Consider the following 54,949-nt stretch of genomic DNA (forward strand, 5'->3'; position numbering starts at 1 on the left):
GAGAGAGGTAATAATAATAATGGATGGCACAAGATCCCACAGAAGAAAGAGATGGAACTAAGAGCACAGGTGGAGCTGGCTGTGAACAGGAAAAGGGATACCAGATGCACACAGACATAGGAAAGTTTGCAGGATTTGGTAGCCGAACGTTGGCAGGTGTTCTACATTATTGCTTCTAGTTACTCATGAACTAGGAGGAGTCAGCTTGACTGCTGAAAATGAAGGGGAAAGGGTTGTATGGGTCTGGAATAGTTAGTGTGAATGGGAGGATAGTTCTCCAAGATGTTGCTGACTGGCTGTTTGGAGACCAGACTACGACCACATGAATACATGATTCACTCTGTTTTACTCAAAGACGGTTTCCTGCATGATTGGGGTAAAAGGACAGGATTGCAGATCAACTGCAAGGTCCAAACTAGATGGAGGAGCGAGAGAAGCTGGCAGGCTGGCTGAAACTATAAAATGAAAGGATTAGGCCAGGTGCGGTGGATCATGCCTGTAATCCCAGCACTTTGAGAGGCCAAGGCAGGCACATCACGAGGTCGGGATATCGAGACCATCCTGGCTAACACAGCGAAACCCCATCTCTACTAAAAATACAGAATATTAGCCGGGCGTGGTGGCGGGCACCTGTAGTCCCAGCTACTCGGGAGGCTGAGGAAGGAGAATGGTGTGAATCGGGGAGGTGGAGCTTGCAGTGAGCTGAGATCGTGCCACTGGACTCCAGCCTGGGCAACAGAACAAGACTCTGTCTCAAAGAAAAAAAAAGGATTAAAAAGTTTTTTGTGTGTATGTGTACAAAGAACCATGGAAATAAAGTAGCCAATTCATCCTAGTTTGCCCTAGACTTTCCTGGTATTAACATTTAAAAGTCCTGTATCCCAGGGACTCTACATGGGAATAAGGGGGAAAATAGACTAATGCATAATGCAACCTCTTCTAGGCCCTCATCAGCCAGCTTCACCTATAACCTCCTAAGGTTTAAACTTTCTGAGTGAATACACATGCCTGTGCTCTCCCATAAGCCCTGACCTCTAAAAAACGAGTGCTTTTCTTCTGGCTGCCACTCCAAATTGACAATTCTTGGAGGCAATTGTGTCCCCAGGTCCCTCCCCACTGGAGTTTCTCAAATAGTGTGTCTTCTGGGCTTTCACAGTTCTGGGTCTCAACCCTTCTCCTCAGAGTGGACTCACTTAGAACCTCCCATTTCAATCAGCCCATCCCCACTGATTTCTTTTCCAACTCTTCTTTCTGCTCTAAAATCCTCAGCCACACCCTCCCTCTCTCCAGAGGCTTGGTCTTTTTTGGGTCAATTAGCATAAGACAATAGTATTATATACAATTCATTTATCTATCATTCCTCTAGCCCCTGAAATACTCTCAAATCCCTAATAGAATTTAGGTGGAAGAGATTGTTTGGCGTACAATAATCTAAAGAAAACAGTCTTTCCTAAATAGCAGTTAGGGTGGAGTACAGGTAGTTCTACTTTAAAATAATTACCCTTGGTTCATGCCTATAATCCCAGCACTTTGGGAGGCTGAGGTGGGAGATCACTGAAACTCAGGAGTTAGAGATTAGCCTCAGCAACATAGGGAGACCCTGTCTCTGCAAAAACTTAAAAAATTAGCTGGGCGAGGTGGCGCACACTGTGGTCCCAGCTACTTGGGATGCTGAAGTGGGAGGATTGCTTGAGCCCAGGAGATTGAAATTGCGGTGAGCTATGATCATACCACTGCACTCCAGCCTGGGCAGAGGCTCTGTCTTAAAACAAAACAAAACAAAAACAGTAGGGCTCAGTGGCTCATGTCTGTAATCCCAGCACTTTGGGAGGCCACAGTGGGTGGATCACCAGAGGTCAGGAGTTCAAGACCAGCCTGACCAACATAGGGAAACCCCATCTCTACTAAAAATACAAAATTAGCCAGGCGTGGTGGTGCATGCCTGTAATCCCAGCTACTTGGGAGGCTGAGGCAGGAGAATTGCTTGAACCTGGGAGGCGGAAGTAGCAGTGAGCTGAGATCATGCCATTACACTCCAGCCTGGGCAACAAGAGTGAAACTCAGTCTCAAAAACAACAACAAAAAATTAACGGGGAGTGGGGCTGCATGTCTGTAGTCCCAGCTACTCCGGCAGCTGAGGCAGGAGAATCACCTGAACCCGGGAGATGGTTGCAGTGAGCCGAAATGGCACTACTGCACTCCAGCCTGGGCGACAGAGCGAGACTCCGTCTCAAAACAAACACACACACAGAATTATCCCAATTTGAAATTTTGGTCTCTTTCCCTAGTTTTTTTTAAGTTTTACTTTTGTTTGTTTGTTTTTGAGACAGAGTCTTGCTCTGTCGCCCAGGCTGGAGTACAGTGGCATGATCTCAGCTCACTGCAACCTCCTCCTCCTGGGTTCTTGTGCCTCAGCCTCCTCAGTAGCTGGGATGACAGGCATGAGCCACCATACCTGGCTAATTTTTTTTGTATTTTTATATTTTTTGTATTTCGCTATGTTGGCCAGGCTGGTCTCAACTCCAGGCCTCATGTGATTCACCCACCTCAGCTTCCAAAGTGCTGGGATTACAGGTGTAAGCCACCACACGTAGCCCAAGTTTACTTTTTATTTGAAGCTTAAATTGGCAAATAAGATTATGGGGGCTCATATAGAAAGAATAGCTACTCTAGTTCTCCCACCCATGGGAGGCCACTTTCAACTCTTCAGCTGATTCTTCTGGTGTCTACCTCTATACTTTAAATTATATACTTTACATGCTATTTTTCAGTTCAGACATTTATGGCAGATGTGATTCTATTTTTTATATACACATACCTGCCCTCCAAGCATGAATTTTCTGATCACCATTCACCTCTCAAAATATTTTGGTTAGATCAACATTCGGTATTTACTATGATTATATAAAATGCTATTACAACAAAATCATGTAATATATTCTAGGTTTACTTTTCATTTGCTGCATAACTTTTTTTTTTTTTTTAAGAGACAGGATCTTACTCTGTCACCCAGGCTGGAGTGCAGTAGCACAATCCAGCTCACTGCAGCCTTTAATTTCTGGGCTCAAGAAATCCTCCCACTCAGTCTCCTGAGTAGCCAGGACTAAGGCACATGCTACCACACTCAGCTGATTTTTTTTAAATTTTTTATAGAGATGGGGGTCTCGGTTTGTACCCCAGGCTGGTCTCAAACTCCTGGCTTTAGCTTGAGCAGTCCTCCTGCTCAGCCTCCAGTGCTGGGATTACAGTCATAAACCACCAAGGTCAGCCCTTGCTGCACAACTTTTTCCATTTTTTCAATTTCTGTTAATAATCGTCTTTTTCATTTGCTTAATATAGTCAATTTTTCATTATTCAACCCCACACACTCCACTAATTTGTTAAGTGACCTATATCATCTTCTCTTGACCTGGTGGTCTATGTGGATCTATTTGCATTCGTTGTGAGGGACACTTAATGGGTGGGTTTTCCTGGAAACTCTAGACCTTTGATCCAGAAAATGTTGTTTATTTGTTGATTTCCTCCCACTCTATTTTTACTTTTCTCTTTCTAGAATTTCTGTTATTCACATGTTTACCTCCTAAGCTGGTCCTCTTGTTTTCTCTATATCTTGTTTGTTCTACCTTATGTTCCAATCTTCCAGTCTCTCATTTCTATATCTATCAAATTTGTAATTTCCAAAGGCTCTTTTTGCTGTCTGAATGTTGTTTAGTAGTATGCCATTTTGTATCATGGATGCATATTAGTCATGTTTTTTGTTTGTTTGTTTGTTTGTTTTGAGACGGAGTCTCGCTCTGTCGCCCAGGCTGAAATGCAGTAGTGCAATCTTGGCTCACTACAACCTCCGGCTCCTGGGATCAAGCAATTCTCCTGCCTCAGCCTCCTGAGTAGCTGGGATTACAGGCATGTACCACCACGCCCGGCTAATTTTTGTATTTTTAGTAGAGTTTTAGGGGTTTCACTGTGTTGGCCTAGTCTTGAACTCCTGACCTCAGGTAATCCGCGCCGCCTCAGCCTCCCCAAAGTGCTGGGATTACAGGTGTGAGCCACCACGCCAGCCTATTAGTTATGGTTTTATTGCTTGTTTTCTTCTCCCTGCATAGTCTTGGTTGACTTCATTTTTTATTTAGCTCCTTGTTTCTTTGTTTCAATCTTTATTTTTATATAAGAGGCATTCTTCTTTTTTTTTTTTTTTTTTTGAGACAGAGTCTCACTCTGTCGCCCAGGCTGGAGTCCAGTGGTGCGATCTCGGCTCACTGCAAGCTCTGCCTCCCGGGTTCACGCCATTCTCCCTGCCTCAGCCTCCCGAGTAGCTGGGACTACAGGTGCCTGCCACCACGTCCAGCTAATTTTTTCTATTTTTAGTAGAGACGGGGTTTCACCATGTTAGCCAGGATGGTCTCGATCTCCTGACCTCGTGATCCACCCGCCTCAGCCTCCCAAGTGCTGGGGATTACAGGCATGAGCCACGCGCCCGGTTAGAGACATTCTTTAGATGTTTAGTGATCCTTAACCATCTGCTTTTATTTCAGAGTGGGGGTGGTATTTTTACCCAGAGTGGGTGGGCTGATTGGTAGCTCTGAGCCTTAGATGGGGTTTCATCAATAGTGGATTCCCTGTCAGGTGATCTAGCTAGGCCATTTTAGTGAAGGACCTCCAATGTCAGTATCTTTAGGTTTTCCTCTTGGATTGTTCAGTTTTTCCCAGAGAAGTATCTTCCCATTTTATGTGTGGGCATTATGGACCTGGCATTTCTGGGAAGCTGAGTAAGAAGGGAGGCAAGATCATATTCCATAAACCCAGGTTCCCAATTGAGCACGTAACCTATACATCACTTTCCGCTTCATTCCAGTTTAGTTTAGCATGTTTTGACTGCCAAGTCTAAATACTTGGTCAAATTATACCCATTGGTCTAAATGCTGGGGATAAGGAAATTATTAGAATGCCCTATTTTTGCCACCCCAGGTTCAATTTAAGCTGATAAAAGTGAATGAACTTTAGATATTTAAAGGTTCTATGCTAGCATTGTGGAGAGGAAAGATCTTGGTAAGAGTTTTTGTCTCAGGAAGCTCATAGACATGTGTGAGGAGGTACAAACAAATTATGAAACCAAACTACAAGGCAGAACATGAAATAAGTGCAGCAAAACAGAAGAAGTATTGTGGTTGTTTAGAAAGGAAGAAGAGATTCATTTTGATTGTGGGGACATGAAGGAAGTGGAGATTTGCATTGGAGCTTTAAAACTGTACCGAATTTCACAACCAGAGACAGGGGGCGGGAGGAGTGCAAGCAAAAGACCGAAGATCTGGAGTTTAGGATCCTGTTTCTCCTCCCTGCAGGGTGACTCTGGGGGCCCCCTCCATTGCTTGGTGAATGGCAAGTATTCTGTCCATGGAGTGACCAGCTTTGTGTCCAGCCAGGGCTGTAATGTCTCCAGGAAGCCTACAGTCTTCACCCGGGTCTCTGCTTACATCTCCTGGATAAATGATGTGAGTCCTCTCAAATGATGGGTTGAAATGGGGTCACTGGAGACCCACGCACTGGCTGGGTTGGGGAACAAACGTTGGATGGACTGGGCAAGCCGTCATCTTCCTTACCACATCCATGTGTTTACTCCCTTCCCTTCCTTCCATAGTGTACTTTCCCTCAGTAATGCTGCCATCCTGAATTCCCTCCCCTCCACATACCCACAGAGCAGACTTCGCTGTATTGTTTATTGCTTAGGGTAAGAAGTGGCAACATCAGATCTGAATCAGGGACATATCAGTGCCTTCCTAAGTCAAAGCCCAGGGAAAAACAAGTTCAGAAAGGCCTCCGTACTCCTAGGCAAGGGAAGGAGGCACCGACTTCCTCTCCCACAAGGTCTTTCTAAGGACATCATGATAATTTGCTCTAACTGTTTTTTTTTTTTTTTTTTTTTTTTGAGACAGAGTCTTACTCTGTCACCCAGGCTGGAGTGCAGTGGCTTGATCTCGGCTCACTGCAGCCTCTGCCTCCTGGGTTCAAGTGATTCTCCTGCCTCAGCCTCCCAAGTAGTTGGGATTATAGGCATGCACCACCACACCTGGTTAATTTTTTTTTTTGTATTTGTAGTAGAGATTGGGTTTCACCATGTTGGTCAGGCTGGTCTTGAACTCCTGACCTCAAGTGATCCACCTGCCACCCAAAGTGCTGGGATTACAGGCATGAGTCACAGCGCCCGGCCTGCTCTAATTTTTGACAGGTTTTACCACCATAAATAATGCTTGAGAGTTAGGTGAGGCTCTGCCTACACTGACCTGGTGGAAAGGCCACACAACACTTTCACTGTGCCCTCCACCCTTCAAACACATTCTGGAGCCTTGTGTATTAATCTTGGCTCACGGCCATTTCAAGGTCTGTCTTTGCCACTGTATTCTGGGTATGCACCTATAACACTGAGCTGTCCTATCACAGTTGAGGCTGACTTCCTGCTTCCCTGTCCCCTACACCCTGTCAACTTCCCATAAACCCAGTACAAAACCATACTTAACTGGGAGCCCTGAGGAAACAAGAAAGGAGGTAGGCAGGAGTTACTGACTGTGGACATAACTGTCTTTCCTTCAGGTCATTGCCTCCAACTGAACATTTTCCTGAGTCCAACGACCTTCCCAAATGGTTCTTAGATCTGCAACAGGACTTGCCATCAAAAAGTAAAACACATTCTAAAAGACTATTGAGCCATTGATAGAAAAGCAAATAAAACTAGATATACATGATCATACTGTGTCTATTTGTAATTAAGCCCTCCAGAGCAGGGGTCCCTATGCCTGATGATCTGTCACTGTCTCCCATCACCCCCAGATAGGACCATCTATTTGTAGGAAAACAAGCTCAGGTCTCCCACTGATTCTACATTATGGTGAGTTGTATAATTAGTTCACTATATATTACAATGTAATAATAATAGAAATATAGTACACAATAAATGTAATGCCCTTGAATCATCTCGAAACCATCCCCCACCCTGGTTCGTGGAAAATTGTCTTCCACGAAACGGGTCCCTGATGCCAAAAAGGTTGGGGACCACTGATTTAGAAGAAATGCAGTTATAGGATCCAAGTTGGATTTCACCACATCTGCAGGCTGGGTCTTCCCTTTGCTGCTACCTCTACCAGTCCATAATACAAACCCAGTGGGAGTAGCTTTATGTTATCAATTTTGGGTTACTTTAGGATCTACCTATCCACTAATTTGTCCATCTGCCCTATTCCTGTGGATATTTGCTATATTTGAAGGCACAGAGCGCTTTAAAAAGTTGCCAAGTGGGCCGGGCGCAGTGGCTCACGCCTGTAATCCCAGCACTTTGGGAGGCTGAGGCAGGTGGATCACCTGAGGGCAGGAGTTCGTGACCAGCCTGGCCAACATAGCGAAACCCCGTCTCTACTAAAAAAATACAAAAATTAGCTGGGTGTGGTGGTGGGCGCCTATAATTCCAGCTACTCGGGAGGCTGAGGCAGGAGAATCACTTGAACCCGGGAGGTGGAGGTTGCAGTGAGCCAAGATTGCACCATTGCACTCCAGCCTGGGCAACAAGAGCGAAAGACCATCTCAAAAAAAAAAAAAAGTTTCCGAGTGGGCTGGGTACGGTGGCTCATGCCTGTAATCCCAGCACTTTGGGAGGCCGGGGTGGGTGGATCACGAGGTCAGGAATTCGAGACCAGCCTGGCCAAGATGGTGAATCCCCATCTCTACTAAAAATACAAAAATTAGCTGGGCCCAGTAGCAGGCACCTGTAATCCCAGCTACTCAAGAGGCTGAGGCAGGAAAACTCCTTGAACCCAGGAGGTGGAGGTTGCAGTGAGCTGAGATCATGCCACTGCACTCTAGTCTGGGCAACAAAGCAAGACTCTGTCTCAAAACAAACAAACAAAAAAGTTCCTGAGTGACTGAATGTGCCCTATGTTTCCCAGGTATACTGTGGGTTCATCCTTCTTTTGTTTCCCCCTTTGGTGCCTAAAACAAGCGCCCACTCCAAGTTTCTGGGTGATGGCAACTACTAGGATACACCAGAGAGAAGTGTAAGATTAGGAGGCAGGGCAGATACCAGCAGACTAAGAAAGTGACAAATTAGAAAGGAGACTGGAGAAAATTGCTTGGGCCTAGGAGGTGGAGGCCGCAGTGAGCCAAGATCGCGCCACTGCATTCCAGCCTGGGCAACGAAGTGAGATTCTGTCTCAAAAAAAAACAAAAAAACAAACAAAAAAAACAACGGAGACTGGAGAGCTAAGAATAGAAAAAAGGAGAGAAGAGAAGATACTAAACAAAGAAAGGAAAGGGTTGAGGGGAAGAGGCAGAACAGAAAGGAAGAGGCGACAACAACACAGGGCCTCAAGCTAAGTGTGAATCAGCACTTCAAGGCTGGAACTAAAATAGGCAACCGGATCCAGGGTTCTATAAACCACAGAGAACTGGGAAACAGATAATTCTGCTGTATCCTGGCCAGGGCTCAGTCTGTTAGAGTGGCCTATGAGAAAGCAAAGGGGGAACTGAAAGGGTAAGGCTAAAAAGGATGAGAAGCAGCTTTTCATGTCAATCACTGAAGACCAGACAAGAGGGACTAGGGTATTAAACATTACAGGAGGAGAAACTGGCTGAGACAGACCCTAGAATTGGCAGGCTCAGCAGAGGCCTCTAGAACACTCCATGTGCTATAAGAGGCTGAGTCTGTTCCCATCCCAGTTCCACCACTGAGGAGCTGGGTGGCTGTGGGCAAGTCATCAGCCCTTGCTGTGACTCACTTTCCCTATCTAATTAACTTCTAAGGGTTGTTTCTTCTCTAACACTACATGATTTGGTGACCATCAATTTCAGTTTGCAAGATATTGGCACTAAACAGAGTTTCTTAGGAGACAGTGGCTGGGTTGCATTGCTGAGGATGCCATGTAGTCCTGGCAGGGACACAGGTATTGGCCTCCTTCTGCCAGTGACACACCTGTTAGCATTGCCATCTACTCTCAGTGTTCCTGAAGTACTGCTATTCTCCATGCTTCTCCCCACTTCTCCCATCCAATATCAAGTCCTTCTATTTTCATCACCCTGCCTCTTCCAGGGCATCACCAAAGCTAACATCCAGAATAAACCCTAATCGCCTGGCAGGGCACGGTGGTTCATACCTGTAATCCCAGCACTTTGGGAGGCTGAGGAGGGTGGATTGCCTGAGCTCAAGAGTTCCAGATCAGCCTGGGGAGCCAGGAGTGGTGGCATGCATGCACCTTAGTCCCAGCTACTCGGGAGGCTGAGGTGAGAGCATCACTTGGGCCTGGGAGATAGAGGCTGCAGTGAGCCCTGATGGCACAGCTGCCCTCCCGCCTGGCAAGAAAGCAAGACCCTGTCTCCAAACAAACAAACAAACAAACAAAACCTAATCACCTATTGCCAGAAAATTTTGTATCCATCTCTACAAATGAATTAAGCACATTACATTATAATCACCTGATTACCCACCTATCTCCACCTTCAGACTTTAAACATCTTTATTCATGTACTTATTTATTAATATTTATTCTTTATTTATTGAGAAAGGGTCTCACACTTTGTCCAGGCTGGAATGCAGTGGCACCATCAGGGCTCACTGCAGCCTCTACCTCTCTTGGCTTGGGTGATCCTCCCACCCCAGCCTCCCTGATAGCTGGGACTACAGGTGTGTGCCACCATGCCCAATTAACTTTTGTATTTTTAGCAGAGACAAGGTCTTGCTTGGGATTACAGGTGTGAGCCGTGGTGCCTGGTCAGACTTTATTAAGCATCTTAAGGTCAGGGATTGCATTTTATTCATATTTGGTTTCAGAACACCCAGTAATGCCTGGTACACAGTTGACCTTGAGTGCAGTAATGATTGTTCTGGAGAAAGAAGAGGAATACAATAGCACACGAGGGCCTCTAATTTTGTGTCAGGCCCCTATCTTCCCCCTCCACTCCTTAGGAAGTGTTATTTTGACCTTCTTCCCTTCGTTGAGGAAATTTTACCTGCACTGTAAAATCTGAGTACGTGGTTCCTCCACACCTACTGTCCTAATCTCAAGCTATCCCCTCAAACAGGTCAGGGAGGAATTTTTTGGAGAACTTCTCCCTAGAGAAACAATGGTTGTCATCTCAACAGGCCCACCCCAATTTGCACAATCTGTGTCTGTGTTCACATTCTGCCTCCATCCAGTACACTGTACTCCAACTAGAAAAACTTGCTCCTCATCCCCAGCGCGGGCGTCCATACTATCCTCCTCAGCCTTTTTTCAATGCGATCATTCGCTTGCCTAAGAACCAGCCCCCTACCCTGTTTCTATCTCCAGCTTAGTTGTTCCTCCTTTTTTTTTTTTTTTTTTTGAGACAGAGTCTCGCTCTGTCGCCCAGGCTGGAGTGCAGTGGCGCGATCTCGGCTCACTGCAACCTCTGCCTCCCGGGTTCAAACAATTCTCCTGCCTCAGCCTCCAGAGTAGCTGGGACTACAGGCGCCCGCCACCACGCCCGGCTAATTTTTGTATTTTTAGTAGAGACGGGGTTTCACCATATTGGTCAGGCTGATCTCCTGACCTCAGGCGATCCACCCGCCTCGGCCTCCCAAAGTGCTGGGACTACAGGCGTGAGCCACCGCGCCCGGCCTGTTTCTGTCTTTCAGGCCAGGCCCGGGTGTCTTGCCCCCTTTCTGCACTCTGTCCCTACCAGTTCCAGGCTCGGAGCCTACACCGCAACCTGCAGCAAGAAAGGCAGTTTCCATGGCGGCTTCGCATGCATACTCACAGAACCTAAGTGTGTTTTCCATACGGTAGGTCCTCTCGCTGAGTGGAACCCACCTCATTTTCTACCCTGCGGCGGCAGTTGCTTTGCAGGGCTCAGCGTGATGGGAACTGGCTTTCCGGAGCGAATGGGTCTGGGCCCCACCGCTGAGGACCCGGTTCAGTGAGGCCGAGGCTTCGGGCAGGGGTTGGAGCTCGGAAGCTGGCCTCGAGCGAGCGCTGCCTGAGGGCAGGCCCCGTCCCCGCCCCTCCGAGCCGGCCTGCTCCGGCTGACAGTGGTGGGCCGAGGGCGGGCTCAGGGCTGGCCGGGGCGGCCTGAGGTGGCTCAGGGCTGGGGCCGGAAGCGAGGCATGCCGGGAGCCGGGAGCCCGCACTTCCTCCTCGGGGGCCTCAGAAAACCACAGGGCGCGGGGCCAGGGCGGCGGCCCCCAGGGAGCTGGCAGGATGGCAGAGGGCAAGGCAGGCGGCGCGGCCGGCCTCTTCGCCAAGCAGGTGCAGAAGAAGTTTAGCAGGGCCCTGGTGAAGGTAGGTGGCCGGGCCTCGCCGTCTGTCTGGCCCACAGGGAGCCGAGGCCGAGCCCGGGCGGGCAGGAGGGGCGGGCGGGGTGCTCAGGGGCCCCGAAGGGTCTGGGCTGACGAGAAGGGTCTCCCGCTCTCCCAGGGAAACGGGAGCGAGGAGTGGGCTTCCATGAAAACTGGCAGATTGGAGAGAAGTCGGAGACCGCCACCCGATCTTGGGCAAGGATGAGGGAAGCTGGGAGACAACAGTCTCTGGCAGAACCTTCGACAACCCTCAGGCTGACCCAGAAAAGGCGAAAGAAAGGAAGTGACGGTGGTGGCCACCTTTGTATCAAATTTTGTGCTAGCAATCCAAAATTGGTATTTTACGGATGATGAAATTGGAGGGTAATTTTCCACAGAGGGCAATTTCCTCAAAGACAGCGATGCAGCGGATGCCAGCAGGCACCCCCCACTGAAGGCTAGAATAATCCTGCATGGTTCTCCCCTACCTCACCCTGCCTGGCCTCTGGGTGGTGTTTCAGCTGACGTAAGCAGGAGCCCAATCTGCTTCTTGTACCCTCCCTTTGGCGTTGGGGGTACACCTCCCAGGGTGATGAACCACATCTGTGTTCAGAGTGTGTCCTTGGTTAGTGCCAGGTAGCCCTGCCCCAGCACTGGCATTTAGGTAGGCTGCCCATCTCTTATGTGCTTGGCAATCTAGATCGTGGGGACATTCTCTACACATTTTGATGGCATTTTTGTTTCTACCTGTCCAGAATATTTTCTTTGCTTCTAACCTGAGCCTCTGCTCTCCACCTACCAACCCTCTGGTAGACAAAGCAGTTTGGGAAGACATGTCAGCCAGAAGAAAGAGCGGGGGAAGAGAGACAAGAAGGACCTGAGATAGAGTTTCAGTTTTCCTTTTTTCTCTCTCTCTTTATTAAGCCCGACCTGCCTTCTACAACGGAGAAGTTTTGGTTTTCTAAGAGCTGATGGACTTAGAAGCATTTGGATGAACAGCTCTACTTAACAACTGAAATATCCCTATTATCTTCTAAAGGTGGAGCACTGGTTTGAGCCCTGGGAAGGCTTAAAGGCAACCAGCTCTCCCGAGTTGATTTATCAGCAGAAAACCGATGGAATGTAGATGTAGCTCCTGACTTTAAGAGACCACAATGGAAGGCAGGTTTTTTTCTATAATTTGAGGTCATGTGAAAGAGAGGAGGAAAAGGGAAAGAGTTTGTGTAGCCAGACTTCGTTACTTCACTTACCCTAACTTCACCTTGATCCTAGTTTCAGCCTCTTTGAAGACTTACAAATCTGGTAGACCTGAGAGCACGGCCTATGGGAAGTTCCAGCTAGAAACAGTGTGGGCGAGCAGGAGGTACTGGAGAGGAGAAGGCCGCACTGTGGTTGAAAAAAAAAAAAAAAAACCCTAAAAGACAAAACAGTCAAGAATAATTGTAATTTTAAAAAGACATACCAGCCAGGCACAGTGGCTCACTCCTGTAATCCCAGAACTTTGGGAGGCCAAGGTGGGAGGACCGCTAGAGCCCAGGAGATCAAGACTGCAGTGAGCAGTGATCACACTACACCACACTCAAGCAGAGGGAGACTCTGTCTCAAAAAATAAAAATAAATAAACAAAAATAAAAGACATACAATTGATTGTATTTCACTCTTGCATCTTCTGTCTTCATCTAGCCTCTCGTCAACACTATAACCTTGCTTTGGGCTTTCACTCCTTTGTAAGCATAGACTCCAAACCTTGGCTAAATAATGTCCTGCTCTGGGCTTCAGATCTTGCACCTGTAAAATGAGAGGGTTGATGTTCTTGATGAAACTCAATATGGTAAGAACACTAAATTGAAAAGGTGTCACATTTGACTCAGAGTCAAATACTTCCCAAAGACAGAACCAGTCTCTCAGGTTCTTCTGGCCTGAATCCTGAGGAAGTAGAGAAAGAGGAGCAAACTCAAATCTGCCATGAGGAATTCCCAGTTGATGAAGAAAACAAGATATTCTGAACCTAGACTAGACACAAGGGTAGGCAGAGGTCGAACTTCAATAAGGTGGGAATGGCCTTCTGAACCTAGACTAGACACAAGGGTAGGCAGAGGTCGAACTTCAATAAGGTGGGAATGGCCTGGGATGCCGGAAGGGAGCTCAGCTCAGTCAGCCTGAAGCCAGTCCTTGAGTCTTGGGAAGTTATTGAGAGCAAGATAAAGAGGGAGAAATTTGCACTAAAATGAAAGAATTCCTTGCAACACTTTCCGCTTTTTCTGCAAGCAGTTGGATGTAATCTTCTGAGTAATAAGTAATAGCTAATGTGTCAAATATCAAGCGCCTGTTATGGACCAGAGACAGGGATATAAGAAAGTGATTATCGGCCGGGCGCGGTGGCTCACGCCTGTCATCCCAGCACTTTGGGAGGCCGAGGCGGGCGGATCACGAGGTCAGGAGATCGAGACCACGGTGAAACCCCGTCTCTACTAAAACTACAAAAAATTAGCCGGGCGTGGTGGCGGGCGCCTGTAGTCCCAGCTACTCGGAGAGGCTGAGGCAGGAGAATGGCGTGAACCCGGGAGGCGGAGCTTGCAGTGAGCCGAGATCGCGCCACTGCACTCCAGCCTGGGCGACAGAGCGAGACTCCGTCTCAAAAAAAAAAAAAAAAAAGAAAGTGATTATCAGCGGCGTGCTGTGGCTCACGCCTGTAATCCCAGCACTTTGGGAGGCCCAGGCAGGTGGATCTCCTGAGGTCAGGAGTTCGAGACCAGCCTGACCAATGTGGAGAAACCCCGTCTCTGCTAAAAATACAAAATTAGCCAGGCGTGGTGCCGCATGCCTGTAATCCCAGCTACTCAGGAGGCTGAGGCAGCAGAATCGCTTGAACCTGGGAGGCGGAGGTTGCCGTGAGCCGAGATCGCGCCATTGCACTCCAACTTGGGCAACAAGAGCAAAACTGTCTCAAAAAAAAGAAAAAAAGACAAAGTGATTCTCTCTCCCTTTATGGAGCCAACATTCTACCGATGTCATCTCCCTTCATCTATTCAACTCTTTAAGCAGGTTATTAGCATCTCTGTTTTAGAAATAAGGAAACAAGACTCAAAAGAGATTGGTAGGTAGCAGAAATATTACCGAAACCCAGGTGTCCTGCCTCTGAATCCTAACCTCACTCAGCCTGCTGCTTTACAACGTTCCTGATAAGCCACTCTCACATCTGTGCCTCCCCCACTTCCTGCTGATCCTCTCTCAGGAACAGAACTCAGGAGTCGAAACACTTTTTGTTCAGGCATCCTCTGAAAAGCTGGGAGTGGAGGTCTGGTGACCATTAAACACAATAGGGATGAAACATACTTGGTCTGTTTTCCATTTCCCACCCAAACTCAACATGGGACTGAATTTAAGCTGGCTTTATTGTGTGTGTGATTTTTTTTTAGTATGATACATCTTCTCATTTCCAACTATAGTACTGCTTTCACCATCTGTTTGTGATTTCTCTGTGGCAAACCTCTCAGATCCCCCTGAGAAGGGGCGTTGTTTACCACTCCTTTGTTGGTCTTCTCTGTTGACATCTACTCAGCTTAAATCCCAGAGGGTTAAATTCCACAAATATTTACAGAAAAACTCCTTTGTTCAGGGTACTGAGCTGGACCCAGCAGGGAATTTAGGGGTAAGAGACATTCTTGCTTTGCCAAAAGCTTACAATCTAGTTAAAAAAAAAAAAAAAAAGAAGAAGAATAAAATAACTGACCTGAAAGATGCAGGTCTATGGGAATTCAGATGACAAAAGGATTGGGGAGAATCGAGAGGTTTCATAGTGGAGGCTGAATTTGAAATAGGAATTATGGACGATTAGTAGTTTTTCAGACAAGTGGTCAGAGAGCATTCTAGCTGAGAAGTGCCAGCATAAGCAAGGCATGGAGACTGGAGTGAGAACTACAGCTCAGCTGGAGCACAGGGAGTGGTCAGAGAAAAGGCTGGAAAAAGTATATTAGGACCTTTTAAGGAAAGCTTACTTTATCATATATCCTAAAAATAAAGATTTCCGGCCAAGCGCCATGGCTCATGCCTGTAATCCCAACACTTTGGGAGGGCGAGGTGGGTAGATCACCCGAGGTCAGGAGTTCAAGACCAACCTGGCCAATGTGTTGAAAGCCCATCTCTATCAAAAAATACAAAAATTAGCCTAGTGGAGTGCGCCTGTAGTCCTGGCTGCTTGGAGGCTGAGGCAGGAGAATCGCTTGAACCTGGGAGGTGGAGGTTGCAGTAAGCTGAGATTGTGCCACTGCACTCCAGCCTGGGCAATAGAGCTAGACTCTGTCTCGAAAGAAAGAAAGAGAGAGAGAGAAAAGGAAGGAAGGAAGGAAAGAGAGAGAAAGAAAGATTTCCTACATAACCACAAAAATTTACTGCACCTAAGAAAAAATTTTAGCAAAATTTTATAATATCAAATATCCAGGCCCTATGCAAGTTACCCCAATCGAGGGAATTAACTAAAATATAATAAATGATTATGGGAGAGGCAATGGTAAGGAACTGTAGCCACCAAAGATATATGTAGTAATTTTTTTTAAAGCTCTATTTCCACCCCAACCCTGATCTACAGAAAAGTTATAAATAATCAATGAACACTGGAATATTTTTCACGCAGATTCACCAAGTGTTAACATTTTGCCACATTTACTTTCTTGCCTTGCTCTTGCTCTTTCTCCTTAAATATCTATATTCTAATTTAGCTGCCAGGCCAGGTAAATTGGGACAGAATTCTCAAAGTAGGATTTTAGGGATTAGCATTATATGGGTTTTCATTAGGAAGTGATCCAAAAGTAGTGATTTAGTCATTGTTTCAACAAACGTCTGTTTAGCATCTGTACACCCTGTTCCCTCAAGGGTCTTTCAATGGAAGAACACCCATGACACAGTATAAGTGCCCTAACATGTACCTGTTGCTTATGGCAACAAATTACTTTGGCCCCAGAGCACTGGGGTATGTTTCAGGGTGGTAACACCTTTTCACTTTCAGAGTTGGAAGGTGAGGAAGTTTCTCTCAGTACTCCCCAACCCCCGACCCCACACCCTCCAAGACTTTTGGCCTTGAGCCTTTTGGGGACTGGGGAGATTGGTCTGCCCCAGTCATCCCTTACACTGACTCTAGACTGAGTTTTCTCTTTTCTGTTTTCTCTATCCTCTCCACCTAAGAAGAACCAAATTAGGGACAAAGGAAGGGAAGGGTAGCAGAAAGGAAGTTAAGAGCTGCACTTACCACTAAACAAGATGGTTTTGCAACTTTCTGGTAGAGAACAGTGTTTTGTTAGCGGGGAAGGGTGGAGCCAGGGAGGATGGCAGACTGCACATCCAGGGCTGGGCGGCAAGTGAGGTGCAGTTAGAGACAGATACAAACAGATATGGCCAAACCAAAAATATACGCATTTACAGGCAAGGGAGCAAAACTAAACATAATGACAGTGAGTACCTATTGAGTGCTCTTTGTAGGGCAGCTCTGAGAAAGCAATTTACGTGCAAAATATCATTTAATCCTCCTGACAACTCCAGGAGATAAATATTATCTAATGGGGGAAAGGGAGTTCTATAAACTGAGGCTCAGAAGTTTTAATGACTTGCCGGAAGACTTAACAGTCAGTAAGTAGGAAGGCCAAGATAGGAGCCCATATCTGTCTTAACTCCAGAGTGCTTGATCTTATCCACTACAGCAAGAGCTCCAGGAATGAGACACAACCCCGGGATTAAGAATGGAGATACTGGCGGCCCGGTGGCTGATGCCTGTAATTCCAACACTTTGGGAGGCTGAGGTGAGCAGATCACCTGAGGTCAGGAATTCAAGACCAGCCTGGCCAACATGGCGAAACCCTGTCTCTACTAAAAATACAAAAATTCGCCAGGCGTGGTGGTGGGCGCCTGTAATCCCAGCTACTTGGGAGGCTGAGGCAGAAGAATCGCTTGAGCTGGTGAGGCAGAGATTGCAGTGAGCTGAGATGGCATCACTGCACTCCAGCCTGGGTGACAGAGCAAGACTTGTCTCAGAAAAAAACAAACAAAAAAAAGAATGGAGATATGAATCAGAGTCTCTCCACAGAACCTGCCACACTCCCCATATCTGGGCACTTTTGCATGGCATTCAAAGCCCTTCATAATGAAACTCCAGTCTCCCTTTCTAGCTTCATTCCCCACCACTCCCCATAACAGCCATGCTGAACCAGCTCGTGAAGCTGTGTACTCCTATGATTTTCCTGATGCTGTTGTCTCTAACTGGAATCCTCTTTCTACTCTCACCCTTTATACTCTATTTCTTTTTCATTCTTTTTTTTTCTTGAGACAGAGTCTTGCTCTTTGGCCTAGGCCGGACTGCAGTGGCACTATCTCGGGTCACTGCAAGCTTCGCCTCCCGGGTTCATGCCGTTCTCCTGCCTCAGCCTCCTGAGTAGCTGGGATTACAGACACCCGCCACCATGCCCGGCTAATTTTTTGTATTTTTAGTAGAGACAGGGTTTCACCTTGTTAGCCAAGATGGTCTCGATCTCCTGACCTTGTGATCCACCCACCTCGGCCTCCCAAAGTGCTGGGATTACAGGCGTGAGCCACCGCACCCGGCCTTTTTTTCTTTTTTAATTTAATTTAATTTAATTTTTTGTTTTGTTTTTTGAGACAAAGTTTCACTCTGTTGCCCAGGCTGGAGTGCAATGGCGCAATCTTGGCTCACTGCAACCTCTTAACCGATTCTCCTGCCTCGGCCTCCCAAGTAGCTGGGATTGCAGGCATGCACCACCACACCCAGCTAAATTTTTTTGTATTTAGTAGAGATGGGGTTTCACCATGTTGGTCAGGCTGGTCTCAAACTCCTGACCTCAGGTGATCCACCCGCCTTGGCCTCCGAAAGTGTTGGGATTACAGGTGTAAGACGCTGCGCCCAGCCCATATACTCTACTTCAATCTAGAAAATCCTACTCCAAGGCTCCACTCATTCAGTCCTATATCCTCTCCTATATCAGTCTTACTCTCCTTCCTGTTACAATTATTAAATATTTAGTTCCTGGATACTGAGAAATCCAAATGAACAAAGCAAGTACCTAAACCTTAAGGAGCGTATAGTTTAGGAGAATAAACAAATAGAAATAATAAAACAGGCCAGGCACGGTGGCTCACACCTGTAATCCCAGCACTTTGGGAGGCCGAGACGGGCGGATCACCTGAGGTCGGGAGTTCGAGACCAGCCTTACCAACATGGATAAACCCTATCTCTACTAAAAATACAAAATTAGCCAGGCGTGGTGGCACATGCCTGTAATCCCAGCTACTCAGGAGGCTGGGGCAGAAGAATTGCTTGAACCTAGGAGGCAGAGGTTGTGGTGAGCAGAGATCGCACCATTGTACTCCAGCCTGGGCAACAAGAGCGAAACTCTGTCTCAAAATAATAATAATAATAATAGTAGTAATAAAACAACAATTGAACTATATACAAGATACAGAAGTTGCAAGCACTCGGGAGGGAGTGAATAATCGATCAATGAGATGAAGTTGATGTGGTTAAGTATCACAAAAGATACAGAGTTGAACTGGGTTTTGTAAGATACTTGCCTGGCAGACAAGGTGAGGAAAGGCATTCTAGAAAGAGGGACCAGCATCTATGACAAGCAACAGTGTGGGTTATTCGGGAAACTAAAAAAGTGTCAGGAAAGGAGACCTGCAGAGAAGAGGAATATGAGAGGTGAAGCTTAATGTAGGGTCAGATCCTTGGGACCTGCATGCATGCTAGAATTTGAACTATTACTTAAAAGATACATATTGGACTTTTTTTTTCCTTTTTTTGAGACAGTCTCCCTTTGTCACCCAGGCTAGAGTGCAGTGGCACAATCTTGGCTCACTGCAACCTCTGCCTCCCAGGCTCAAGTGATTCTCCTGCCTCAGCCTCCCGAGTAGCTGGGATTACATGCGTCTGCCACCACTCCAAGGCTAATTTTTTTTTTTTTGTATTTTTAGTAGAGACAGGGTTTTACCCTGTTAGCCAGGTTGGTCTCGAACTCCTGACCTCAAGTGATCCGCCTGCCTCGGCCTCCCAAGGCTGGGCGCGTGAGCCACCGCACCTAGCCCATATTGGGCATTTAATAAAAATTTGTTGAACAGATGAATGGGGAACCATTAGAAGATTTTAAGGAGCAGCAGCATAGCAGACCTATTGCAGCAGGCCAGGTAATAAATGGTGAGGGCCTAGACTAAGGCTGTGGCAGTGAGACCAGGGGAATAAGATGGTTTCTAGAGATGGACATGGCGAGGGATTCAATGAAGGGGATGAAGAAGTAGTTGAAGGCAACTCCTGAGATTCTAACTTGGATTTGGCAGGATGATGGTATCTCCTTCCAAGATGGGGGTTATAGGCAGAAGACTCAGGGCTTTCTTACTACATGTAATTGCCTGTTTATAAGGGAGTGTCCTGTGAGAACAGAGACTGGGTCTTATTCATCCACATGTCTTTTGCGTTAGCACTGACATCAGTATGACGGTTTGGCTTCAGGTTTTCTAGTTGAGAAGCGATAGATAGGGATAGCATTCAGGTCTAGCTGAGTTTCAAATGCATTATATTGGGGCCTCTCAAAGTTTTCCACAAAAGCCCCCATGAGAGAAGTGTCCCTGCCCAACCTCTCTAACCTCATCTATCTAGAGGAACCTATGGCTATAGCTGAAAACAGTCTCTCAAGTAAAAAATGTCTTCAAGGCTCACATTTTACTTAAAAGCCATGCACAGTTTACATTTTTCTCATCAATACTTGTTGTAATATAATGCTTTCCTCCTTCCTTCTCAAAAACCCACTTTAAACATTAATAACAGGCCGGGTGCGGTGGCTCACGCCTGTAATCCCAGCACTTTGGGAGGCCGAGGCAGGCGGATCAGGAGGTCAGGAGATCGAGACCATCTTGGCTAACAAGGTGAAAACCTGTCTCTACTAAAAATACAAAAAAACTTAGCCGGGCATGGTGGCGGGCACCTGTATTCCCAAGCTAATCAGGAGGCTGAGGCAGCAGAATGGCGTGAACCTGGGAGGCGGAGCTTGCAGTGAGCTGAGACTGTGCCACAGCACTCCAGCCTGGGTGACAGAGCGAGACTCCATCTCAAAAAAAAAAAAAAAAAAAAAAAAATTAGTAACAATGCCAGCCAGCCTGATGGCTCATGCCTATAATTGCAGCACTCTGGGAGGCTGAGGCAGCAGGATCACTTGAGCCCAGGAGTTCAGCCAGCCTGAGCAACATAGTGAGACCCTGTCTCTACAGAAAATTTTTAAAAATTAGTGAGGTGTGGTGGTGTGAGCATGTGGTCCCAGCTACTGGGGAGGCTGAGGTGGGAGGATTGAGCCCAGAGAGGTTGAGGCTATAGGAAGTTGTGATTGCACCACTGTACTACAGCCAGGGCAACAGAGCAAGATGCTGTCTCAAATAAAATAATAACAATAATAACAATGACATTCAGAAAGATATACCTTATTTCTTTCTTTTTTTTTTTTTGAGACAGAGTTTCGGTCTTGTTGTCCAAGCTGGAGTACAATGGCGCAATCTTGCCTCACTGCAACCTCTGCCTCCTGGGTTCAAGCGATTCTCCTGCCTAGCTTCCCCAGTAGCTGGGATTACAGGCATGCACAACCATGCCCAGCTAATTTTGTATTTTTAGTAGAGACGGGGTTTCTCCATGTTGGTCAGCCTGGCCTCGAATTCCCGACTTAAGGTGATCTGCCTGCCTTGGCCTCCCAAAGTGCTGGGATTACCGGCGTGAGCCACCGCACCTGGCCAGATATACCTTATTTCTTTTGAGCTTTATATTAATATATATCCTCTAGCTCACTACTACATATCCCTTAGAGCTACCTCTAATTTGAAAAGAACTACAAAACAGGATTGTTTTTTCAGCAGTTTGTCACATTCGTAATTCTTTTGGTCCAGTAAGAGTACAGCCCTTCAAGGCCAGGGGCGGTGGCTCACTCCTGTAATCCCAGCACTTTGGGAGGCCAAGGCGGGTAGATCATTTGTGGTCAGGAGTTCGAGATCAACCTGGCCAACATGGTGAAACCCCGTCTCTACTAAAAATACAAAAATCAGCTGGGTGTGGTGGTACACGCCTGTAATCCCAGCTACTCAGGAGGCTGAGGCAGGAGAATTGCTTGAACCCGGGAGGCGGAGGTTGCAGTGAGCCGAGATCGTGCCACTGCACTCCAGCCTGGGCAACAGAGTGAGACTCCGTCTCAAAAATAAATAAATAAATACATAAATAAGTACAGCCCTTGAGTTGTAAGTGAGATTCTTAACTGAAGCCAGGGTCATATGAGGTCATGTGTAAGAGAGACTTGACTATAACCTTACGGGCCTTTCTGACTTATATCCCTAGGTGCTGCAGAAATTGGGGAAAGCTGTAGAAACCAAAGATGAACGATTTGAACAAAGTGCTAACAACTTCTACCAACAACAGGTAATCTGGAGGGTAGAGGAGGGAAGCTTGGAAGAAGAAAAGAGACATGAGGGCTGAGTGGCAGAAGAACAATAAGTTCTACAAACTGGCAAACATCTCCACCAAGCCACCCTCCCCCTAGGGTTAAGGGCTACAGGGTGACCTGCTGCTTATCCTTCCTCGGTGAACTAAAGGAATTTACTGGCCGGGCACAGTGGATCACCCCTATAATCCCAACACTTTGGGGGAGGGCAAGGCAGGCGGATCACCTGAGGTCAGGAGTTCAAGACCATCCTGGCCAACATGGTGAAACCCCATCTCTACTAAAAATACAAAAAAATTAGCTAGGCAGAGTGGCGTGCACCTGTAATCCCAGCTACTCGGCAGGCTGAGGCAGGAGGATCACTTGAACCTGGGAGGCAGAGGTTGCAGTGAACAGAGATCTTGCCATTGCACTCTAGCTTGGGTGATAAGAGTGAAACTCCATCTCAAAAAAAAAAAAAAAAAAAACTAAAAATAAAAATAAAGAACTTACTTTTTTCTTGCTGCTGACTGTCATTTTGGGGAACAGAGAAATGTTCTTTATTTATTTATTTATTTATTTAGGCTCACTGAAACCTCCACCTTCCAGGTTCAGGCGATTCTCCTGCCTCAGCCTCCCGAGTAGCTGAGATTACAGGCGTATGCCACCATGCTATGACAATTTTTTATTTTTATTTTTAGTAGAGACAGGGTTTCACCATGTTGGCCAGGCTGGTCTCAAACTCCTGACCACAGATGATCCACCTGCCTTGGCCTCCCAAAGTGCTGGTATTACAGGCATGAGCCACTGCACCTGGCCCACAAATTCTTTACTATATAAATACCAGTTAGTTGAATTATATAGAAAATAATTTTTAAAATTATATTAATGGGTTATTAGCTATCATCTAATTCAGTAGCTGAGTGTATATCGGAATCATTTGGGAAATATTTTTAAATGCAAGGTCTCTGGGAGTAGGGCCTGGGAATCTTACTTTTGAACTTTTTGTTGTTATTACTGGTTTACCATCTTAGATCTGATAAACTTTATTTATTTATTTATTTATTTTTATTTTTATTTTTTTATTTTTTTTATTTTTTTTTTTGAGACGGAGTCTTGCTCTGTCGCCCAGGCTGGAGTGCAGTGGCGCAATCTCGGCTCACTGCAAGCTCCGCCTCCCGGGTTCACGCCATTCCCCTGCCTCAGCCTCTCCGAGTAGCTGGGACTACAGGCGCCCGCCACCACGCCCGGCTAATTTTTTGTATTTTTAGTAGAGACGGGGTTTCACCGTGATCTCGATCTCCTGACCTCGTGATCCGCCCGCCTCGGCCTCCCAAAGTGCTGGGATTACAGGAATGAGCCACCGCGCCCGGCCTAAACTTTTTTTTTTAATGGAATATTTCAAATATGTACAAAGGCAGATAAACTTGTAAAATGAATTCACATGTACTCATCACTCAGCTTCCATAATTTATCCACTCATGGGCAATCATGTTTCACTGTGTCACCACTCCCTTTATCCTATCTTTGATTATTATGAAACAAATTCTAGATATATCATTTCATTCGTCAACCTAAGTAACGAACAGAGGGAGGCTGTCTAAGAGAAAAAGGTATTTATGTGGGAATAGAGCATTGCAATGGGAATATGTGTACCATAGTAAACTATGAGGTATTCAGGGAGGTAAAGGAAGACAAATGTTTTCAAAGGAAAAAATGAGAAGGATTACATGATTCTTTGAAAATAATTATCGTTGGCTACAAAGATCAATAATAAGGGTGACACCAGTCCAAGGTTGAACAGGCAGTTGCTGGGCAGAAGTCCTTGCAGAAATATTTTTTGTATAAGGTTGTGATGGCCTTTGTGCAAGGTTGTGGTTTTCATAGGATCTTTTGTGATAATTCTTATCAGGCAAATAAGCATGAGAATGCTCTCTTCATAGCCTTCCCTGGCTCTATTATCAGAGATTTTTTTTTTTTAACACCAGTGACTCCATTTTGATTCCAACAACATTTACACATCTATAAAAATCTCATTATCAGGCCAGGCGCAGTGGCTCACGCCTGTAATCCCAGCACTTTGGGAGGCTGAGGCGGGCAGATCACCTGAGGTCAGGAGTTCGAGACCAGCCTGGCCAACATGGTAAAACCCCATCTCTACTAAAATACAAAAATTAGCTGGGCGTGGTAGCACATGCCTGTAATCCCAGCTACTCGGGAGGCTGAAGCAGGAGAATTGCTTGAACCTGGGAGGCGGAAGTTGCAGTGAGCCAAGATCGAGATCGCACCACTGTACTCCAGCCTGGGTGACAGAGTGATACTCTGTCTCAAAAAGAAAAAAAGAAAAATTCACTATCAATCTCTAAAAATAGAACTCTTTTAAAATGTAACCACAATACCATTATCACACCTCAAAATATTTTTCTATACAACATTTACTTGGCCAGGCATGGTAGCTTATGCCTGTAATACCAGCACTTTGGGAGGCCAAAGCAGGAGGATCAATTGAGCCTAGGAATTCAAGACCAGCCTGGGCAACATAGCAAGATCCTGTCTCTACAAAAAAATACAAAAATTAGCCAGGTGTGTTAGCACATGCTTGTAGTCCCAGCTACCTGGGAGGCTGAGGTAGGAGGATCGCTTGACCCCAGGAATTCCAGGCTGCAGTGAGCTATGATCATACCACTGCATGCCAGCCTAGGCAGCAGAGCAAGACCTGGTCTCAAAAATGAATAAATAAATAAGTATAAATAAAATATGTACTCATTACAACAAATCAGAAAGTACGTGGTTGCGTGCAGTGGCTCACACCTCCCAGTGGGAGGCCGAGGTGGGAGGATTGCTAAGACTAGGAGTTTGAGACAAACCCAGCAACACAGGAGACCTTAACTCTACAAAAAAATAAGAAAAATTAGCTGGGCATGGTGGCACACGTCTGTGGTCCCAGCTACTGAGCAGTGAGCTGTGATTGTGCCACTGCACTCCAGCCTAAGCAACAGAGCAAGACCCTGTCTCAAAAAAAAAAAAAAAAAAAAAGCCCCTACATAAAGAAAAAAGAAAGAAATGAATTTAAAAATTAATAATAGACCCAACATGGTGGCTCACACCTATAATCCCAGCACTTTGGGAGGCCAAAGTGCTGAGCTCAGAAGCTTGCGACCAGCTTGGGCAACATGGCAAAACCCCATCTCTACAAAAAATATAAAAATTAGCTGGTCATGGGGGTGTGCTCCTGTATTCTCAGCTACCTGAGAGGCTGAGGCAAGAGGACTGCCTGAGTCTCAGAGGTCGAGGCTACAGTGAGCTTTGTTTGTGCCACTGCACTCCAGCCGGGGTGACAAAGTGAGACCCTATCTCAAGAAAAAGGAAAAGAAAACAATATAAACAAAACGATTATGATTTTACATCTTCCTAAACTACAACAATGTTATTTTATATCTTTACAATTACTTTGCTATGTATGTGTATGATATCTAAGTATATCCACAATAAGTAGAGATTTACTAAAGTGAGATTATTCCATGCATATGATTTTGCAACTTGCCTTTTTCACTTACCAATGTCATACAAATCTTTTCAGATATTTCAGATTAAATATTCCACTAAAATGTAAGTTTTAGTGCTATCTTTTAAAAAAACTAGAATCATTTCTTAATATCACAAAATATCCTGTCAGTGTCCAAATTCCCGATTGTGTCTTCATGCTTTTTATGGTTTGTTTAAATCAGCAACTCACTGACATGTTTTAAGTTTCTTAGACTTAAGGTCATATCTCTTAATCTGTATTCTAATCCCTCCCTTCTTGTAGCTTATTTGTTAATGATACTAGGTTGTTTGTCCTGCAGTTTCCTATAGTGTGTATTTTGCTGATTGAATTCCCATGATATTGTCTAATATGTCCCTATGTCTTCCACATTTTCTATAAATGAATAGACTTAGAGGCTTGATGAGATTCAGGCTTTTGTTTTAATGGCAAGAATACTTAGTAGGTGTTATTGTATTCTTCCATCAGGAGGCACATAAAGTCTGGTTGTCTCCTTTCTTTTTTTTTTTTTTTTTTTGAGACAGAGTCTCGCTCTGTCGCCCAGGCTGGAGTGCAGTGGCGCGATCTCGGCTCACTGCAAGCTCCACCTCCCGGGTTCACGCCATTCTCCTGCCTCAGCCTCTCCGAGTAGCTGGGACTACAGGCGCCCGCCACCACGCCCGGCTAATTTTTTGTATTTTTAGTAGAGACAGGGTTTCACCGTGGTCTCGATCTCCTGACCTCGTGATCCGCCCGCCTCGGCCTCCCAAAGTGCTGGGATTACAAGCGTGAGCCACCGCGCCCGGCGATTGTCTCCTTTTTTGTGTGATGTTAATAGTAAAGTAACAGCATATAAGTTGCAGGGCCAGGATTTAGACTTAAACTCAGCTTTTTTCACTGTGCCTCACTAGGAGGCCTCTCTGGGCCTCTTCTCAACTCTTCTTACTGTTCTATTTCCAAGTCCAGGATGAAAAGAAGAAAAATCAGTAAGTTAACACGCACTGTGGAAGGTTTCTGATTCTTGGCCCATTCTGTCCCTTTGTCCTCTCTCTAAGAGCAGATGTGTAGGTAGAAAAGGTAAGAGATGAAGAAGTGCCATCGGGAAGAACAAGATCTGATGGGACAAACCCCTCAGAATTCCCTGTGGAAGCCCACCATTTAAACATCACTTAAGGGGAGAAAATATGTTTGAGAAATGAAATGGAGTTAGGTTGGGAATAAGGAAAAGCTTCTACTGGGTGCAGTGGCTCATGCCTGTCGTCCCAACACTTTGGGAGGCTGAAGCGGAAGGGCCAGGGGTTCAAGACCAGCCTGGGCAACATAGTGAGACCTTGTCTCTATAAAAAAAAAAAAATAAGGAAAAACTTCTTGACTGAGAGAATGATAAACCTATAATAAGTGCTGATTGAACATGCTTTTGAAATTCTCTTTTTGGTAAATTCATTTAACAAACATTTTATGAGCACCTGCTGTGTGCCAGGAACTGTGTTTGGTGCTGGGACTTCAACGTGAATGAGACAACCTGCCTGCCCTCAAGGCTCTTAGTTTATGGAGGAAGACAGTGACAATACAGTCACGTCTGACCTGGGGACCTGGGGTGGTAAAGACACACAGTAGGAAAAAGGACAAGGTCAAGGATTTTTTTTTTCTTTTTGTGAAGACGAGGTCTCACTATGTTGCCCGGGCTGGTCTCAAACTCCTAGGCTCAAGCAATCCTTCTGCCTCTGATACCTTGAGTGCTGGGATTACAGGTGTGAGTGAAGTGTTCCAGAAGTTGAACTGGTTGGTCATGTGCCCTATCCCTCATCCACAGTCAGCTTGCAGGTAAACTTTTTATTAATAGCTTATCCTATCAATACCAAACTTCCTAGCTTAATTTCAAAGTCTTGCCACTTGCCCACATTCCTGATCACATTTCTTTTCTTTTTTGTTTTTGTTGTTGTTTTGTATTTTTAGTAGAGACAGGGTTTCACCATGTCGGCCAGGCTGGTCTCGAACTCCTGACCTCAAGTGATCCACCCACCTTGGCCTCCCAAAGTGCTGGGATTACAGGCGTGAGCCACTGCACCCAGCCCTGATCACATTTCTTCTATAGGTAATTTTTCTTTGAGGCTCTACTTGCTTCCCTCTTTTCCTTCTCTTCAGAGTGTATTATATAGGAAGGATTATTTTCCTCAAGCAACACTTTAACCTGTTAGTTTTGGTAGTGACAGCTGCTTCCAATTCTTTACCTTTAAAATCAAATCTAATAATCTAGCTTCATATTTCCCTCCTGGATCTACTTTAAACAAAGCACTTTCAACACTTAATCACTTCAACACTTGGGCATGCTATTTACACTTGTTTTGCTGAGTGTCTGAGCCAATTTTTCTCCAGAAATTAGGGAACCCCAGGACAAGAACTTTCTCCATCCTCAGTACCCCAGTCTCTTAAGACCTAGCTCTGTCCACCTGACTGCTCAGGACAAGCTTCTGGTGTGAGTGGTTCATTAACTGAGGGTTGGGACTGTTTGTATAATGGGTGGGAAGGACTGACTCAGACTCTTTATGGCAATGCCAAGAATTTGGCAAGGATTCAGAGAGCAGAAGTGATAAAATCATAAGATTTACAGCTAGAACTGGCCTTACCCTGCATTTACAGATGAAGAAATGGAAGGCAGAGAAGTGGAGTAACTTGCTAGTTGGTGGTAAAGCCAAGTTTCTTGACTCCCAGACAAGCGAGAACCCAAGACTGTGAGAGTCACATCTGTCAGGAAAGGAGAAAGATGTTGGGATTATTCAGCCTGGATATATTCCAGGGGAGGACAGATAGGTCAGAGAAAGAAAATGATACCTGTCGCTGACCTGTCCTCTCTCTCCTCCCCCACTCCACACCACTATGCCCCCCAACACACACACACACTCACTCTCACACTCATACTTCATCTTCTCAAAAGAAAGAGCAAGAGAATAAAGGAGAACTTTGTAACTAAAAGGCTTCATTCTAAAACACAGAAATGGAGCTGGGCTTCTGTGAGCTGCAGTGGAAAGCAGAAGGCATTCATTTTCTGGGCTGTGATAGAGTACCCCCTAGTATTCAACACTGTGCATTTATGCATGGTAGCCTTGATTACTGATCTGATTTTTCAGGTCATATGATAACTAATGGGAAAAAATTAGGAATTTTATTTGTACAAATTGTGCAAGGTAATTTTTTTTTTTTTGAGACAGAGTTTCGCTCTTGTCACCCAGGCTGGAGTGCAGTGGTGTAATCCCAGCTCACTGCAACCTCTGTGCCCCCGGGTTCAAGCGATTCTCCTGCCTCGGCCTCCTAAGTAGCTGGGATTACAGGCGTATACTACCATGCCCAGCTAATTTTTGCATTTTTAGTAGAGAGGGGGTTTCACCATGTTGGCCAGGCTGGTCTTGAACTCCTGACCTCAGGTGATCTACCCGCCTTAGCCTCCCAAAGTGGTGGGATTATAGTGGGTGGGCCACCGCACCCAGCCTGTGCAAGGTAATTTAACAGTTTTTATTACTTTATTATATTTATTTTTGAAATAAAATTTTCATGGTGAAGTAAAAAACTGAGTCCTTTTTTTCCTTCAAGAAAGAATTTTAAAGTCTTGTTAATTTTTTTTTTTTTTTTTTTGAGTTGAAGTCTCACTCTGTCGCCCAGGCTAGAGTACAGTGGCGCGATCTCGGCTCACTGTAACCCTCCACCTCCCAGGTTCAAGCGATTCTCCTGCCTCAGCTTCCCAAGTAGCTGGTATTACAGGCGTGTGCCACCACACCCAGCTAATTTTTGTATTTTTAGTAGAGACAGGGTTTCACCATGTTGGCCAGTCTGGTCTCGATCTCTTGACCTCATGATCTGCCCTCCTCGGCCTCCCAAAGTGCTAGGATTACAGGCGTGCATCACTGCGCCCAGCCAAGCCTTGTTCATTTTTATAATCCCAAAACTTTTTCAAGGCTCTTTAAAATCTTGATTATCACCTTTTCAAAATTCTCAAACTTCTACCTACCTCCCTTATCCACATTTAAAAGATGTTGTATACATTTAACATGTTAGGCTATCTAAGCTTTTTTCTATAAATGAAAAAGCAAGGAGGAAGTGAGATATCCTTTCTGGTAGATGCTGAGTGTTTCTGAATTTTGTTAACTGACTGAATCTGTCTCCAATATGCTATTGAAAGTGCTTTCTCAAGGTCACCAGTGACCCATTACCAAATCCAGTGAATTTTACCAATTCTTCCAGCATTCTAACGTTTCTGTAGCATCTGACACTTCCTTGATTGGTTTTGTTTTTTAGACAGAGTCTGCTGTGTCACCCAGACTGCAATGCAATGGCGCAATTGCAGCTCACTGCAGCCTCCACCTTCCGGGTTCAAGTGATTCTCCTGCCTCAGCCTCCTGAGTAGCTGAGATTATAGGTGCATGCCGCCACGCCTGACTAATTTTTGTATTTTTAGTAGGGACAGGTTTCACCATGTTGGTCAGGCTGGTCTAGAACTCCTGACCTCGTGATCCGCCCGCCTCAGCATCCCAAACTGCTAGGATTACAGGCGTGAGCCACTGCGCCCGGCCTCTCCCATATTTTTTATTTTTATTTTTATTTTTATTTATTTATTTTTTTTTTGAGATGGAGTTTTGCTCTCGGCTCACTGCCACCTCTGCCTCCTGGGTTCAAGCGATTCTCCTGCCTAAGCCTGCCAAGCAGCTGGGATTACAGGTGCCCGCCGCCACACCCTGCTAATTTTTTGTATTTAGTAGAGATGGGGTTTCACCATGTTGGTCAGGCTGGTCTCAAACTCCTGACCTCAGGTGATCCACCTGCCTTGGCCTCCCAAAGTGCTGGGATTACAGGCGTGAGCCACCGTGCCTGGCCCCATAATTTTTTTTTTTTTTGAGACGGAGTCTCGCTCTGTCGCCCAGGCTGGAGTGCAGTGGCACAATCTCGGCTCACTGCAAGCTCCGCCTCCTGGGTTCACGCCATTCTCCTGCCTCAGCCTCTCCGAGTAGCTGGGACTACAGGCGCCCGCCACCACGCCCGGCTAATTTTTTTGTATTTTTAGTAGAGACGGGGTTTCACCGTGGTCTCGATCTCCTGACCTCGTGATCCGCCCGCCTCGGCCTCCCAAAGTGCTGGGATTACAAGCGTGAGCCACCGCGCCCGGCCCCATAATTTTTTATACTTTTGTTTTTTGTTTTGTTTTGAGACGGAGTCTGGCTCTGTCGCCCAGGCTGGAGTGCAGTGGCGTGATCTCGGCTCACTGCAAGCTCTGCCTCCCGGGTTCATGCCCATTCTCCTGCCTCAGCCTCCCGAGTAGCTGGGACTACAGGCGCCCACCACCACGCTAATTTTTTTGTATTTTTAGTAGAGATGGAGTTTCACCGTGTTAGCCAGGATGGCCTCGATCTCCTGACCTTGTGATCTGCCTGCCTCGGCCTCCCAAAGTGCTGGGATTACAGGCGTGAGCCACTGCACCCGGCCAATTTTTTACACTTTTGGTATCATCAATAGTCTATCAAGTAATGAATACAGCAAATAACAAATGAACAAATTCACAACAAGTATTTTATGGTGTACTGAATAATGCAGCTTGGCTTTCAAGTACAACATCCCCTGAACTGGTCTGTTCTGATCTGTAGGCTGGCTCCCTAGAGTACCCTTGAAGTGGGCTGCACCTCTCAGTCCATCCCTACAGTCCACAGTCCTGAAGACAGGTGCCAGAATGTCAGATGTCTGGCCTTAAATTCCCAACCAACTCTTCAAAATGAGTTTACACGTAGGAAGGAGACCAAAATGGGAAGAGGGTCTAAACACCATAAGGAACAATTGAGGAAACCTGTGAGAAAGGCTTGGTCAAGGGCACATGCAAGTTGTCTTCAAGCATGTGTGGAAGAGAAATTAGATCTACTCTATGAGTACAGAAGGCCAACCCAAGACTAACAGGAAAAAGTTTGTTTATTTTGAGATGGAGTCTTGCTCTGTCACCGAGGCTGGAGTACAGTGGTATGATCCGAGCTCAGCTCACTTCAGTCTTCGCCTCCCAGGTTCAAGCGATCCTCCTACCTCAGCCTCCTGCGTAGCTGGGACTACAGGTGTGCGCCACCACACCCGGCTAAAATTTGTATTTTTACTAAAGACAGGGTTTCACCATTTTGACCAGGCTGGTCTCGAACTCCTGACCTCAAGTGATCCGCCAGCCTTGGCCTCCCAAAGTGCTGGGATTATAAGCGTGAACTACCACGCCCAGCCAGAAAAAGTTTTAACAGAGCTAGTTTAAAATCAAGTGATACTGTCTCAGGCAAGATGTTAGTTTCCAGTTTCTGGAAGTATTTGATGAGAAGCAGAGGCTAAATGAACATTTGTCAGAGTTATAACAAAAGCAGTTCATCTATCAGATTGAGATTTAAACTTTGAAGTCTAAATAATACCTTCCTCTCCTTTTTTAGAGGGAGGAGGAACCCTTGTCTGAACTCGGGGTTCCTAGCCTAAAAAAAGATTTCGGACACAGGAGCAAAGATGGAAGCAGGGATAGATAGAGCTATAGATGAAGACATTCGGGGTGGCACAGGAGAAGCAATGATGAGGCTCTTTGGAGTAGCATAAAAGGTGACTGATGGAAGGGAAGGGTAAAGTGAGGCAAGTCAGAGAAGGATATTGGGGAGGAAAGGAATGTCTGTGTGAGGGTTCAGAGAAAGAAGAAGGCCTGGTGTCTGCAAAAAATGGTAGCACTTTACCCAGAGAGGAGGGTACACGCCAGAGAATCGCATAGATAGTGTTACATGGAAAACACTTACATTTCAACAGTGGAACTTGAGTATAGGCTCTTGTTCACTGGAAGGAAGAATGCCAGTGTAATGGGAGCCTTAGCAAGCCCCCATCTTAAAAACTAACACAAAAGAGACCACCTACAACATGTTGGTAAAGAAAGTAAAGGCTAACTTATAACAACTGTGAATATTTGGAGAAATTCTAGGTGTGATTTCTGCTCTTAACCTACTTTTGACTTAGACATCTGGAGCATCTTTTGAAATATTAATCTCTTTAGTTACCAGATGTACTTTTGTCTTTCAGGCAGAAGGCCACAAGCTGTACAAGGACCTGAAGAACTTCCTTAGTGCAGTCAAAGGTGGGCATTGCAGCATGGGAGAATCCAGAGGGCATTTATACAGCTACTAGGAGATTTGGGGGTGGAAAACAACCGCCATACCCCCAGGTTCTTGTCATTTTATCATTTGTCTACTCTTGACTCCTGGAACTTTGTGGGCTGAGGAAGAGTGACTTTTTCTTTCAGCCCCATCCAGCTTTCCTCACTTATATAACCTAAACCTTCTGAGTTTGTCCTTCTGAATTGGAACCACTGATTTGTCACCCATGTGATTACACCAACTACTGTTGGGGAAACATGATGGTGGGACTGAATTCTCTCCTTTCAGTGATGCATGAAAGTTCAAAAAGAGTGTCAGAAACCCTGCAGGAGATCTACAGCAGCGAGTGGGACGGTCATGAGGAGCTGAAGGCCATCGTAGGGGTAAGAGTGGCTTGGGTTCTACAACTTGTTGGCACTTACTCCTGTTTGCATCTCAACCTCAGCTTAGCTTCGCTATCCAAGAAAATAGGAAAACAAAGGAGCCAGTTCACACTGTGCATTTGTGTAGCCTCAGTCACTGGTGGTAGGAAGAAGCTACAACTGTTAAGGTAAAAACAACTTTTCCCTAATCTGTGGATCCCTCTAATTTTGACCCTCTTCTCCTCTTTAAAACATTATGGGAAGTTTTACCTCTTGAACATTGGTTGTTTTTTAAAACAAACTTCATACAGTTATACACTCTTAAACTTTCCCATCTAAGCTCTGGAGTCCAAGGCTTTGACCTTGTGCCCTGTCCTTAATCTCTGAATGTATGTTCAGACTCCCATAGAGCAGTTCCTTGGGTAGGGGCTGTCTCTTTTCTTCCTCTGACTAGTCCCCAGAATCCAACATGGTATTCTAAATACAATGCTACAAAAAAGGTTTTTGCAGGGAGAATTTGGGTATTTCCCTGGTAGGCAGTTGTTGTTGGGAAGTGGAGCCTTCACCAGCCTCTGACTCTATCCCACAGAATAATGATCTCCTTTGGGAAGACTATGAGGAGAAACTGGCTGACCAGGCTGTGAGGACCATGGAAAACTACGTTGCCCAGTTCAGCGAAATTAAGGTACTCGATGTACAGAATCAAGGCTGGGTTGTGGATGACCCATCCAGGTTAGAGAACATATTGGATTAAGCATTATAAGTAGAATTAGAGGTCACGATTAAGAATGAAGTTTGGGTAAGTTAGGAGAAAGAGTAAGGTTGAGGGTTAGACAAGAGGTTAGGATAGAAGGTTGGAAGTAGTGTGAAGTTTATGTTTACACTTAGATTTCAAGGCTGGATGCAGTGGCTCACACCTGTAATCCCAGTACTTTGGGAGGCCGAGGCAGGAGAATCACTTGAGCCCAGGAGTTCGAGACCAGCCTGGTCTGACATTCTGGATTCTGGATTCGTGGCAAAACCCTCTCTCTACAAAAAATACAAAAAAATATAGTCATGTGGTGGTGTGTGTCTGTAGTCCCAGCCACCCTAGGAGGCTGAGGTGAAGGATCACTTCAGCCGGGAGGGAGAGGTTGCAGTGAGCCGAGATCATGCCACTGTGCTCCAGCCTGGGTGACAGAGGCTGGTCTGGTGTCTCAAAATAAGTAAATAAAATAAACTTAGATTTCAGTGAGCTATATTTGGGGTGATTTCAAATTAGATCCAAGTAAGAGGCATCCCTTTTAGCTGTGAGAAACAGCTGATGGCACTAAAGATGTTTATTGTATAGAAGAGGAAACATGGAGCAATCAAATAGTTGTCTTCAAATATTTGAAAATCTGTTAGGTAAAACAGGAATTCAACCTATTCTAAACTGTTCCAGAAAGCAGAATTAGAATTCATCTATTCATTCAGCCAGTTTTTTTGTTTTTTTTTTTGTTTTTGTTTTTGTTTTTGTTGAGATGGAGTCATGCTCTGTTGCCCAGGGTGGAGTGCAATGGCGCGGTCTTGGCTCACTGCAACCCCTGCCTCCCGGGTTCTAGGGATTCTCTCGCCTCAGCCTCCTGAGTAGCTGGGATTACAGGCATGCGTCACCACGCCCAGCTAATTTTTGTATTTTTAGTGGAGACAGGGTTTCTCTGTGTTGTCCAGGCTGGTCTCAAACTCCTGACATCAAGTGATCCGCCCACGGCCTCCCAAAGTGCTGGGATTGCAGGCGTGAGGCACTGCACCCAGCTCTAGTATTTATTAAACACCTACTCTGTCAAGCACTGTGCTGATTCAGAGGAAGAAGTTAGAAGGAGGCTGACTTAAGTTCCTAATAGTTAAAGCTTTCCAAAAATGAAATGAAATAGACTCAAAGATAGTGAGTTGTCTGTTCTTTGTGAAGTCAAACTACTTCTTATCTTGGATGTTATAGAGAAGCCTCGTGGTATTGTATGGGAAGTTGGACCAGATAATTGCCAAGATCTTTTCAAATTCTGTGACTGAGAGAATGAAACGGTTCAATGACATAGTTTGCTTCTCACTGGTATAATTTATAGTTTGGATAAGGCTGAGTAGACTTTCTCTCAGTGGTCATAGTAATTTATAGCTTTTACTGTGTTTTAGAGCTTTCAAAGCACTTTGTATTCAGTATTCGATCTTTCAAATAACAGTTGTATAAGGGGAGATGGGGCTACTGAGGCTCCAAAAGAGATGTGCCTTGCCACCGGCCACAGGCTAATGAATGGCAGATTTGGGACTAATTCCCAAAAATCCAGACTTTCACTTTCATGTGATTCTCAAGGCCATTTCTCCTGGAGGCTGAACCAGTTTATAATGGGTTCATAGGAAATATTAAAATTTAATACAGGGGGAGGTGGAAGTGGAAATATATATATGTATTTAATTATATATCTATTATATATATATAATTAATACAGATTTCCACATGCTCTGTAGAACTCTATCTCCCTCTGAGAATCCCCTATTCTTCCCAGATACTGAGGGAGACCCCATGGGCACAAAACCCTATTAGAAAGTGAAATTTGGGCTGGGTGCGGTGGCTCACGCCTGTAATCCCAGCACTTTGGGAGGCCGAGGTGGGCATATCACATGAGCCCAGGAGTTCGAGATCAGCCTGGCCAAGATGGCAAAACCCCATCTCTACTAAAAATACAAAAATTAGCCGGGCTTGGTGCACACGCCTATAATTCCAGCTACTTGGGAGGCCAAAGCACAAAAATTGCTTGAATCTGGGAGGCAGAGGTTGCAGTGAGCTGAGATCGCACCACTGCACTCCAGCCTGGGCAACAGAGCAAGACCTTGTCTCAAAACAAACAAAAGCAAAAAACAACAAAAGTGAAATTGGATAGTAGGACGCAAGAATCTTGCTCTCTGTTTTGGTATTCTGTGACCTACATCCTGGCCACTGAAAAGTGGGTATCCACACCCTTTCTCATTACCCTGGGTCAGGAGAGAATTGCCAAGCGGGGTCGGAAACTCGTGGACTATGACAGTGCCCGACATCACCTGGAGGCAGTGCAGAATGCCAAGAAGAAAGATGAGGCCAAGACTGCCAAGGTAAAACAAAAACAACAACAAAAACTGGTAAACTCTTCCTGTTTTCCTTCTCCCCGTGGTGGTAGCAGGTGGGTGGGCCAACATGGGTATAGGAAATTATAAATTCAGCATCTAGTGTCCTAAAGGAAATCTGTTTCTTCTGACCCTGATGCTGTAAGGATAGTCAGAGTCTTGAGGCTGGGGAGAGCATGGTCAGGGGAAGAAGAGGGATGGCTCCTAGAAAGCCTAGTGCCTACAAAAATGCAGAGGATGAAGGAGGCATGCTGTGGCACTGGGTTCAGAATTGAGGGAAATTGTCTTGTCTCTTTTACCACCTAGGCAGAGGAAGAGTTCAACAAAGCCCAGACTGTGTTTGAAGATCTGAACCAAGAACTACTAGAGGAGCTGCCTATTCTTTATAATAGGTAATGACTGAAATTCAGAAAAGGTGCCTTTCCTTCACACAAGGCACCTTGTGTGCCTTGACAGTAGGCAGATAAAAGTGTTTTAGATTTAAATTCCCACACTGCCCCCCCTTTTTTTTTTCGAGACAGGGTCTCACTCTGTCACCCAGGCTAGAGTGCAGTAGCACTCAATCTCAGCTCACTGCAACCTCCACCTCCCTAGTTCAAGTGATTGTTGTGCTTCAGCCACCTGAGTACCTGGGATTACAGGCATGTGCCACCATGCCTGGCTAATTTTTTTGTGTGTTTTTAGTAGAGATGGGGTTTCACCATGTTGCCCAGGCTGGTCTGGAACTCCTGGCTTCAAGTGATCCCCCTGCCTTGGCCTCCCAAAGTTCTGGGATTACAGGCGTGAGCCACCATGCCCAGCCAAATTTTCCACATTTAAAGAGAAATCTGAGCAGAAACTCCATTTGTATCCTTTTTTTCTTTTTATTGTACAAGATATGCATTAATAGAATTGTGGTCAGAATATTTTATATTGTCACTTATTAGTGTACATAGGATGGAGCCTTTTTAATGAACACATGTATTCTAAAACATTATGTTACTCCTAATTAAAATGAAATTGAAATTTTATTTTATTTTTATTTTATTTATTTATTTATTTATTTTGAGACAGGGTCTCACTCTGTCACCCAGGCTGGAGTGTGGCTCACTGTAACCTGTGCCTCCCGGGTTCAAGCAATTCTCCCACCTCAGCTTCCTGAGTAGCTGGGACTACAGGCACGGGCCACCACACCTGACTAATTTTTGTTTTTGTTTGTTTGTTTGTTTTGTTTTGAGACAGAGTCTCACTCTGTTGCCAAGCTGGAGTGCAGTGGCACAATCTCGGCTCACTGCAACCTCCGCCTCCCAGATTCAAGAGATTCTCCTGCCTCAGCCTCCCAAGTAGCTGGGACTACAGGCGCATGCCGCCTAGTCCAGCTAATTTTCTGTATTTTAGTAGAGACAGGGTTTCACCATGTTGGCCAGGATAGTCTCAATGTCCTGACCTTGTGATCCGCCCTCCTCAGCCTCCCAAAGTGCTGGGATTACACACGTGAGCCACCGTGCCTGGCCATTTTTCTATTTTTTGACAGGTTTCACCCTGTTGGACAGGCTGGTCTCAAACTCCTGACCTCAAGTGATCTACCTGCCCCAGCCTCCCAAAGTGCTGGGATTACAGGCATAAGCCACCGTGCCTGGCCCAGAAATGAAATTTAATACAGTTTCTTTAAAAGTATACTTCCTTGATTCACTTATAGGAGAATTCCATTAATGTACATACAGGCACAGAAGTCATCCTGTATTGCATAAAGGGAAAGAATAATTACTTACTGTAATAATTATAATTAGATAGCCTTATATTTATATAGCCCTTTAAAAAATTATTCAAAGCCCTTTCATGTCTGCTCAGCCCTTCGAGAGCCCAAATCCGATAACTCCATGAAACTTAAACTTTGGTGTCCACCTGAGCTGATACTGTCTCCCCTGGCCTTCCTGCTCCTAAGAATCAGGTGTGTTCCTGGCCCAGCTCTGATGAGTCCAGATCCCAGAACATCCTGAGTATGGGATGTGGGACAGCTTGTTTTTTTTTTTTAAGATGGAGTCTTGCTCTGTCGCCCAGGCTGGAGTGCAGTGGCGCGATCTCAGCTCACTGCAACCTCTGCCTCCCAGGTTCAAGCGACTCTCCTGCCTCAGCCTCCCGAGTAGCTGGGACCACAGGCACATGCCACCATGCCCGGCTAATTTTTTTTTTTTTTAGTAGAGGTGGGGTTTTACCATGTTAGCCAGGATGGTCTTGATCTCCTGACTTCATGATACGCCCACCTCGGCCTCCCACAATGCTGGGATTACAGGCGTGAGCCACTGTGCCCAGCGGGGATGGCTTTCATTCAGGAGCCTTGGTGGCTGGTTTTGGCTTAAGTCCTACCTTGTATTTCAAACAAAGAACTCCTTTCCCATGCCTTACCCGTATGTGTTTGTGGTTTTGCTTCCTAATAGTCGTATTGGCTGCTATGTGACCATCTTCCAAAACATTTCCAACTTGAGGGATGTCTTCTACAGGGAAATGAGCAAGGTGAGAGGCGTCTGGCCAATTGAGGCTCCTAGGTGTGTTTTCTAGTAAATATGAAGATAGCCTTGACTTACATAATTTCTTTAAATATCCATATTGGCACCACAGATTTTGACTTTTATCTCATGATGAAATAAGAGCACTTGACTGTGTACTTAACTATATTAAAACACATATATACACTATCCGAGGGCCCTCTTCATCTCCCTTAACAACTGAGTAAGTGTGTCCAAATTTGAGCTTTAGCATCAATAAAGGAGGCTGGGCCTATAGAAGGAAACATTAAAATGGGGAACCCCATTGTGAAATCTCTATCTGGTGTTGCTGGGGACTGGAGAGGGCAGTGTTTAAGGACAAGTCAGTTTCTCAGGTGGTGGGTCTCAAATAAGACTAATCCTGTCAGTGACAGGCAGCCATACAACCTAATTTATGAAGTCTTTTCTAGTCCTAGGATTCCAAGATTCTTTGCTACTACAACATTTATATTAGTTATATTCACAAACAGCTATACATACTACTCTCCATAGTTTATTTGGCTAAAGTATGATTTGACTAGTTAATATTAAAAATGAGGTTTGTTTGTTTTTTTTTTGAGACGGAGTCTTGCTCTGGCGCCCAGGCTGGAGTGCAGTGGCGCAATCTTGGCTCACTGCAAGCTCCGCCTCCCAGGTTCACGCCATTCTCCTGCCTCAGCCTCCCGAGTAGCTGGGACTACAGGTGCCCACCACCACGCCCAGCTAATTTTTTTGTATTTTTAATAGAGACAGGGTTTCACCGTGTTAGCCAGGATGGTCTTGATCTCCTGACCTCGTGATCCACCCACCTCAGCCTCCCAAAGTGCTGGGATTATAGGCGTGAGCCACCGCGCCTGGCCTAAAAATGAGTTTTCATTCCCTGGATCACCTGTGAGAAGCTAGAACCTCAAATCAGACATCAGTTATGGACCCTGCCTTGAGACAGCTGCCAATCTGATGGAAGAGGCAGAACTTAGAACACAGAGGGACAAGGAAGAGGGGGTGGTGGGACAAGACCCTGGACTCTAATGCTAGGCAGATGAAGAGGAATTCAGATCAGAATTGAAAGGGGGAGGTTTTATTTTGGGAAGCTGTCTGAAGGGGAGGGGAGAAGGGATATGCCACTCTCGAGTTCCCAGTTGGCTAGCATCCCCTTCTTTCTTACTGGCTCTAGCTGAACCACAATCTCTACGAGGTGATGAGCAAACTGGAGAAGCAACATTCCAATAAAGTCTTTGTGGTGAAGGGACTGTCAAGGTGAGCACCATCCAAGATTCTTTTTTGCTTTGCTTGTCCTGTGTGTGAATGTATTCGACATCCTCATCTCCAGTCCAGAATCCTGACCTGTCCCTTATGTGCATGTGTGTGATGATGTTTGTTGTTTGTACTATGCTCCTATATAAATTATTTTGCTTTTTACTAAATATTTCTCTTTTATTTTTGAGATGGAGTCTCACTCTGTCGCCCAGGCTGGAACGTAGTTGTGCAATCCCGGCTCACTGTAAGCTCCTCCTCCCGGGTTCATGCCATTCTCCTGCCTCAGCCTCCTGAGTAGCTGGGACTACAGGCGCCCGCCACCACGCCCGGCTAATTTTTTGTATTTTTAGTAGAGATGGGGTTTCACTGTGTTAGCCAGGATGGTCTCAATCTCCTGACCTCGTGATCCGCCCGCCTCAGCCTCACAAAGTGCTGGGATTACAGGCGTGAGCCACTGTGCCCAGCTGCTTTTTACTGAATATTTCAAGGCCAAGACATGGTGGCTCATGCCTATAATCCCAGTACTTTGGGAGGCTGAGGCAGGAGAATCACTTGAGATCAGGAGTTTGAAACCAGTCTGGGCAACATAGTGAAATCTCATCTCTACAAAAAAAGATTAAACGAAAAAAAAAATTAGCCGGGCAAGGTGGTGTGTACCTGTACTCCTAGCTACTCAGGAGGCTGAAGCGGGAGGATCACTTGAGCGTAGGAGTTTGAGGGTGCAGTGAGCTATGATCATGCCAGTGCACTCCAGCCTGGGTGACACAGCAAGACCCTGTCTCTAAAAAAATTAATAAAAATTAAATATTTTAGACATAACTGAATGTATAAAGAATAATACAACAAATAGCCATGTACCTACCATCAAATTTAAGAACTCGGCTGTTGTAAATATAGCTGAAGTTCCCAATGTTCCTTCCCCACTCACTTTTTCTTTCTGACCCCACTAAAGGTAACTACTATGTTACATTTAGTATTTATCATTTCTATGTGTGTTGTTTTACGTGTGCATGTACATTTCACACAAAATAACATGCATGGAAATAAATACTAAATGTAATACTAAATGTAACATACACACACTGTATTGTTTCACACATACATGCACACATAAAATATTGTTTTGCATGTTTTTTGGGGTTTTTTGTTTTTTGTTTTTTTTGTTTTTGAGACAGGGTCTTGCTCTGTCGCCCAGGCTGGAGTGCAATGGCACAATCTCGGCTCACTGCAACCTCTGCCTCCCGGGTTCAAGCGATTCTCCTGCCTCAGCCTCCAGAGTAGCTGGGATTACAGGCACACGCCACCACACCCGGCTAATTTTTGTATTTTTAGTGGAGACGGGGTTTCACCATATTGGCCAGGCTGGTCTTGAACTTCTGACTTTGTGATCCGCCCGCCTGGGCCTCCCAGAGTGCTGGGATTACAGGTGTGAGCCACCACGCCTGGCTGTTTTGCATGTTTTTAAACTTTATATAAATGGACTTCTACTGTATGTATTGTTCTGCAACTTCTTTTGTTCTCTTCGTGTTGTTTGTAAGGTTTTTTGTTATTGCCACATGTTGCTATAATAGCTCTGCTGTTTCCTTTCTGTAGTTATTATTGTGTGTGCCTAGTTCATGACTCATTTATCCTCCTGCTAGTTTGGGGCATTGGAGTTGTCTTCTAGGTTTTTGCTATTATAAATAGTGTTGTGATGAACATGTTTTACATTTGTCCCTGTGAATATTATCAAGAGTTTCTTTAGGGTCTATACTTGGAGCAGGATTGTTGAGTCATAAGGTCTGTCATGGGGCTTCTTGACCATTAATGAGATATTTCCATATTGCTCTGCACGGTAATAACTCCAGTTTACTACCCATCAGCAGTGAGTAAGAGCCCTCATGAGTCCACATTCTCACTACATGTGAAATTGTCAGACTTCTTCATTCTTACAAGCTCATGAGTATGAAATGGAATTTTTTTGCAGTTTTAAATCATAGCTTCATAATTGCTAGTTTCCTTGAGCATCTTTTCATGTTATTGGCCATTTAAGGTTCCTGTTCTGTGACTTTCCTATATATCGTTTTCCCATTTTTCAATTGGGTTGTTGACCTTTTTTAAAAAAATTGATCTATATAAGTTTTTGTGCCGGGCACGGTGGCTCACGGCTGTAATCCCAGCACTTTGGGAGGCCGAGGCAGGCGGATCACGAGGTCAGGAGATCGACACCATCCTGGCTAACACAGTGAAACCCTGTCTCTACTAAAAATACAAAAAATTAGCCGGGCATGGTGGCGGGCGCCTGTAGTCCCAGCTACTCAGGAGGCTGAGGCAGGAGAATGGCATGAACCTGGGAGGCGGAGCTTGCAGTGAGCCGAGATCGTGCCACTGCACTCCAGCCTGGGCGACAGAGCGAAACTCCATCTCAAAATAAATAAATAAATAAATAAATAAAAATAGGTTTTTTTTTTTTGGCTGATATATTCTAGATTCTAATCCTGGGTGCTCAAGGATAAGCATGGCATCCAGCACATAGTAGCTACTTGATAAATGTTATAGTTGATTCTTGTTGTTCGTGATAGTTTTGTTTTATAAAGTTGCCATACTCACTGAACATCAAAACACAGGTTTCTGTGAGCCCCTGGTCACAACATTTTCATCAACCACCCAACATATAACCTTGTTTTATATGAATTTCTGTTTAAAGATACCTTATTTAATATATACTATTAATTTATTAATATTGAACTCACAACCAGCAGCATTGTAACTCATGCCCGAATGAAGCTTGCCTAATAATACATGTATTTTCTCTGGAAGACACATCACAGTCTTTTTGCACTTAGCACTACAGCTTGGGGGCCATTTTAAGTAGCAAAATCACCAACAAAAAGCACAAAGTTAGGAAAACATGGTGGAAAGGACACTTGTTTACAGTTTGAGGACGGAAGCAAGAAGGTAGATGATTGCCTTTTTAGACTTCATCTGGAAAGTGCGTGCAGGCAACTCATTCTTCACCACTTGTGCATGTCCAATAGTGACTGGGAAAGTGCCACAAGTATTGATTTGGGGTTCCAAATAAATAAGTAGGTAATTCACAAATATGAAATCTGTGTAGTTCAACTGTATATCACCCATTAATCTTTGCCCCAGAGGAAATATTTGCTGACATTTTGCAGTGTTTCTTTCCAGTCTCTTTCTCTGTACATATTTTTACATAATTGAGCTCATGATAGAGATAAAATTTTGGCCATTTTTCATTTCACTCTATAAGTGTTATTGTAGATTATGCAAACTTTCTAGCATTTTAAATTGCTTTATTCTGTTTTTTTATTACATGCATCATAATTTATTTTTGCATATTTACGTTGCTTCTGGTTTTTAGCCATTCTGAATCTGAACACCTTCCTTTTTTAGCAGCAGGCGCTCTTTAGTCATTTCTCCCCCAGTTCGAACAGCTACGGTCTCCAGTCCTCTTACCTCACCTACTAGTCCCTCTACACTTTCCTTGAAGAGTGAGAGTGAATCTGTCTCCGCAACTGAAGATCTGGCACCTGATGTAGCCCAGGGGGAAGACAATTCTGAGATCAAGGAGCTCTTAGAAGAGGAGGAAATAGAGAAGGAAGGATCTGAAGCAAGTTCCTCTGAGGAAGATGAGCCTCTACCAGCCTGCAATGGCCCCGCCCAGGCCCAGCCCTCTCCTACCACTGAGAGTGCCAAGTCCCAGGAGGAAGTTCTCCCCAGCTCCCCAGCTCCATCACCAGGCGGAGCCCTGAGCCCTTCAGGGCAGCCTTCATCATCTGCCACAGAAGTAGTCCTCCGAACCCGCACAGCAAGTGAAGGATCTGAACAACCAAAGAAGAGAGCCTCTATCCAGAGGACCTCAGCACCCCCTAGTAGGCCTCCTCCACCCAGAGCCACTGCAAGCCCCAGGCCCTCCTCAGGGAACATACCTTCCAGCCCTACAGCCTCTGGAGGGGGTTCACCCACCAGCCCTAGGGCCTCCTTGGGGACTGGGACTCCAAGTCCTAGGACCTCCCTAGAGGTCTCTCCTAATCCAGAACCACCAGAGAAGCCAGTAAGAACTCCTGAGGCCAAAGGAAATGAAAACATCCACAATCAGAACCCCGAAGAACTTTGTACTTCCCCCACCTTAATGACATCTCAGGTAAGAGTAGTTCTGGTTGGGTATTTAATCTAATTTATTTATTTATTTAAGCTAGGGTCTCACTCTGGCACCCAGGCTGGAGTGTAGTGGTGCGATCACAGCTCATTGCAGTCTCAACCTCTCAAGCTCAGGTGATCCTCCCCCAATAGAGACAGGGTCTCCTTATGTTGCCTAGGCTGGTCTTGAATTCCTGGCCTCAAGTGATCCTCCTGTCTTGGCCTCCCAAAGTGCTGAGATTACAGATGTGAGCCACTGCACCCGACTCTGGTAGGGTCTTTATATCCTTTTATAACCTCCATGTAGGTATCTTTACTATAGTCAGAATACTCTTGGACACCTTTTTTGGTTCTGGGGATTGTTTCATGTCTTCATAGCTATTAATTTAGTAAATCTACTTTTAGGGTAATCGACCTTTTTTTTTTTTTGAAATGGAGTCTCGCTCTGTCACCCAGGCTGGAGTGCAGTCGTGCAGTCTTGGCTCACTGCAACCTCTGCCTCCTGGGTTCAAGCGATTCTCCTGCCTCAGCCTCCAGAGTAGCTGGGATTACAGGTGCACGCCACCACACCCGGCTAATTTTTGTATTTTTAGTAGAGACGGGGTTTCTCCATGTCTATTTTTTGTTTTGTTTTGTTTTATTTTGGAGACGGAGTCTCGCTCTGTCACCAAGGATGGAGTGCAGTGGCGCGATCTCTGCTCACTGCAAGCTCCGCCTCCCGGGTTCACGCCATTTTCCTGCCTCAGCCTCCCGAGTAGCTGGAATTAGAGGCACCCACCACCACGCCTGGCTAATTTTTTGTATTTTTAGTAGAGATGGGGTTTCACCGTGTTAGTCATGATGGTCTCGATCTCCTGACCTCGTGATCCACCCGCCTCAGCCTCCCAAAGTGCTGGGATTACAGGCGTGAGCCACCGTGCCCGGCTGGTTTCTCCAAGTTGTGCAGGCTGGTCCCGAACTCCTGACCTCGTGATCCGCCTGCCTCGGCCTCCCAAAGTGCTGGGATTACAGGCGTGAGCCACCGCACCCAGCCGGTAATTGACTTCTGTAAGGGGCTTATCTCTAATAGTGTTAATGAGCAGATTCTTACTAATTTCTTTCTTTTCCTCCAAGTTCTGGGAGTTCCTAGTATAAAGAACCTATAGTTGAAGCCAGGCATCGTGGCTCACACCTGTAATTCCAGCACTTTGGGAGGCTGAGGCAGGCAGATTACTTGAGGCCGGGAGTTCGAGACCAGCCTGATCAACCAACATGGTGAAACCCTGGCTCCATTAAAAATACAAAAATTAGCCAGGCATGGTGGCGTCTGTAGTCTCAGCTACTTGGAAGGCCTGAGGCACAAGAACACGAGAATCACTTGAACCCAGGAGGCAGAGGTTGCAGTAAGCCGACATCACATCACTGCACTCCAGCCTGGGCAACAGAGTGAGACTGTGTCTCAAAGAAAAGAAAAGAAAAAGAAAAAGTTAAAAACAAAACAAAACAAAATAAAATAAATAAATAAATAATAAATTTTAAAAAATAAAGAACCAATAGTTGGAATCCTGAGCTTTACCTTCTTTAGTGGGGGTGGTGGGTCTCACTTCAGTTCATTATACCTGTGACTATGGTAAATAGACCCTGAAAAAAAATGGCAGCAAATTTCCAGGGTGTGTTTTCTCTGATGAGAAGACCTAGAAGCAGGAACTCACAGAGGGAAGTAAAGCAAAAAGGACAGCCTTTTGAAAAGGCTGGTCCCTACTTGGGAGGCTGAGACAGGAGGATTGCTTGAGCTTATGAGGTCGAGGCTGCAGTGAGCACCACTACACTCCAGCCTGGGCACCAGAGTGAGACCCTATCTCAAAAAAATTTTTAAGGCTTTTGAAAAAAAAAATTGAGAGATGCCAACCCATTGAAGAGCAACTAGTTCTGTGAAGGATCTGTAAATCAAGTCGTACTCTTTTTTTCTTTCTTTCTTTTGAGACAGGGTCTCACTCTGTTACCCAGGCTGGAGTGCAGTGGCACGATCATGACTCACTGCAGCCTTGACCTCTCTGGGCCCCAGTGATCTTCCCTCCTTAGCTTCCCAAGTAGCTGGTACTACAGGCTCGACACCATGCCTGCCTCATTTTTGTATTTTTGGTAGAGATGGGGTTTCGCCATGTTGCCCAGGCTGGTTTCAAACTCCTGGGCTCCAGTGGTCCTCCCATCTCCGCCTCCCAAAGTGCTGGGCTTACAGGTGTGAGCCACCATGCCCGGCCTCAAGTCATATTTGAGTCACATTATATGGAAAGACTATCATATAGGGATTTGACTTGTTCCGTGACACTCCAGAGGGCAGAGGCAGAAACTATGTATAAAGACTTTTTTTAAGATACATTTTGGATCAATACAAGAGGAACTTTCAACAATTAGCTCAATTTTTTTAATGGGATGGAAAAAAAGTATTGTGGAAGGGCAAAGGAGACACAAGGGGCTGACCAAAAAAAATATGGGATGGGCCGCCTTGAGAATTAGTTCTCTTTCCTTGATGTTTTTTGTTTTTTTTTTTTTTTTTGAGACGGAGTCTCGCTCTGTCGCCCAGGCTGGAGTGCAGTGTTGCGATCTCGGCTCACTGCAAGCTCCGCCTCCCGGGTTCACACCATTCTCCTGCCTCAGCCTCCCAAGTAGCTGGGACTACAGGCACCCAACACCATGCCCGGCTAATTTTTTGTATTTTTAGTAGAGACGGAGTTTCACTGTGTTAGCCAGGATGGTCTCGATCTCCTGACCTCGTGATCCGCCCGCCTCGGCCTCCCAAAGTGCTGGGATTACAGGCGTGAGCCACTGCGCCCGGCCTGATATGAAGAAAAATTAAGTAGGGAAGGGCACAGGGAGTGGGAGCTGAGTTGCAAGTTTATAGAGCAGTCAGCGGTGACATGTGAGCAATGAAGAAGGCTAGCACATGAGCCATGTGTATATCTGGGAGTAGTGTGTGAGATTTCTGGCACTCGTTAGATCACACCACCCTGCTACTGCCTGTGTCTGACCAAGGCTACCTCGGGAGCCTCCTACTATCTGAGAGGAGCTAATATGGACCAAGGGCACAGGAATGGCCCCCAGGGTGGGAAGGTGTGAGACTCTCTCCTCCATTGTTCACTTTGATTCACAGATTGCTTCAGAGCCTGGAGAGGCAAAGAAGATGGAAGACAAGGAAGAGGATAATAAGCTTATCTCAGCTGACTCCTCGGAGGTACTAAAAGCCTAAGTCATCTACATGACAATGCCCTATTTTTTTATACATTAAAATTTATTTTTCTTTTTCCAGAAGTATATCTTTCAGAGGCCTTCAGTCTTGATTCACATGAAGCACTGAGGGCCCTAACAGAGCAAGATACAAAACTTTTCCTGGCCGGGCGCGGTGGCTCACGCCTGTAATCCCAGCACTTTGGGAGGCAGAGGCGGGCGGATCACGAGGTCAGGAGATCGAGATCATCCTGGCTAACACGGTGAAACCCCGTCTCTACTAAAAATACAAAAAATTAGCCGGGTGCGGTGGCGGGCGCCTGTAGTCCCGGCAGTTTGGGAGGCCGAGGTGGGCAGATCACCTGAGGTCAGGAGTTCAAGAGTTCGAGACCAGTCTGGTCAACATGGTAAAACCCCGTCTCTACTAAAAATACAAAAATTAGTTGGGCATGGTGGCATGTGCCTGAAATCCCAGCTACTGAGGAGGCTGAGGCAGGAGAATTGCTTGAACCCAGAAGGCGGAGGTTGCAGTGAGCCGATATCTCGCCATTGCACTCCAGCCTGGGCAACAAGAGCGAAACTCTGTCTCAAAAAGAAAAAAAAAAAACACACAAAAAAAAAACTTCCTTAAGTCAGGCTCAGTGGTGCAAGCCTGTAATCCCAGCTACTCAGGAGGCTGAAGCGGGAGGATCACTTGAGCCCAGGTGTTCAACACCGTAGTATGCTACGATCACACCTGTGAATAGCCACTGCACTCCAGCTTGGGCAACATAGTCAGATGCCATCTCTTTAAAAAAATTTTAATAAAAAGATCTGGGTGCAGTGCCTCAACCTCCCAAGGTGGCTGTAATCCTAGCACTTTGTTGGGGGCTGAGGCAGGTGGATCACTTGATCCCAGGAGTCTAAGATCAGCCTGGGCAACATAGGAAAAACCCATCTCTAAAAAAAATACAAAAATTAGCCGGGTGTAGTGTCACATGCCTGTGGCCCCAGCTACTTGGGAAGCTGAGGTGGGATCACCTGAGCCCAGGGAGGTCAAGGGTACAGTGAGTCATGATCGTGCCACTGCACTCCAGCCTGTGCAACAGAGTGAGACCCCATCTCAAAAAAAGATTTTTTAAATAATAAAAATGACTTTTCCTTGGTCAGTTTCTAGTCTGAGGCAGCCGTGCTGATGGAGAGAGATAGGCAGGACATGTGGATAGTGAATAAGTGCAGGATAGATGCAGGGTTTTGAGTAGGTAAGTATAGCCACTTCTCATTTTTCTGCACTGAAAAGAGCAACTCAATGGTTGAATTGATTTCAATTTGATTTTATAATGTATTATATGATTTTAGATGGAGACAGTAATAGAGTGACTTTTTGATTGCCTCTGGGAATGATAAAGCAAGCTTGTATTCTTGGAGTCATCTTTTTGAAGGGAGGAGTTTATAGGAGCCAAGACTCTTTTTGACCATTTTAAGAAACAGGCCAGTAACACTGTCCTCCCTGGAAAAGAGGTACAGGATACACTCTCCTTTTGCCTGAGTCTGTCTCCTTATATTTTAGATTTATAATATTTCCTTACTCTTAGCCTCTCTGGTGGGATTGCTTTGGTCATCAGCTAAGGAGAAATATTTTTCCTGTAGAATTAAGCAACTAGAGTACTTTAGATCCTAGCCTATTTGTGTCATCAATCCTCTGAAGCCTATGTATGCTCACTTCCCTTGCAAATGCATTATAAATCATATTTTCTCTCAGGCAGAATTATGGACATGTCACATGTAAAAATGGGTAAATATAAATATAACTGGGAAAAAAATAGCCATTTTTGAAAAAGAAATTACTGGGAAAAAATCTGTTCTTGCTTACCACTTGAATCATCTCAGAGAGATGGAAGGTTTTGATAACTTTCCGGGAGGTGATGTAACATCACCTTTGAGTTAATTCATGACCTGGAAAGGGAGGAGGGAGTAAAAAGAAAGAAAATGTCCTTGAAGGAGAAATCATGGAATTTCAAGTGGCTATCACAGTTAGAAATTGGTTCTGTTGGCCAGGTGCCATGGCTCACACCTGTAATCCCAACACTTTGGGAGGCTGATGGGGGTGGATCACTTGAGGTCGGGAGGTTGAGACCAGCCTGGCCAACATAGTGAAACCTCATCTCTACTAAAAGTCAGGCATGGTCGTGGGCGCCTGTAGTCCCAGCTGCTTGGGAGACTGCGGCAGGAGAATCGCTTGAACCTGGGAGGTGGAGGTTGCAGTGAACCGAGATCACGCCACTGCACTCCAGCCTGGGTGACAGAGCCAGATTCCTTCTCAAAAAAAAAAAAAGAAAAGAAAAGAAAAAGAAAAAATTAAAAAGAAATTGATTCTGTTTTTAAAATATGGATTTTATAGTTTATAAATTAGATTTCATGTTTTAAAAACTTATTTTAAACCTCACAGGGTCTTCCCCTAGCATAGCAGTTTCTAGGCAGGGCTTTCTTTCTTTTTTTTGACATTTATATTTTTAGAGATGATCTCACTATGTTGCCCAGGCTGGAGTGCAGTGGGTATTCACAGGTGCAGTCATAGTGCACTGCAACCTTGATACTCCTGACCTCAAGTGATCCTCCTGCCTCAGCCTCTCAAGGAGCTGGGACTACAGGTGTGCACCCCAGAACGTGGTCTAGACCGGGCTTCCTGCACCTTGGGTTCCCATCTCAGAACCTAAAATTTTTCCCAAATAAATCATTTTACCACTTGCTTCTCCTAACTGCGTGTCATGAATTAGGATCGCTTAAGTGTGAGAGTTGCAGTACATTCTTGAGGACGGTTCATCTAAAAGTGGCAGGTAGTAATTTTAAGACCTCGCACTCCCTTATAGATACACATCCACACCATGTCACACAGATTACATGGTGTTTGATCATGAAAACAACTCTGGAATTCAAAGACCTGGTTTCCAGTCCCAGCAAGTCTTTTTACCCTTTGAATCTTAGTTTCTTCATCTGTAAAAGAGGATGGATGAAAGCCTTTCCCGATGCCTTCAGGCTCTGGTGAAACAACACTGTATTTTGCCCTTTGTAATAGTACAAATACTGAGCCCCTTGTAAAGTATAAGGCACAGAAGACACATCTACGCTGAGAGGCTGGAAAGGTTGAGCCATGTCTTACTGGCAGAACTCTTCTCTTTGTAGGGCCAAGACCAGCTTCAAGTCTCCACGGTACCAGAAAACAACAACCTCACAGCACCTGAACCTCAAGAAGAGGTAAGACCAGATATACAGAGAATAGATTGGGCATTAAATTGACAGGGGTTTGGGAACAGGCTGGAATCTTCACCACAGGCTACAAGGGGAATCCAGCAGTGAACCATACCCTTAGGGCAGTCGAGCAGGTGGGAACCAGAGGAAAAAAGAATGAACTGGGACTTCATGGTGACTCCGTGCCCATTTGCCTATACTTGACCTTAAACTGGCCCTATCTTCTAGATATTTATTTAATTGAATCTCAAATTATTTCAAAAAGGAGTTAAAGAGGTTAAGATATTTTTTAAAAATGCAAAAAGGTCATATTATACAGTAATGTGTTGCTCAACAGCAGGGATATGCTGTGAGAAATGCATTATTAGGCGATTTTGTCATTATGTGTGGCTGTATGGTATAGCCTATTGCTTCTAGGCTGCAAACCTATACAGCATGTTACTTTGCTGAATTCTGTAGGCAGTTGTGACACAGTGGTTAATATTTGTGTATCTAAACATAGAAAAGTACAGTAAAAATACCATATAGAAGATAAAAAGTGATACACTTGTATAGGGCACTATCATGAGTGGAGCTTGCAGGAGTGGAAGCTGCCTGGGTGAGTCAGTGAGTGAGTGGTGAGTGAATGTGAAGGCCTAGGCCATTACTTACACTCCTGTAGACTATAAACACTGTACACTTAGGCTACACCACTAAAAAATATTTTTCTTTTTTTTTTTTTTGAGACGGAGTTTCACTCTTGTTGCCAAGGTTGGAGTGCAGTGGCATGATATCGGCTCACAGCAGCCTCAGCCTCCGGGTTCAAGCAATTCTCCTGCCTCAGCCTCCTGAGTAGCTGGGATTACAGGCATGCACCACCACGCCCAGCTAATTTTGTATTTTTAGTAGAGACAGGGTTTCTCCACGTTGGTCAGGCTGGTCTCAAACTCCCGAACTCAGGTGATCCGCCTGCCTTGGCCTCCCAAAGTGGGGTTACATGCGTGAGCCACCACACCCGGCCAAAAAATATTTTCTTTATATCTTTATTCTGTAAGCTTTTTTCCGTATTTTTTCTGTTTCTTTTTAAAAATTTTTTGTTAAAAACTAAGACACAGAGCTGGGTGTGGTGGCATGTGCCTGTAGTAGTTCCAGCGATGCAGGAGGCTGAGGCAGGAGTTCGAATACAACCTGGGCAACATAGCTAGACACCGTCTATAAACAAGTAAATAAAAACACACAAACATACACATTGGCCTAGGGTCAGGATCACCCATATCACTGTCTTCTACCTTTACATCTTGTCCCACTAGAAGGTCTTCGGGGCACTACCACAAATGGACCTGTCATCTCCGGTAATAACAACGCCTCCTCCTGAAGGATCTACTTGAGGCTGTTTTACAGTTAATGTTTTTTTTAATAAGCAGAACTTTTTTTTTTTTTTGAGACAGAGTCTCTGTCGCCCAGGCTGGAGTACAGTGTACAGTGGCGCAATCTTGGCTCACTGCAACCTCCGCCTCCTGTGTTCAAGCGATTCTCCTGCCTCAGCGTCCTAAGTAGCTGGGATTACAGGCGGTGGCGCCACCACGCCTGGCTAATTTTTGTATTTTTAGTAGAGACGGGGTTTCACCATGTTGGTCAGGCTAGTCTCGAACTCCTGACTTTGTGATCCTCCCGCCTTGGCCTTCCAAAGTGCTGGGATGCTGGGATTGCAGGCGTAAGCCAATGCACCTGGCCAATAAGCAGAACTTTTTTTTTAATAAGTAGGAATACACACTCAAATAATAATAAAAAAAGTGTTGTAGGCTGGTGTGGTGGTTCATGCCAGTAATCCCAGCACTTTGGGAGGCTGAGGCAGGCAGATCACTTGAGGCCAGGAGTTCAACACCAGCCTGGCCAACATGGTGAAACTCCATCTCTACTGAAAATACAAAAATTAGCCGGGCATGGTGGCACACACCCATAATCCCAGTTACTTGGAAGGCTGTGGCATGAGAACATGAGAATCACTTAACCCGGGACACAGAAGCTGCAGTGAGTCAGGACTGTGCCACTGCACTCCAACCTGGGCAATGGAGTGAGACTCTGTCTCAAAAATAATACATATAGAAAAATATTTTTAAAAGCATAGTATATTAAATACATCAAGTAATATAGTTGTTTATTGTTATCAAGTATTATGTACTGTACATAATTGCATGTGCTATACTTTTTACAACTGGCAGCACTGTAAGTTTGTTTATACCAGCATCATCACAAATATGTGAGTAATGTGTTGTGCTGTGATGCCATGAAGGCTGCAATGTTAACAATAGCTGCCACGTCACTAGGCAATAGAAATTTTTCAGCTCCATTAAAATGTTATGGGACCACCTTTGTATATAGAGTCAATTGTTGATCGAAACGTCATTATGTGGCATGTGAACTGCATATATATATGTTTATTATATTAACATACACACATATACACAACATATAGCAGAAAAACTCAGAATTATATGAGACAGGATAGTGATATAAAATGGAGCCATGAATTAGGCAAGTATAAAAAATGCATTCTATAAAATAAGCTTACTAAAGATGACCACAAAATTGGTTCCAGACTTTCTAAAATCCAAGAAGAGAAAAACCTGATCAGTTAACCCAATTCACGATGCTCATTCCTTAAGGAGGCTAGGTGCCAGGGCTCACGCCTGTAATCCCAACACTTTGGGAGGCTGAGGTGGGAGGATCACTTGAGCCCAGGAGTTCAAGACCATTCTAGGCAACAAAATTTTTTTTTTTAGGCCGGGCGCAGTGGCTCACGCTTGTAATCCCAGCACTTTGGGAGGCCGAGGGGGGCGGATCACGAGGTCAGGAGATCGAGGCCACGGTGAAACCCCGTCTCTACTAAAAAATACAAAAAATTAGCCGGGCGTGGTGGCGGGCGCCTGTAGTCCCAGCTACTCAGAGGCGGAGGTGAGAATACTTGAGCCCTGGAGTTCAAGGCTACAGTTAGCTATGATTCTGCTACTACACTCCAGCCTGGGAGACAGAGCAAGACTATGTCTTGAAAAGAAAAAAAAAAGAAATTCTCCTGTGAATCGTCATAAAGATATTGTGAATGATGTAATGAACGATATCTGCAAAAAGTCCTCGCAATAATCCCAACAACCAGTTTCACATTGCCTCCCTCAAGAGAGGCCAGTGGCATTACATGAAGTATAATTCAGTAGAAGCAAATTGAGTTTAACCCTTCCATAAGTGGTTGGTGGGAAGGCAGGTCAACACCTAACACAATCATGTTTACTTTCGAGGTATCTACAAGTGAAAATCCACAACTCTGAAGAGAAACTGCCAAGACTCCCCCTGCCCCACACCTCCCCAGAGAAGCTCTTCAACCAGAGGGTATAGGTCGGAGGGATATAAGAGCCAGCATCCATCCCTGGGTTCTCAGTAAGAATGCTGGCGCTGTCTAAAGACTTGGCATTAATGGAGGCGGAGGGGCAGCCTTATGGGAGGGATGGAGGGAGGCAGGCTGGGGAGAAGAGAACATTAGACTCAGGGAATATTTAATTCTGGTTTTAGCATTATTAGAATAAGACTTTATACATTAACTAAAGTGGAGCTTTAATCACTATAAAAAGCAAAAGTATCTATAGACACAGACACTTGTCTATACAGAGACATAACCACACACACTCAGAGGATAGTGAACAAATCTGTCTTTGACTTATGACCTATTTTGCAAGACTTAAAGCCAGAAGAATGCATTTTCAGATTGTTAAATAAAGTCTGATTCTGACTATCTGTGGATTGTTTATTTGACACAGGGCATCGTTGCAACCCAGGACACTGTTTTCCACTTAGGTATGGTTATTGATTCTGCCTCAGGTTCTGAAAGCTTTAGTCACATCCCTGACCCCCAGCTCACCCTAACTCCTGACTGTAATTCTTTTATGATACCAAGGGCCACAGACTCTTCTCCTTAATCCTGCAGGTACTCCCCACTTTGGTTGATAAACAGATACACTTGGAAAGGGGTAATAAGATTTTAGAGCTATATCTAGTGTTTAAAATTTAGTACTTGGTATGAGTAAGGGTCTGAGCACAAGAGAGGAGATATGAAACCTAAAGGATACAAAGTATAATAATAACAATCATATCGGCTGGGTGCGGTGGCACACACCTATAATCCCAGCACTTTGGGAGGCCGAGGCAGGTGAATCGCCTGAGGTCGGGAGTTCGAGACCAGCCTGACCAACATGGAGAAACCCTGTCTCTACTAAAAAAAATACAAAATTAGCCGGGCGTGGTGGTGCAGGCCTATAATCGCAGCAACTCGGGAGGCTGAGGCGGGAGAATCGTTTGAACCCAGGAGGCAGAGGTTGCAGTGAGCCAAGATCGTGCCATTGCACTCCAGCCTGGGCAACAACAGTGAAACTCTGTCTCGAAAAAAAAAATCCTATCCTGGAAATGGCATGAAATTTGGAGTCAGAAGTCCTGGATTCCTTTGGGAGGCCAACAGGGGAAGACTGCTTGAGCCCAGGAGTTGGAGACTAGCCTGGGCAAGATGATGAGACCTCCATCTCTTATTTTTTTTTTTTTTTTTTTTTTTTTTTTTTGAGACGGAGTCTCGCTCTGTCACCCAGGCTGGAGTGCAGTGGCGCAATCTCGGCTCACTGCAAGCTCCGCCTCCCGGGTTCACGCCATTCTCCTGCCTCAGCCTCTCCGAGTAGCTGGGACTACAGGCGCCCGCCACCACGCCCGGCTAATTTTTTTTTTTTTTGTATTTTT

At 45.3% G+C, this 54,949-nt stretch overlaps 1 protein-coding gene across 2 annotated transcripts; it reads left to right on the forward strand.

Annotated features, from left to right (window-relative positions):
• The first annotated feature begins 21,647 nt into the window (after positions 1-21,647).
• On the forward strand, positions 21,648-53,960 carry LOC115836307 (bridging integrator 2-like). Of its 2 annotated transcripts, none has more exons than XM_030816534.1 (12): positions 21,648-21,722; positions 32,309-32,363; positions 32,671-32,765; positions 33,334-33,429; positions 35,742-35,849; positions 36,168-36,253; positions 38,279-38,354; positions 39,540-39,622; positions 43,019-43,769; positions 46,896-46,976; positions 50,132-50,203; positions 53,470-53,960. In XM_030816534.1, the coding sequence occupies exons 3-12, from the start codon at positions 32,673-32,675 to the stop codon at positions 53,497-53,499; spliced, it is 1,476 nt and encodes a 491-aa protein (XP_030672394.1). In that variant the 5' UTR covers positions 21,648-21,722; positions 32,309-32,363; positions 32,671-32,672; the 3' UTR covers positions 53,500-53,960. The 2 variants fall into 2 exon arrangements, with proteins under 2 accessions (XP_030672394.1, XP_030672396.1); XM_030816536.1 differs by having other exon boundaries at positions 21,692-21,722; positions 43,022-43,769.
• The last annotated feature ends 989 nt before the right edge of the window (positions 53,961-54,949 follow it).

Source organism: Nomascus leucogenys, chromosome 8 (genome assembly GCF_006542625.1).
Source record: "Nomascus leucogenys isolate Asia chromosome 8, Asia_NLE_v1, whole genome shotgun sequence".
NCBI lineage: Eukaryota > Metazoa > Chordata > Mammalia > Primates > Hylobatidae > Nomascus > Nomascus leucogenys.

Bases quoted from the DNA above. Each gene is read 5' to 3' on its own strand.
- LOC115836307 (XM_030816534.1), top strand. From the start codon at position 32,673: ATGCATGAAAGTTCAAAAAGAGTGTCAGAAACCCTGCAGGAGATCTAC. The intron at 35,850-36,167 runs GTAAAACAAAAA...TTTACCACCTAG, and splicing joins ATGAGGCCAAGACTGCCAAG to GCAGAGGAAGAGTTCAACAA. The intron at 38,355-39,539 runs GTGAGAGGCGTC...TACTGGCTCTAG, and splicing joins TCTACAGGGAAATGAGCAAG to CTGAACCACAATCTCTACGA.